The 72,089-nt window shown below is 35.9% G+C and overlaps 2 protein-coding genes across 3 annotated transcripts in view; both read left to right on the top strand.

The window, feature by feature from the left end:
• Nucleotides 1-3,032, top strand: part of CAP2 (cyclase associated actin cytoskeleton regulatory protein 2) — a 170,079-nt gene extending 167,047 nt beyond the window's left edge. For both annotated transcript variants that reach the window (XM_044667564.1, XM_044667557.1), the window contains exon 13: nucleotides 1,443-3,032. In XM_044667564.1, the coding sequence (XP_044523499.1) occupies nucleotides 1,443-1,526 (84 nt within the window). In that variant the 3' untranslated portion in view covers nucleotides 1,527-3,032. The remainder of the gene's footprint in view (nucleotides 1-1,442) is intronic.
• Nucleotides 3,033-52,764: 49,732 nt separating this feature from the next.
• Nucleotides 52,765-70,574, top strand: FAM8A1 (family with sequence similarity 8 member A1). Its single transcript, XM_044683559.1, has 7 exons — nucleotides 52,765-52,812; nucleotides 52,959-53,307; nucleotides 53,380-53,859; nucleotides 60,513-60,633; nucleotides 64,367-64,490; nucleotides 65,532-65,671; nucleotides 69,902-70,574. The coding sequence occupies exons 1-7, from the start codon at nucleotides 52,765-52,767 to the stop codon at nucleotides 70,044-70,046; spliced, it is 1,407 nt and encodes a 468-aa protein (XP_044539494.1). The 3' UTR covers nucleotides 70,047-70,574.
• Nucleotides 70,575-72,089: the final 1,515 nt, after the last annotated feature.

The raw sequence follows: 72,089 nt of genomic DNA, 5'->3' as shown, positions 1-72,089 counted from the left end.
TAACTCTATGACATTGGACAAGTCTCTTAACCCCCAATGCCTAGCTTTTACCAGACTCCTGCCTTGAAACCAATACTTAGTATTGATTCTAAAACAGCAGAAAAGTATTTTTGTTTTGTTTTGTTTTTTAAAGCCAGCTAGTCCAACCATTCTTCAGAATACTAAAGATGTGATTTCTTGGCGTTTCCCTTTCTGAGACTTTCCATTAGCTCTACTGAAGCTCTGCCACTTAACAAGTACTTGCCATAAAAACAAAAATGTATATGATTATTCAAAAGAAAGAGCCCGATTAAACATCTGACCATCCTTCAGCTAAATACAGCTGTGTGTTTCACCAGAATGTCCATTTTGGAAAGAAACGTGGGCTCCAGGTCACCCACATCATCTGTGTTCAGTGACTCCCAGATAAAAAGTGAGGGGGGCCAGAGGTTCCAGATCCAAAGACAGATGGATGCTCATGGCTCTTAATCCAGACCCCTAGAAGCATCCAAGACCTTGAAAAAAACAACTCGACGTCTTTGCTCCCGCTTTTCTGGTCTATTCTGTTTCTTCCCTGTGTGTTGGTGTCTCTGCCCCAGATTGGGATGGAGGAGAAAAAAGGGGTGTCGGCAGGAAGGCGAGATGCTGGTTTCCCTGTTAGCCTCAATATATTTTTCTTCCCAAGCCAAAAAGCAAGTGAAGATCACCTTGTGTGTTGGCTTTTTATTATCCTGGAAAATCTTTATTACTTTGAAGCTTAAAAAAAAACATTTTTTCTGAAAGAACGTTTATTTGAAATCTCATTGTTTATGGATTCAAACAAATTTCTTTGAGGGAGGGAAAAGCCAGTTAAAAAGTCATTCACATAGATTTCTCCCCTTTAAAGCATCTGCCTTGTTCACAGCATATGCAGTTGCACTCTGCTAATACTGCCTGAGGTGACAGAAAATCACTTCTCTTAGGAGACTGGACCCATCCTGAAAAGGTTGTTCTTCCTGGGATGCAGCCACAGTGCCTTCAGTCCAGCTTGCAGCCCTGCTGCTGCTGCTGCTGCTGCTGCTGCTGCTGCTGCTGCTGCTGCTGCTGCTGCTGCTGCTATGACAAGCAGAGTTTCTGCTCTCCTTGGCTCTGAGGCCGGCAGCCTGTTCAGGAAGCTGGCTGGCTGGCTGGCTGGCTGGCTGGCTGGCTGGCTGAGAGGCTTCAGGCTGGATCTGCTCTTCTGAGAATGTCACTTAGTCCCTGGAGTCATAATACAGCCTCTCTATTAGTGCAATAGACAGTTAATGATACAACTTGGAAAAAAGGGTTTTGTCTCTGTGTAGAATTGAAACGGCTTCTGGAGAGTAGTGCAGAGGATCTCTGTGGGACCCAGGCTTGCCCATTATGTCCATTAATCACATGCCCATTCTTTGCGTAAGACCGCCTTCATATATTAACCAGCACTCTTGTTATCCCTCTACCAGAAAGAATTTCCTGTTCCTGAACAGTTCAAGACAGCGTGGGATGGATCCAAGTTGGTCACTGAACCTGCAGAAATTGTGGGATAATCTTCAGACCCAGAGAAGCCCGTGACCTTACTCCCCACGGGTCATCGGGATAAAGAATAGCAGTATCAAAAGACTAGAAGTAGCAGCAGCCAAGACTGCTGTAGTTTGGGCCTTCAAGCAACTGCTCTGTATTCTAGGAACAGGGACATTTCTGGCACGCTTTATTAGGCATTCTGAAATCTTTGAAACCGCCTCACAGTCTGCATTCATTTATATTTTGATCCTAAAAAATGCTATGCGAACATAAAAGACTTAAAGAAAAAAATACCTTCTCCTCCTATCATTGGCTATAGTATAATGACTGAGAAGTCAGAATTTTGCATGATACAGTTGTACAATCATTTTCTGTTGCATTCCATTCCTATGTTAATGCTAGTTGAAAAATATTAATAAAATTGAAGAACATAAGATGTTGATTTTTACCTTTTAGCCAAATCATGTGTAATGCAGTGAAAACGTGTCCGGGAAAGTGTGATTTTTGTATCTTGGTCCATTAAATTTTGTCATCTAGAGTATACATTTCAGCAAAAACATATCTGCCATTAGAAATTTAAAGACATGATATTTTGTCACACTTTTTATTAAAGATGTGGGGAAGTCCACTTTTGGATGCCAGTTTATAGTTTCTGGGGCCTCCCTCTTAGTTTCTGAAAATCAAAAGGAAAATTCTGGAGTTTTTTTCCATGAAAATACACTGATTCATTTAAAATTTTTCTACCCCATCACCTGAAGAGTTTTCATTTTTGTGCCTTCTGTCTTTTTATTTGAGGGGACGGGGGTGATAGTTTCTTTTACACATAATACCTCACACTCTTGCTCTAAAGATCAAGAAAAAAATGTTTTTTAATTTGGTACCTACTAAGCATCAGATGCCTTGTAATCCACTTTAAGGTCATTTCATACCTAACTAGACTTTTGGCTTAATTCATTTTGCATATTGTACTGTTTTTCTGCTTCAAAAACTTACAAACCAGCCTTCAAAGAGCACATAATAAGCCATAGATTTCTGCTTTATTAACTCTCTATCAAAACCCGAGGAATTGATTCAGTTTGGGCCCCCCTAGCTCAGTTTTGTAGTACTTGTAGACCATGCTTTTTTAAGCACTGAGACAGGCCCTGATATGCATTTGTATATTTTCAATTAATAACACTGAAAAATTAGCATACTTTTTGGATCACAGATAACAATCCTTTGCGATGATGAAATCTGAGTGACATGCTTGCAGTACAAGTACTGAGAATCCATATACATGCATATATATGTATATAAAAATATATGCAGAGAGAGAAATCCTATTGCAGCCTGCAGGGTATATATGTTTGCATTTTTTTAATATCTTGGCTATATAGACAGTACTATAACGATCAGTGCTCATGTAACAAGGTTTTGCTAACAAGGTTTTGTCTATATGTATAATGTTGTGGCTTTATAGTAAAGATCATTTTTCAAGGGTATTCTGAAATAAAATGAGACTATAATTGTTTAAATACAGAGAATAATTCTGAGTGTTGAAACTTTTTTCCTTCTCTAATTTTCCTTTTTTCCTGAACCCCTTCCTGATATAGTTGGATTTGATAGAGACAGCTGTGGCTCCGTCTGGTTGAACAAGAGTATTTTTGTAGTGCATCCCATCCAGAACCCCTGGAGAATAGTTGGCTGGTTTCTTTGAAACAGATATATGAGGCCATCTGCATTTGAAATGCAAGACACTTTAGTTAGGGAATCAACCGCAAAATTCTACAATCCCTTTTTGTAATTCATTGCTTCTTTGCCACAAAACCAACTTGTATATACATATATACATATATGCACACACACACATATGTATGTGTGTGTGTATTAGCTAATGTTGCTCTCCATAAAATATCATTACTTGTCACAGTTTATAGAACAAATCACATGCTACATTACTTCATTTTACCGTTACCAAGATCCTGCAATAAAAGCAGTATAATTATTATTCCCATAAAGAAACTTAGGCATAGATAATGTAAGAAATTCACCAAAGATCACACAAACTGGTAAATAATGGAATTAGGACTTTAACTCTGGTCCCATTAGTGAAATAATAACAATAGCGTAATAATAATAATAATAATAATGGTAAAATGTATACTGTAAAATATGTCAAATAATCACAACCTAAAATATCAAAAATATCTGCTCAAAATTTAGTGTGACTCAATTTTAAGAAATGTTACAGATCACCTGAATGCTAGATACAAGGCTAGCTATTACACAGGCCCTAATTTCAAGGAGCTTACAAGAGAAATGGAGGACAAAAACATAATGTATATGAAAAAGTTGGATAAATTCAAAAGGAATTATTCAGGCAAAGTGATACAAGAAATTTGGAAAGAGAGGTAAATTTCACCTGGAAAATAAAGGACAGAGATGGGGAGGAGTTTATTACAAGCAAAGAAAAAATAAATAGGTTTAAAACAAGTTGGTGGAGAGCCCCAGATGTCAGTAAGGATTTTCATTTTATTCAGTAGACAATAGGGAATCATTAAAGATTTTTAAGTAGGGACATCTAATTAGAGAAGCATACTGAGAAGATTGCTTAACTCACAACTACAAATTATTTTTCACAAAAACAAAGTCAGATCTAAGTAACTGGAAAAGCATTAATTGCTCATGGATAAACCACGCCTATATTTAAGAAAAATGACAATCTTACCTAAATCAATTTACCTGTTCAGTGCCATGACAAACTACCCAAGAATTACTTTGTAAGGTTAGAAAAATAATAATAAAATTCCTCTGGAAGAACAAAAGGCCAAGAATATCAGGGAATTAATTTTTAAAAATATGAAGGAAGATGACTTGGCTTTATCAGATCTCAAGGCAACCAAAAATAATCTGGTGCTGACTAAGAAATAGAGTATCAAGGAATCAAGGAATAGATTATGCACTTAACACACAGTAATAAATGACCTCATTGTAATGTAGTGTTTAACAAACTCAAAGATCCAAACTTTTGGAAGAAAAATTCCCTGTTCCACAAAAATTGCAGGGAAAACTAGAAATCAATAAAGAGAAACTAACCACAGACAAACACTTCATGCCATATGCCAAAGTAAACTCAAAATAAATATATGATTTAGAAATAAGAGGTTATACCAGAAACAAATTAGAGAAGGATGGAATAGTTTACTTGTCAGGCTTCTGGATAAAAGAAAATGATAAATGTTGATGGGGATGTGTAAAACTGTGTAAGTGTGAAACCCCCTATCCCCTTTATATGTAGTTTAGATTTTAATGTTAGCATTAGGCATCGTAATTCTAAGATAGGTAACTAATGATTCCGTAAGTGATGATTTTAGCAGGCCTTTTGTGGTTGTTTTAGTATAATAATTAAGGTTGAATTAAGTCAGTAATATATTTAATCATTGTTAAGAATAAGCCTCAGTTTTAGCTTCGGCCTTCAAATTTGCTGTATCATACACCCTCTGCAATCATGGCCTTGAACTTGTGACTTGGCCTTTATTAGCAGAGAGGCTTTTGCCTCAGTTAGAAGCCTGATGACACCCCTTCACCTTTCTATACATCCTGTACACCCTAGCATACATCATCAGGCTTTTACCCCACTTTGAGACCTAGCACCTCCTTTTTACCCTGGTCATTTTAGTATACACCATCCTTGACATCATCAGGCTTAGAAAGTAGAGTTCAGGCTCCCCCACGCCCCTCTTGTCTATCTAGTGACTTTTTCAACCAATAAAAAGTATTTCCTAGTTGCCATAACCAATGAACATTGCTTCTGCGTGCCTCTATTTTTAGATTGGTATAACTATCGTCTTGGATTATTTTTGTACTGGTATATAAAAGTGTGATATTCCTTGGAAATATATATATAGGAAAGTCTCTAACAGTGCTCAGGGTTTTTTGGTCTTGACCAGAAGTCTGGCTTTATTGGGAGACCAGCCCTCTCTGAATAAACCTATTTCTTATTGGCTTAGAGACTCAGTTTCTCTTAATTGCATTCCTATGGTTAGAAATTACACACCAATTAGGATATTAATACATTGTTGTTGGAGCTTTGAACTAACATAATCATTCTAGAGAGCAATTTGATACCATGCCCAAAGGGCCAATCATTTCTGGGTCTTTTGACCCAGAAATACCACTACTAGACTTGTATCTTAAGGAGATAAAAGATGGGGGGAAACAAGTACTTCTACAAAAATATTTATAGAAGCTCTTTTTATAGTGACAGAGAACTGGAAAATGAAGGGATGTACATCAATTGGGAAATGGCTGAATACGTTGTATATGATTGTAACTATTGTACAATAAGAAATGATGAACAAGATCTCAAAAAAATCTTGAAATGATTCAAAATGAACAGGACCAATAGAAAATTGTACACAGTAACAGCAATAAAGTATAATGTTTAACTGTGAATGACATCACTATTATCAGCAATGCAAGGATCCAGGACAGTTCCAAAGAAGTCATGAGGGAAAAGGCAATCCACCACCACAAAAGGAACTGATCGAATCTAAATATACATTGAAACATACCATTCTTCACTGTATTTCCTCACTGAATTTTTCTATCAATATGTGTCTTCTTTCACAATATGATGAACATGGAAATATGTATTGTATGATAACATAAGTACAACCTGTATCAGTGATGGCAAACCGTATAGAGATGGAATACTGGCCCTGCTCCCACCATGCCCACCAGAACCAGTGCCATGTCCCACCCCCTCTCACCCCCCAACCCCTTACCTTCTTACTCCCAGGCAGGGGAGGGAGGAAACCCTCCCATTGGGCTGTTGGGCAGAAGGGCGGGTGATGAGAGGCACATGTGGAGAGGGGGAGGAGAGTGGTCCCAATGCTCTGCCCCCCTCCAACTATGTGCCCTACTATGAGCTATGCTCCCCTCAAACCTGGCTCCTCTCCAGCCCCACCATGGGAATCACCTTCACCATAGACTCAACAGGCTGCCCTCTGCACTGTACCCTCATGGAGCATTTGAGCCCCACCCCCAGCACCTTTACCTCAGACGGGAGGGAGGAAGCACTCCTATTGGGCTGCTGGGCAGAGGGGCAGGTACAATGAAGAATGTCCTCAGGTGCATGGAGAGGGGGAGGGGAGAAGCTCTTCCCCAAGTCCCTCTGGTTTTCTAGTAACAAACTTTAACAGGTGACTGCGGGTGTGCCCATAGAGAGGGCTCTGCATTCCCTTTTTGGCACAAATGTTATAGGTTCGCCATCACAAACCTGTATCATTACCTAATTTAAATTAATATCCAATAACTCCAAATATTACATTTTATAAAGTTTATTAATAATCATTTGAAGTAGAAGAAATAAAAAGAACAAAAAGTAAAACCTGAGTAAAAAATACCTGAGTACATTCTCCTGCTTCTCAGCTCACCCTACCTCCATGGCCACATTTCTGGGAAAAGAGAGTGAGCAGGCAGAGCTATTCAAAACATATCTTCCCTATGTGAGCACATTAGCATAAATACATAAATGGAATGCTGGGGAAAAGAGTCCCTAAGGAGAGAATTCTAATTACACAATCCCCTCTGTGATTCCATTGAGAAACAAGTGTGTAGAAATCTCCCAAGTTTACATGCCTAGTTTCCCCAGTGAATCAGTACACAAAAGCAACTTATATCTCTAAAGATCTTTAACCCGAGGTACATACAATATTGCAGTTTCTAAAGGGAAATTACAATAATTTGGGGTTAAGAGGGAAATAAAAAAAAAGAGAACAAAACCAATGATTGCTAGGCACATTGACAAAAAGTCACCTGGGGGTAGTCCCTTTGGTATAAGAGTGTACATTCAAAATAAGTACATTCAACCCCCCACAGTTCAAGTTCACTACATCCCAAAGTTCATTCTGGATCTTTTGGTACTTTTGGTACACAAGTGTGTGGTTTCTGCAGGCATCTTCATGGCACCTTCTCCAAACAGTTCACTTTCTTGATATGGAGAGGTAGCAAGTTTCTTATCCTAAAATTACTCTCAAACAAGAAACATTTTTACAAATATAGAATTTTATGACAATAATACAATCCCCCCCTGAGGAGGGTGTTGACCAAAACATGGATCACCCTGGGATTCATGGCTGAGTTATGAGGTATATGAATCAATTGTCAAAAGAAAATCAAAAGCATTAAAAAAAAACAAATAAAAGAGAAAATAGTCAAAGTCTAATGTGTAAAAATTCTAAGTAAGAAAAAATAAGCCTATACAGGTCCTTGAATCAGGGCCCAATTAAAGTTATTTATGTCCCACAAGCCTGTAGTAGGAATTATGCACTTACCCAATCAGCAGCCAGGACTACAGAAAATTGCCACACTATGAAAGACAGAAAAGGGATTAGATTTTGAAGCAGAAGGGAAATCTCATTCCCTGGTCTGATTTTACCTTTGCTCTCAGGGATAGGGGAGCCAAAATGATAGCCAAACTAAGGTACTTGGTAGAAGTCTGGATCTAGCATGAGGGAATCCTGTGGCTGACTTTGCATACAGCCACTTCCTCAAACCCCAAAGTAAATTCAAATCCCCTATCTTGGCACAGAATCTCATCAGTCCCACTGGGTTTGGTTGATCTCCTTGACCTTGTGCTCCTAGGCACTGTGCAGGTTAACTCTTTTGTGCTCCTTGGCATTGTGCAGTGGCTCTTTTGTGATCCCTTCTCCTGAAATCAGACACAATCATTAATCAAAGTCCCATAATATTTAACAATCAATGGCAGGTTTCCATAGGCTAAAGCTTTTGGGAATGCATTGACATTAGGGCCAAAAACTTATCCTAGTGCAAAATTAAAAAAAAAAAAACATTAATACTGGTAACATGTGCTTCAAGTACAAAAAAATGAGAGAAAAAAGAAACTCAAATACTCTATTGCACATACAAGGAAAAACAATAATAAAATTTTTTAAAAATCAAAAATATATAGTTCACAATCAGTGACACACTGTGTTTGCCAAGGAGAGGCACAATACAAAGGTTTCTTACTCAAAAATGAGATCAATTTCCTTTTAAACTTGGCCATGATCCACAGTGTGAGTGCACATAATTTTCACCAATTAACAGCTTTTTAAAACAGTACAGCAATTAATGCACATTAAAAGAAGTACCAAAATCCCCAAAATCATAAGAGCCCATTTAATGACAATAGCAAACAAACCTACTATCATTAGGATTCACATGAGTTGCTGTGTGACATTTAAAAAAGCCTTTGAAGCTCATATATACTTGTCACAAGTTCTCCAGAATCTAGCCAATCTGTAAACCTTGGTGAAGATATTTCCAACAAAGTCTATTACTGCCATCGTTTCAAAATTTGGCAAGAGAGCCCAGAAGGGAAAAAAAGGAAAAAAACTCTGTACTACTGATGAAAACCTTTTGGGTCTAAAATGTCACCAAGAATCTAGATCATTCTGATGGAAGGGTAGAGTAAGCTGAAGAGTTACAAATATAAAAGTACATCTAAGGATTACAAAGCCCCCTGGGAAAACCTTCCCACCTCCTGGATGAGATTATAACCCATCACAGGGTAACCAAGCCCCTTGGAAAAAGGAATGTCTTTATATGTCCCATCCATTGCAATGTGGATGCAAGGACTACAATAGTGAAAATTACTTCTGATGTCTCATTCATTACATTTTTATAAATGTGGAGATGGGGAATACAATAGTGCTATTGCACTTCACTTCAACTACTAAATGAATCCTTACCTCTTGTTACAAATAATTCAAAGGTAGGCAAATGATGAGTTAGAGGTACTGGTGCTACTAGATATATGAAAATCACTTCTGAAGAAGCCTTAAGATCAATTGAGATTTTTAGCTCATTAAATTCTCCAAAGGTTGTATACAGGTTGTAACCAGTTTGATGGAGTCCATCCATCATCATCAATGTGACAATTAACAAAGGCAAAAAGAAACAAAATGCTGTTTCAGCAACATGTGATCTCAATGAACCTGGTGACAACCCAGCATCCATAAGGACCTATGGTTTTGCCACAGAAAAGAGTTTATCCAACTTGTTTATGGGCTTTTATAATGGTATTTTCTCCAGTCCAGTCATAGGGGAGGATACAAATAAAGACAATGTAACAACATATAGCTAAATGTCAAAACACAGTAGCTGAAAATGACATAGTGTAACAGAAGATATTAGATTAGGTCAATATGTAAACTTGAAAAACAAAATTAAATTTTAAAGCAAACAATCAGCAAATACAATAAGTGTGACAGGATACAGGGACTGAATTCAAGAGTCCTTTTCTCCAGTTCTAATAGCTGTGTTAAAGCGATTTCTTCACTATTTGGAGGGGAACAAGCTAAAACAGTTAACATTAGTAAGGCAAATGGAGTCTGAAAGGCTTAAAAATGACCTCCAGACTCTTTAAAGTTCCTTCCCCTCATGAGTATCATCATCCATCTAGATTCCTTTGGTCACATTTTTGGGGTTCCCCATACCCACACTGAGCATAGTGTGGATAAACCCCATATTGGATGTGTTGCAGAGACTGGACAGGCCAAAATGGTAAGGGGGTGTAGAAAAATAAACTTCCCCTCTGAATCTCGAGATTACTCAAGCTATAAACTGAAAGGTATCATATCAATACAAGAACCCCCAGGAACAGCAGCAAGAAAAGGCATTCCAAAACTTTGAGGTGTGTGAGCCAGTAATGCTCTCCTGGAACAGGAGCTGTTTGAGATAGGCAGGAAACTGAGCCATGCTTGCAATTCTACTTTCTGTCCATAGGAGGTGTTACCCTAATATGTACTGGCTAGGAGTGAAAGCCTCACAAGGAATGTTTGGAAGAAGAGTTCTGCCCCTTCCCTCTCCCAGGGGTAAAGCCAGTGGCCCCATGACACCTCAGTTCCCACCTCCACAGCTAGGAGCATGGAAGCACCCCTGGGTTAGCCAGGATAGGGTTGGGGTGGATAGTATGGATTGACTGCTCCATGCTGTGTTCCCCTGCTGAAAAGTGGCTAGCACAGGCTTGAGACCCAGAGGGTTGTAGGGAGGGGTGGCCCAAAGGGATTTGGATCTTACCCTTCTGGCAGGAAAAAGAAGATTCTTCCAAACAGCTCCCAGACCTTTGGGCAAACAGCAGTGTAGGGAGGCCACAGCAGGAGTGAGAGGAGCTACGGTATGAACTGCAGTAGCTTACAGACCCCAGAAATGGAGACAAGCAGCTTATCCCTTTTGGCCAGGAGCCCCAGGGTGGGAAGGCCAGCGGGGAACAAATAAAACAAAACAGCATAGCAAAAAGCAGTTTATCACCAAGAGCAAAATTTATCTGCTCCCTATCCTTTATTCAAAGGTTTTCTTAAAAAAAAAAAATTCAAGGATTCTATCCCTTTGTGGCTCACCAATAATGTAAGATTTAATTAATATCCAATAACTCCAAGTATTGTATTTTATAAAGTTTATCAATAATCACTGGAAGTAGAAGGGAAAAAAAGAACAAAAGTAAAACCTGAGTAAAAAACACCTGAGTCAAATTCTCCTGTCTCTCACCTCACCCCACCTCCACAGCCACGTTTCCAGATAAAAAGAGTGAGTGGGCGGAGTTACACAAACCTTATATCTTCCCTATGTTAGCACATTAACATAAATACACAAATGGGATGCTGGGAAAAAGAGTCACTGGGGAGAGAATTCTAATTACACACCTTCCATCTTGGAAAGGGAGAGAACATGGGTCACAAAAATGTCAGAAAACAATTATTAAAAATTATATCAGCACATAATCTGGGAATAAATAAATAACAATTATGGAGGCAGCTAGGTGGTTCAGTGGATTGAGAGCCAGGCTTAGAGATGGGAGATCCTAGGTTTAAATCTGAACTCAGACACCTCTGAGATGTGTGTTCCTGGGCAAACCATTTAACCTCCATTGCCTAGCCATTACCACTCTTCTGTCTTAGAACCAATATACATTATTGATCTAAGGTGAAAGGTAAGGTTGTTTTTGTTTTTGTTTTAAGAGAGATCTACATCTCTTATGGGTCTTGAACTGCATAGAAATGTTTGCTAAATTTACCCAAATAAAGAAATCCTTTGCTTGTCATTGCTATCCCTTCTAGATATACTATTATATTTCTTTCCACTCTTTTATAGTAAAGCTTTTCAAATAAGCAATCTACACTCACTGCCTCCACTACCTCTCTATTTATTCGCTTCCTTACTCGATACAATCTGACTTCTATTCCAACCACTAACAAATCTGCTCTCTCAAAAATCATGAGTAACCTCCTAATCACCCAATCCAGTGTCCTTTTTTCAAATCTCATCCTCCTTTATTGTTGTTGTTGAGTCATCTTTCAGTTGTGTCTGACTCTTCGTGATCCCATTTGAGGTTTCCTTGGCAAAGATACTGGAGTGTTTTGCCATGTCCTTCAGCTAATTTTACAGAAGAGGAAACTGAGGCAAACAGGGTTAAGCAACTTGCCCAGGCTCACATAGCTAGAAAATGTCTGAGGCTAGATTTGAACTCAGGAAGATAAGTCCTCCTCACTCCAGGCCTGGCACACTATCCATTGCGCCATCTAACTTTACTACTCTGAAGGCATGTTAACTACTCCTTTGTACTTAAAATTGCCTTGACCAGCAGTGACATTACATTGTGCTGGTTCTCTTCCTGTCTCACTGCCTTATCCCTCAGCACCTCTTCCTTCTCTATCCCTGGAACAAACTGGCATTCTCTTTCCTCTATTCTGTCCTTAAAAGAACTTGTCCTCTCTCAAAAAGCTTCAACTCTCACCTCCAGATACTGGACTTCCACTAAGCTACCCATAAGGTACTTCAACCTGAATCTCCTTTCATCTACGTTCATTGTGTTTCCTTCTCTCCCCAACAAATTAACCACCCTCTTAACTTACCTATTTCTGTAAATAGCACTATCATCCTTCAAAATGTTCAGGCTTAAAAGTCAAGAGTTATCTTTCATTTGTCTATCTCCTTTGTCTCCTATACTAAGCCAGATATGATGTCCAGTCAATTCTTCCTTCATAATCTTTCACAATCTCCTATTCCATCTAAGTCTTTATACAACTGAGTTAGAATGATAGCTTCCTAATTCATCTTCATATCTCTAACATCTCTCCTTGCCTCTCCCATACACCACCCTTGATGGTGTTCCCAGATTACTATCCCTTAAATACTCTCTTAATTATGGTATTCTTCTTCTCTCACATTGTCAGTGAATCCTCCTTGCCTACAGGACAATGTCCAAATTCCTAAGCCTAGAACTCAAAGCCCTCCAGAATGTGAATAAAACTATCTTTCCAACCTTATTTTTTTCTACTGCCCAACTCAAGCCTTTGCTCATAGGCACATATTTCTGACCATTTACTCATATTGGAAACCACAAGGTACAATGAGTGTATTTGAAATCAGGATTAGGGTTAGAGTTCTAGCTCCACTATTCACTATGGACAAGTTATTCATCCTCCTAGGCTTCAGATTCCTTATCTTTGAAATAAAGGGGGATTGAACTCAGTCATATCTATGGTCCTTTACATATCTAAATCTATAATCCTTACTTTTCAGAATGCCCTACTTCCTCTGTTTCAGATACTAAGCATCCTTCTAGTTCAAACTCAATTCCTACCTCCTCCATGAACCTTTTCCATATCAAATACAACCTATATTGATTTTTCTCCTCCTAGATGATTTATTCTTTTAGGGCTACATATGTGACATTTACCTGAACACTGAATGTTTATTCCTTTTTGTTTAACCCTTACCTTCTTTCTTAGAAGTATCAGTTCCAAGGCTGAAGAAATAAAGGATATGCACTGTATGTTAAATGATTTGCCCCCAGTGACACAGCCAAGAAAAGTCTGAGGCCAGATTTGAACTGAGGACTTCCTATCTCTAGGCCACTTAATCCACTGAGCTCTTAATTCACTGGGCCACCTAGCTGCCCTACCATGCATTTTCTTTCTTCCTTCCTTCTTTTTAAAAACGTTTTCCATGTTGCAATCAATATTCAGTATTGGTTCCAAGGTAGAAGTGTGATAAGGACTAGGCAACTAGAGTTAAGTCCCAGGGTCACACAGCTAGGATGTATCTAAGGCTAGATTTGAACCCAGGTCCTCTCATCTATAGGCTTGGCTTTCAATCCACTGAGCTACACAGCTTCCCACTGAATAAGTTAGTTAGCCAAGTGCTATGATTGTAAACTCCAGGAAGACAATGGTCATAGCTTGTTCTTCTCTATGTCTCCAATACCACCCTGCCCTGCATCCTGGCCCCTACACACTCAGACTATGCTATGTACATAGCAGGCACTCAAATATTTTGTTGATTGATTTATTAAAAAGTATACAGAATCAACAGCAGGTGTAGACACCTGTCAGGTGTCTTTTTTAAACATTTATAACAAATATACATAAGACAGAAGCATGTTTCAAATAAAATAACAGCTTTGAGCAACATTTTTAATTTAGTACTGTACTTACATCCTACAGGATTGTTTTAGACATTGAGACAATAATTACTTCACAGATTCATAAGTACTTTTCATCAAGCATGTTTATTAATGAAAGATTTTTAAAGCCCTGACAGTTACCCATAAATCTTTGTTCATCAGTATGATTGGACTACAACTGGTAAAAACAACTCGATTGACCACTTGTCTCTTCATTCATAAGTGTAACTCAGTTTTACTACTTTTGCCTGAAATGATGTATGCCTTCATGCTGTAGATGGAAAGGTAGCCAGAACTAATAACAATACATCTGGATTTCTGTCAATATTCTAATTCATATTGTAAAACGTGTGCATGTGTGTATGTGTTTACATTGTCGATGTTACATTATATGTAGGTCCACATGAATTTGTCAAAGGGCAGCTCAAAGAGGAGTGTGAATACATATCTTTGAACTCTTGCCCACCCCTATCCAAAAGAAAAGGAGCCAGAGATTGGGATTTCAACTCTGGTCCTCTCTGCTCTACTCCTCTAGACTGGGGTAAAATTTATATTTATCTACCCTGGAAATATGTCTAGTCTAGGGGAAATTATTTTTAGGTTCAAGCTTTTCTCCTGGTCTCTATCCTTTAACTGGGAAGGAGTACCTCCAAGTTATATCTAAAGGCTTAATTCCCTTCCCACTAACTGCTAATTACACAAAGACCATCACAAATCACCATACTGGATCATAAACATTACTCATTAATATTCTGGGATTCAAACCCATGTGGAGATGCTATTGTAAGAGTTTTGATGTGGCTTTAAAGCAGTATAGAAAAGTTTTAGAGCTAAAGGATATGCAGGCTGCTAGCTCTAAAAAAGCACATTAAAATGTTATGGTGTTTTATGGACCTGTGAAGACATTAGCTAGTGATGTGCTTCAACTGTGGCAGCCCACAGAAATGAATAGAATACCTGACTTGTAGTCAAAAAACCCAGATTCGAATTCTGCCTAGCTGATCCAAAATCATCAAATCATTTAGCTTCTCAGAACTTCCCTCTCCTCATCTACATTATCTCACACATTTGTTAGTAGGAAAGTACTTTGCAAAGTGTCACAAAAGTGGGTTTTATTATCATTCGCTTGTAATTAAAAAGTAACAAAAGCAGTGTAGGACCTATTAAAGGAATTTCATTAAATTCGACCTACTCATCTATATCCTGAAATACTAAAGTTTGCTGATTATGCTAGAGGAATTTTTCCCCTCAATGTTTCATTTAACAAGCACTTTTTAAGTTCCTGTGTGATAGGCACTGGGGACATACAAAGACAAAAATGAAACAATGCTGGAAATCCCAAAATTTTGCTGTCTCTATACAGACAAGTGAAGGACTATAGCTATAATCTTGATAAACTGCCCTACAGTGCCAAAAAATATATACCTGGGGCTTGGGGGCTGGGAACAGCTAAGTGACTCAGTGGATTGAGAGCCAGGCCTACAGACAGGAGGTCCTGGGTTCAAATATGGCCTCAGACACTTCCTAGCTGGGTGACCCTGGGCAAGTCACTTCACACCAGTTGCTTAGCCCCTATTACTCTTCTGCCTTGGAATCAATACATAGTATTGATTCTAATATGGAGGGTAATGGTTTAAAATTTAAATTTAATTTAAGAAATTTTAATGTATCCTTAAGGGGGGAAATAGGCTCTGAGTACCAAAAGAAGTCAAAGTACATTGGACAGATTCACCAAATAATCATTCAATTCTACATTTTAACTTGACTACATAGACAGAGTTAATGACCAATTATCTGATTATTTTTTTTAAAAAAGGAAACGTTTTCATGGAGGAATAGCCTGTGAATGTGGAGTTCAGGAAGCGATGTTCCCTTTAACAATCTAAAGCTGGTGTATATACAGATAGCACAATATCCTACCATCTGTTAAAATTTGAAATAATTACATCAACAATATGGCCTACATTCACCAGGCTGCTTCTGCCAAATGGCAAGCCAACTATACTCTTATGCTAAAAAGAAAAAATTCTCTCTCAAAAAGCCAAAGACTTTATTATAATGAGTATAGAGTTGGTTCCTAAAGGGTTCATCATGTAGTGATGGAAAGGAAATCAAACCTTTAAACTCTAGAGTTAAAATCTATTAGTTAACGAAGTCTTTCAGTATTTATTGAAGATAGTGTGAGGGCTTGGAAAGAACGTTGCCCTGTCCTATGAGCCAAAAGACCCGTGTTCTATTCCTGGCTCTTGACACTAACTAGCTACATGACCTCGACCTTCTCCAGGGCTCAACTTCTCCAATGACTAGATGGTTGCTAAGGTCCCTCCAGCTCTTATGTCCTGTGTGCTGTCCCACATGTACGGATATAACAATACTAAGCTAGCATTAATAAGTCATGTACTTTCACTCTTTCTGGTAATGATGATAGATTAGCACCATTATATCCACCAACTCTCACCCAGTTCCCCTTGTGACCATACAAATACAGAAACAGGTGGCTGGATTTAGGGATGTAATTTGTGAACCCAGATGAGAGCAAAACTAATTTATTAACATGATAAGAAAACCCATGACCTTGGTTTGACTTAACACTGTTTTCTTACCAACTACATTAACTATAAAATTATAAGTCATCTTTAACTGTAAAGAATAATTTTCTTCATAAAATGTTTTATAAGTCTGGGATAGTCTAATGAAGCAAATGGAGAGGCAATGTATTACAGTGGAAAGAAGAATTAATTTGGAGTCAATGGTCCTAGATTGAAAGCCTACCAGAACCTGTATAATCTTTGGCAAGTCAGGCAGGGATCCTTTTACCACACATATATCATGGAAATGAATTTTTCAAAAGAATTTTAGAAAGAAGTCATACCTACCTTAATGGGATCCTTTCTCTGACTAGGGATTACAGATTGCTGATCCAATGGCTTTAATCTTAGTAGTGTCAAAATATCTACCTTAAAAAAACTCTATACTGTGAATATAAAAGATGTAATTGGGGAGGAAATTTCAACAGATTGTATCAGAAATTGTATTAGGAAGTTAACAAAAAGCCTAATTTATTAAGATGTGGTCATATGAAATAAATGAGAGTCACTTATTTATCAGATATCAATAGAATTCTCTCCCTACTCTCATATCTAGTGCTTTCTTCTCAGCTATGATACTACACCCATCCTGCCTCCATACATTTGTGCAGGCTAATAATAATGAGGAGGAGGATGGTGATGATGATAATGATGGCCTTTATGTAGCACTTTAGGGTTTGCAAAGTTTGTATAGTTAATATCCTCACAATAACTAAGAGTTAGGTACTATACTTATCCTCATTTTACATATGGGGAAAGTGAGGGATTGAATAAGGGAAGAGCCAAGTATGAGAAGAGAGAGAATAGTTTCCTGATAGTTGGCAAATCAATGACTATCATATATTTCAAATGGGCATTGCCTAAAAAGCTGTTATCAGTTATTAACTTTGAAGCTTTGTTCAAATTTTCCCTCTTTGGATATATTTTTCAATAAATGTAAATGTAGAACTAAATAGTCTACCCTAAAATGACTGAACTCTGATGGGACTAAATGTTGATAAAAAAAATTCAGAAAGAGGATTTGGAACTCATAAGAATCACTTAATAGCAGAAGTTGTGCTCAATTCAGAATAGGTAGGAATTACCCATGGAAAGGCTGAAACATGTTAAGGAAGGGTGAAACTAGACAGGAGAATAAGGGTAGTGATTGCTAGCAGACTTTTTGTACTGCAGAGAGACAATAGCAAAATTCAATTTTTAAAACAAAATTAGATTTTGCATTTTTAAAGGGTCTCAAAAATTGTAGACTTAGGAAAGGGGTGGAGAAGAGGATGAGTAAATGAAAATGTGGAAGAGGCCCACCACCACCCCAATAAATGTTTATTGAATTGAAAATATAATTAACTTGATTCCTATGGCTCACAAGATTTTTTCCACAATTATAGTTTTCTTGGATTTTTATTTTAACTTAACTTTAAACTGACTTAAAAGGGAATGAAATATAACTCAGAAGAAGAGATTCAATAAGGCACCCCACTCCTTTCCAGAGGCAAGAGGTCTACAAATATAGTACATTGGACATATTTTCAGACTTCCTTAAAATATTGATAAGTTGTGATTATTTTTCCTCCTTTTAAAAATACTGTTTGAATTATTTTTATTTTAAAACTCTTATTTTGTGTCTTAATAACAACTCTAAGACAAAAGGGCAATGGATAGGCAAATGGGTTTAAGTGATTTGCCCAGCTAGGAAGTGTCTGAAGCCATCTGAAGTTACTTTAAATGGAATTTTTCTTCCTATCTCTTCTTCTTAGGTTTTATTGGTATTGTGCAGAAATGCTGATGATTTGTACAGAATTATTTTATATCCTTCAACTCTACTGGTTATTGATTATTTCTCCAAGGATACCATCATATCATCTGCAAAGAGTGATCATATTGTTTCATCTTTGCCTTTACTCATTTCCTTCATTACTTTTTCTTGTCTTGGTGCTAATAGCTAAAATTTCTAGTACTATGCCAAAGGGGTGACAATGGGCATTCTTATTTCATCTCTGATTTTAATGGAAACGGTTCTAGTATATAATGCTGGCTCTTGGCTTTAAGTTTATATGATATATCATGTGAAGGAAAGGTCCATTATTCTTGTGTCTTCTAGTAGTTTCAACAGAAATGGGCATGGCGTTTTTAAATTTTTACATCTTTCTCCATTACATGAAAGAACAATTTTTTATCCTTAGTTTTTGTTTATGTTTGAGCCAAATTCTCACCTTCCCCTCCCTGCCTTCTTTCCCTCCTCCTCCCCGAGACCACAAGATTTTACATGTGTGTAGAACATCTTTCCATATCAGTCGAGAACTCGACTAATAAAAAGAGAAACTCGAACAAACAAAAGTAAAGAAATAAAGTGAAATATAGTATATATCAGTCTCCATTCAGACTTCATCGGTTCTTTCTTTGGAAACAGATGGCATTTTTCATCATGAGTCCTTGAGAATTTTCTTGGATGACTGCATTAACAGACATGGGCTATTTCTGTATCTATCAATACCATCTCAATAGCAATTTTTATTTTTCTTACTAATATGGTTAATTAAATTTATATCTTTTTTTAAGTCCTTGCCTTCCATCTTAGACTCAATACTGTATATTGGTTCTAAGACAGAAGAGTGGTGAGGGCTAGGGAATGGGGGTTAAGTGACTTGCTTAGGATCACACAGCTAGGAAGTGTTTGAGGTCAAATTTGAAACCAAGACCTCCTATCTCTGGGCCTAGCTCTCAATCCACTGAGCCATCCAGCTGCCTCCTATATCTTTTTCTAATAACAAACCAAATCTGAATTTCTGATATAAATCCCAAAAAATAAAAAAATATTATTGGTTATATGGGATGACTCTCTGAGAGAAGGAGGGATGCTGTAGAGGTAATGAAGATGTAAAAAAGCAATTGATATCAATAAAAACTTATTTTTTTAAAATAGAGCAAAATAACCAAATGAAAGAAATAACATGTAATTTACTAAAGTAAAATGGATAGTTTTTAAATGCAATGAAATTACAAATAAAATAGCACCTGACATCAAGGCAGGGATAAAATGGAAATAAAAATTATTCTAACATTTCAGGGACACTGTTCCCTAGCAGCCCTGTTGGAGGATTGGCAAGAGAGGGGATGAGGTATATGTTAACAAGATTCTGTGACTTATAGATACATGTTACAGACCACTTGTAAAGAGAGTAAAGAGATAAGAAGTTTGGGGAAATAATAGACCTGGCTCAGACAGAATAATATAAGTATTCGGTCAAAAAAGAATTCATTCAGAATAAGATCAGAATTAGAAGAGACTTCCAATATCCTCCAATCATAATAATCAACCAGGGACAATAATTGTCTTGCTGGTAGGTGAGCTTTGAACCCATGTCCTTGGACATATCCTCCATGCGAAGGTATCATACTAGATGCTTAGGACACAAAGACTTGAGAAAAATAAACCTTGTTGTCAATAAACTTACATTCTACTGAGAGGATAAAATGTACTCAGAAATAACTACAATCTGTGACCTATGGCCCCCAAAGACTCCATTCACACAGACTAGGTCAAAATTTTTTATTTCTTCTCTTTATATTATTGCCCCCATCTGGAGTCATTCCAGAAATAAATCTACAAATATACTCATGGTATAATTCACGGGTAATAGGTCCCCAAATACTCTATAAAGATTTCCATATTGGCAAATACAAATAGTGATTAAGGCAGTTTTTATTTCACCCTATGGAAAACAAATAAGATGCAAAGGACTCACCAAAGCTCATACATATAAATACACATAAAGCAATTAAACAGCTAGTCCATCAGCTCCCATTAGAAGGGAATCAAATATGGAGTTGCCATTGAAGTAATGCTTTGTAATTCTGGTGAATCTTACTCTCCCATAGAGTCCTTAACAATCTTTTTCAGATTTCTAATACCATTCTATGGCTCAGACTTCCCTTTGAAGGTAAACATACTTTTGAGGCTCATTATTTTTCCCCAGAAGAACTCATTATCTTTTCCTCATAAGCCACCCCTCTTCTGAACTTACCTGTTTCTGACAAGAATGCCACCATACTTCAGACATATAAGTGAACAATCTCAGAATCATACTCACTTCTTTTCTCTCTCCCTCAGTCTACATATACAATTGTCAGGCTTTTTTGATTCTCTCTACACAACTTCTCTCAAATCTATTCCTTTTTCTCTAGTCGCACAGCCATCATTCAAAGTCAAGACCCCATCACCTCTTATATAAACTCCTGATGTCTCAAGTCTCTCCATTCATACATATTGTGACTCCATTCCATTTTTAATATATTGCCAGAAAGACATCACTAATTAATACTAAAATGGCTCTTCTCTTATATTTCATAAATCTGCAAGTATATGCTCTAAGATGAAAAACAAAAGGCTCAATGACACCTAATTTTCCTTTTTTAAAACCTGGATTTCACTATGGGCTAACAAAGTCCATATACCTTGAGACTGAGAGGATTTATTTGTAATAAGCGAAATTATTTCTATTTCTGGGGTTTTTGATTTGAGGTTTAGGTCAGTTCCTTAGACCTTCTTCTCATTCCTCTGTTCTTAGGGAATTCAAAGAATTCTATACCCTAGAACAGCTTCCAATGTAGAGTCATAAAAAAGTCAGATTAAGGATTCTGTCTTGCCTGGAAAATAAAAACCGATTTAAGCCACATAATATCTACTAGCAACAGAACCAAGTCCTTGAATCTCCTATTGAGAAACATTAGGTAATCAGGTCACTTCTAACAGGGAAGAACTCAGTTTCTCCTTCTAAACATTGAGGGAATGGAACTGGGCATGTGATTATCAACCATCACTCAAGGAACTGAAAGGGACTGAGAGGTTTGACAGACTACCTCCTCATTGGCTATTCAACAGTCAGATGTCTTCAGAAGTCCAGGGATATCAGAAAGGTATTACCTCAACTTGTATTACCTTAAAAATTATTACCTTAACAGTTGCCTTTAAGCCATGGAGTGAAAGGCTCATCAAACTGCCTATCTCTTCTCACTGGAAGCCCAAATATCTATTAATTTGACAAGATGTCGAATCATACAATTGAATTGCAGCAAATAGCATTCATAACAGAGCCAGATTAACTCTTTGAAAAAGGAAAGCAAATCTATCTGCCTCTTCATTCACCACGATTCTAGCTTATCCAGTTAAATCTCAGCATCTCTTCACATTTAGCACAACAGTCACAGAACCTCTTTTCCCTATCAAGCAACAAGGGAGAAAAGAGCAACAGGCACCCATCTCTTGAGGTCTAGGGGGCTCTGGAAGGCATAAGTACCTAACTTCTCATACATTTAAAGCTTTATTCAGTCAATCAGGAATTAGCAAACCTTTTCAGCTGACTATTCTTGCTGGCGTTTTATTTTTTTAATGGTTCCCAAAAAGCCATTGTTTTTCTTAACCCCCAGTTGAGTGTTCCTTTCCTGCCCATTCCTGATCATATCAGCTTAAGTCTCTAATATTCCTCAGTGGCTCACATCAGAACCTATGATACTCAATGATTTGCCTTTTACTTATGAGGTAAAAACTCCTATTCTATGAAATCAAGAGTCTTTAATCATTTTTCAGTTTCCAAATAGTTCCAAATATGACTTTTCACTTACTGGGTTTTGCAAGATCATAATGTCCAACAACTCTCAGTTCTCAAAAGATTCCTCCATTTTAGCCTTGGATTTTGAAACTATTTCTTCATAATCACATTTTATCATTGTTTGATAAATTAAAGATTCCACTGCCTCTAAGCCATCACACTATTTACATACAGTGAAGGCATTTGTTTTGCTACATTTGAAGAGATGTTGAGATTTTGTAGAATAATGATGAATGAAGAGGTAAGTAGGTGATTTCATCACTACTATCATCATACTTTCATCACTAAACTTCTAAGTGAAAGGTCTCTACCTTAAAGAAACAGAACCTTACAATGAAATAGAATGGTTAGAAAAATAGCAATAAAATTTGTCCTCAATAAAAATGTGGGGAGAACATGCTCTTCCACAAATACACACACACTTTGAGTGGGCCTATGAGCATGTATAGAAAGGCATTAACATAATGAACATATGGCCATAGTATATACCAGTGATGGTGAACCTATGGCATGGGTGCCAAAGATGGTACATAGAACACTCTCTGTGAGCACTTGGCCATCTATCCCCAGAGTTCTTTTCTGGAAAGGCATAGGGATTTGGGCAGAGCTGCTCCCCTCCCCCTCTCCACTATGCCTGATGACCATTTTTTGCAGCCCCATGTCCCTCTCCACACACCCCTCTCATAATCTGCACCTCTGCTTTGCAGCCCAATGAGAGTGTTTCCTCTCTCTCCTATCTAAGGTAAGGAGGGGACAGGGCAGGGCACTCCATCTCTAAAAGTTTCACCATCACTGGTATATACTCACAAAGGGACACACAAATTGTGAAAATGTGGCTAGAGCACACATATGGAGGGGCAACAAATCCCACCAATGCAACAGTGCCACAAATGTTGCATAGTAATATTATTGCCCTGATACTACTGGGTTTGACTCCCATTGGTTCACAGTTTCTGATAGACATATAGTCTCAATCAGGTGTTGCTCCCAGCTAGAATTGTAAGGCTGCCATTCCTCTTGATCTATGATTGCTGCCAGGTTCTGTTCTCCTTATCATGAGATTGTGAAGATTCCTTACGATATCAGCTTCTGGTTTTAGCTCGTCTCCTCAGCTGGTATGCTATCTCTTCTCCACACTGTACCTGGCATATAGTAGGCACTTAATAAATGCTTGATCAATTATCTACCATTGCTCTTTTATCTAAAAGCAAAAGAGCTTTTTTCTCCAATAGCTACTAAAGAAAAGTTAAAATCCTAACAGCTGGTTATGGCACTAGTGAAAAAAAAAACCTTCCTAATTTTTTTCCATAAGGAAGTCTGTTTCTAAGAATCCTACCTAGAATGTACTTTACTCTGTACAAAGAGATTCCTTGCCCAAGTCACCAAACACTGAAACACTGAGAAAAGTTGTCCCCAGATAATTACTGCCATCAAGCTTAAATCTATTTTTTTGCCTCTTTTTCTTAGTCACCCAGGGCTGTGTCACTGTCAGAAACCTAACTCTTACATATGGTTAGAAATTCATTATGGCTCTTTAGTTTCCTATCAGTAGAGTAAACATAGTCAGCTTCTCTTTTAGAGACCTTTTTAAAATGCTATGAGCCCTCATGATTTGAATTCCCAGTTTCCAACTCCAAACTCCTTCTCTTCCTCCAGATTTCTTGATATTGTGTGAATAGCAATGAAATACATGGGCCATCCATCAGTTATACCCTGTTCTTGCTATATGATTGGCTTACTTACTTTTCTAATCATCTCTCTCACAGATGGCATTGTTTATATCATGCAGCTTTTTCTTAGCAATATGATGAAGCCTACTTATACATACCATGTGGCTTTCCATTGTCCTTGGGTAACTTACAACATTATTTCTTTGGAGACTGTTGTAGTCCACAACCTGAAGTCATACAAAACCATGAGAAGAATATTGGTGTTAGAAAGATTAGTCTATATTTTGGGAAGAAACTTGGCATCGCTTAAGGAATATTGCAATTACCAAAATGTAGTTCATCTCACTTTCTTCTTTCTTGTTCATCTCTGAACCCAGTTGAAATGTCCAACAAATATGTACTGATGGATTGGCTCTACCTATTGTTCCTATGGTTGCATATTTTAGACTGGACAATAGTCATGTTTCAACCCTGTGATTTTTCCTTCGTAGATAACGCTAGAATTGTGATGGATCTAATTTAGGGACAATTTCCTGGATTTGATGCAATCAGCAGAGTATAATCTACACACAGGAACATCTGGAAGGTGTCATCACCTACAAGGAATTCCCTTTTTATTTAGTGTCTGTAGCGGGCATTTTCCTCAGTGACAATGACAGAATTCTCTCTCTTTTATGCCTTGCTTAATCTTATCAATCTGAAAATCATAAAAAAGGTATTTATGTCATTATATCTAGCAGGGAATTTTGTAAAATTCTATCATAAGCATGGGAGGCACATTTTGGAGGACATCCTAGAATTGCACTGTGTAACTGGAATGATGGAGTTCTTGCTATCCCCAAAGCTCAGCAACCCAAAAACCTCATAAAAAGGAATTATGCTAAAAGTAATTACAGCTGAATAAGATTTTAAAAAGACAGAATCTCTGCACAAACTAAAAGGTTCATGATGTAACAGAATTTTAGTGCTTACTACTTTAGTACTTTCTACTCAGAGTCCCTACCACCAACCTACTCCATGTTCCTTGCTTAGTGAAAAGAAAGAAATCTACAACCTTGTAATCTGGGTCCAGCAGCAGAGATTCTGGTTCATTCACTCCACAGCACTGACCCAACTTGAAATAGCACCACCACTACCACCACCTTTCCACCCTTCCCAGATGCATGAGAAGCAATAGATAAATATTCTTTCAAGTCACACACGAAAGAAAGGGACAATGATTCAAAGAAGGAAGGGTGTAAGGATTGAGCAGGATTAAATTACAGACTATATTCTGAAATTCTATAGGGGAAAGATCCTTAGGCCTAAGAAAAAGGGATTTGGAAACCAGTTCTTTCCTCCTGTAGAATACCCTGGATAATGGTTGGGCCAACCTTTCCCCAGGAACACGAGGATATCAAGGACATCTAGCAGTCTACTGTGGGGGATCTATGTAACAGTGGAAAGAAAGTAGCCAAAGAATGAGTAGGAAACCCAGACATCAGTCACAGGAGATACAAGATCTAAAGTTCAAGAGAGAAAGTCTAAAAAAACCATAGCACATAAAGCAGATAAATCACTAGAGATAATTATAATTAAAAAAGGAAAAGAGTTGGGCTTTTTTGAAAGGAAGGGTCCAAAATAAGGCAATATTTCTCCTCAGGTGAGATAGTCTTTGCAAATCTTAAAGCATTTTATAAATGATACTATTATCAGTATTATTAATGATTACTAATTATACTATGGGAACATTATTTTAACTTCAGGTGAAATTACCTGTTATAGTTTTTATAAAGGAATGAAAACACTGAGGCTACACTAAAATAAGCAGCCAAGTGATAAAAGGATGTATGAGAATTTTTTTCAAAACTGATGTCCCCAATAAGTCATTGTGGAGCCACCACCAGACCAATATCTTTGTTCCATTCTCCGTTATAATCACATAGAAAATTTCTCACAAGCCTGATGGCAGGCATACAATACAAATCCCCAATTCTGGCTGTACATGGAATCAAGTGCCAAATCAAAAGGCCATCTTTGCCCCTCTGTGAATTCCTACCTGCCCTAACTACTCACCAAAAGCTTCAATGGACTCCAAAGGATTCTCATTTGGCTGGAAGTAACTAGAGAAACTCAGATCTTGACTATTTTTATTCCACATTTCATCTGAACATTTCAAATCATTTTGCACAGTTCTATATGTTGTTAAATAATCTTCATTTTCTAGACTACTTAAGAAAAGAGAGATAAAGTAATAAAGATAAAAGTATGAAGTCCCAAGAAATGAAGTTTGGAAACAAAAACAGAATTCAATTCTTTTTTTAAAAAAAATCAAGGCATTTAGCAACAACTTCTTTTTGCTGCTCTACATTGATATGGAGGCTGATATTCTCATGCATTTCTCTGATACTTTCTTTTTATTAGTTTTGATGAGTGTATATTTTATTGTTCTCCTTACTCTAAACTCCTAGAAAAATTACAGTCCATTTGGTAATTAGCCATGTATGACTTTCTGGAATATCTTCTATTATAGTCTTGAACTACATGTGTATTTTTTATTTAATATTTCACATATTTTCTTTATCTCGATCCAATTTGGAAGCTCATGCTAATTTTTTCTCTGAAATTCCATAGTACTAATTATCTTTATATTCATCTTAACACTCTAATATCTTCTTACATTATTATTTAATTTGGATGTGTGCATGTTGTCTTAACTTGATTTGAAGACAAGCCAAAACTATTCCTTATATTTCTTTGCCTCTCTCAGGGTGCTTAACACAAAGAGATATCTAAGCATCTGGGTGGCATAGTATATAAAGTATCTGACCTGGAGTTATTCTCCTGGTACTGTTCATTTCATACTGCATCAGCTCATATAAGTTTTCCTAGTTTTCATTGAAACCATTCATCCCCTCCATCATTATTTATGGAACAATCATTCTATTTATTAACCATGAATTGTTTATCCATTCCGCAATTGATGGCCATCTTTTTTTGTTTCCACTTCTATGTATATGTTAACGCAGCCATATTGTTCCAAATGAAAGTAATTGGACTTTTTAAAAAGTACATTAGAGATGCTCTTTCTCATATATATGTGTGTGTGTATATGTTTGTATGTGTGTATATACATACAAACACTATCCTTCTGCTTTATTCCATTTGATAAATGTTCCATTCCAGGGATGGAATTTTATAAAGAAAATGAAAATTCATACAATCTAGACAACTGAAAGGGATTATACAAAAGAAAGAGCTGTGATATGAGATATCAAAATCAGATCAGGATAATACAGGATCTGATTGCATTTACATTGAAGGACAGGAAGGCATGGAATACAATATTCCAGAAAGCAAGAGAGCTAGGTCTACAACCAAGAATTAACTATCCAGCAAAATTGACTATATTCTTGCAGGGTTAAAAGAGATAGGGAAGGTAATTACATCCTAATAAAGGCAGCATAAACAATGAAGAAATATCAGTACTCAACATGTATGCACCAAACGGTATAGCATCCAAATTTCTAAAGGAGAAGCTAGTGGAACTCAAGGATGAAATAAATAGCAAAACTATACTAGTGGGTGACCTCGACCTTCCCCTATCAGACCTAGATAAATCAAATGAAAAAATAAATAAGAAAGAGATAAGAGGGGTGAATGAAATCCTAGAAAAATTACAGTTAATAGATATATGGAGAAAAAATAAATAGGGACAAAAAGGAATATACCTTCTTTTCAGCAGCACAGGGAACATTCACAAAGATAGACCATGCACTAGGGCATAGAAACATGGCAAACAAATGCATAAAAGCAGAAATAATAAATGCAACCTTGTCAGATCATAATGCAATAAAAATAGTTATTAGTAAGAATCCATGGAGAGGCAAACCAAAAACTAATTGGAAATTAAATAATATGATTCTCCAAAACAAGTTAGTGAAAGAAGAAATCATAGAAACAATCAATAATTTTATTGAATAGAATGACAATGATAAGACATCTTACCAAACTCTGTGGGATGCATCCAAGGCAGTACTCAGGGGGAAATTTATATCCTTCAGAGCATATATTAACAAATTAGGGAGGACAAAGATTAATGAATTGGGCATGCAACTTAAAAAAATTGAAAGCGAGCAAATTAAAAATCCCCAGATGAAAACTAAATTAGAAATACTAAAAAGCAAGGGATAAATTAATAAAATTGAAAGGAAAAGAACTATTGAATTAATAAATAAGATTAGAAGCTGGTATTTTGAAAAAAACAGATAAAATAGACAAAGTACTGGTAAATCTAATAAAAAAAAGGAAAGAAGAAAACCAAATTAACAGTATCAAAGATGAAAAGGGAGACCTCACCTCTAATGAAGGGGAAATTAAGGCAATCATTAAAAACTATTTTGCCCAATTATATGGTAATAAATATAGCAATCTAGGTGAAATGGATGAATATTTACAAAAATATAAATTGCCTAGATTAACAGCAGAAGAAATAGAGTACTTAAATAATTCAATATCAGAAAAAGAAATTGAACAAGCCATAAAAGAACTCCCTAAGAAAAAATTGCCAGGGCCTGATGGATTCACAAATGAATTCTATCAAACATTCAAAGAACAACTAATCCCAATGCTAAACAAATTATTTGATATAATAAGCAAAGAAGGAGTCCTACCAAATTCCTTTTATGACACAAATATGGTATTGATTCCAAAGCCAGGTAGATCAAAAACAGAGAAAGAAAACTACAGACCCATCTCCCTAATAAACATAGATGCAAAAATCTTAAATAGAATACTAGCAAAAAGACTCCAGCAAGTGATCAAGAGGATTATCTACCATGACCAGGTGGAATTTATACCAGGAATGCAAAGATGGTTCAACATTAGGAAAACCATCCACATAATTGACTGTATCAACAAGCTAACAAACTAAAATCATATGATTGTCTCAATAGATGCTGAAAAAGCCTTTGACAAAATACACGACCCATTCCTATTGAAAACACTGAAAAGTATAGAAATAGAAGGACCTTTCCTAAAAATAATAAATAGTATATATCTAAAACCATCAACAAGCATCATATGCAATGGGGATAAATTAGAAGCCTTCCCAATAAGATCAGGCGTGAAACAAGGATGCCCACTATCACCTCTATTATTTAACATTGTACTAGAAACACTAGCAGTAGCAATTAGAGAAGAAAAAGAAATTGAAGGTATTAAAATAGGCAATGAGTAGACAAAACTATCACTCTTTGCAGATGATATGATGGTCTACTTAAAAAATCCTAGAGAATCAACTAAGAAGCTGGTAGAAATAATCAACAACTTTAGCAAAGTTGCAGCATACAAAATAAATGCACATAAATCATCAGCATTTCTATATATTTCTAACACATCACAACAGCAAGAGGTAGAAAGAGAAACACCATTTAAAATCATCCCCTAGACAATATAAAATACTTAGGAATCTATCTACCAAAACTAATACAGGAATTATACAAATACAAATACAACACTTTCCAGACAATTAAAACTAGATCTAAACAATTGGAAAAACATTGATTGCTCATGGGTAGGACAAGCTAACATAATAAAAATGACCATTCTACCCAAATTAATTTACTAATTAGTGCCATATCTATCAAACTACCAAAAAACTTTTTTACTGAAAAAAACTATAACAAAGTTCATTTGGAAGAACAAAAGATCAAGAATATCAAGGGAAATAATTTTTAAAAATGTGAAGGAAGGTGGCCTAGCAGTACCAAATATTAAACTGTACTATGAAGCAGTGGTCATCAAAACAATATGGTACTGGCTAAGAGACAGAAGGGTGGATCAGTGGAATAAACTTGGGATAAGTGGTGTCAGCAAGACAGTCTATGATAAGCCCAAAGAGCCCAACTTTGGGGACAAAAATCCACTATTTACAAAAACTGCTGGGGAAATTGGAAAACAATGTGGGAAAGATTAGGTTTAGATCAACATCTCACACCCTACACCAAGATAAATTCAGAATGGGTGAATGACTTGAATATAAAGAAGGAAACTATAAGTAAATTATATATATATATATATATAAACACAGAATAGTATACTTGACAGATCTCTGGGAAAGGAAAGATTTTAAAATGAAGCAAGAGTCAAAAAAAATTACAAAATGTAAAATAAATAATTTTGATTAAATTAAATTAAAAAGGTTTTATACAAACAAAAACAATGCAACCAAAATCAGAAGGGAAACAACAAACTGGGGGGGGGGGAAATCTTGTAACAAAAAACTCTGACAGAGGTCTAATTACTCAAATATACAAGGAACTAAATCAATTGTATAAAAAAAATCAAGTCATTCCCCAATTAATAAATGGACAAGGGACATGAATAGGCAATTTTGAGATAAAGAAATCAAAACTATCAATAAGCACATGAGAAAGTGTTCTAAATCTCTAATATTTAGAGACATGCAAATCAAAACAACTCTGAGGTACCATCTTACACCTAGCAGATTAGCTAAAATGATAGCAGGAGAGAGTAATAAATGTTGGAGGAGATCTGGCAAAATTGGGACATTAATGCATTGCTGGTGGAGTTGTGAACTGATCCAACCAATCTGGATGGCAATTCAGAACTATGTCCAAAGAGCACTAAAAGACTGCCTGCCCTTTGATCCAGCCACACCATTGCTGGGTTTATACCCCAAAGAGATCATAAGGGAAAAGACTTGTACAAAAATATTTATAGCCACACTCTTTGTGGTGGCAAAAAACTGAAAAACAAGGGTATGCCCTTCAATTGGGGAATGATTGAACAAATTGTGGTATCTGTTGGTGATGAAATACTATTGTACTCAAAGGAATAATAAACTGGAGGAATTCCATGTGAACTGGAATGACCTTCAGGAATTGATGCAGAGTGTAAGGAGAAGAGCCAGAAGAACATTTTACACAGAGACTGATATGCTGTAGTAAAATCGAAAGTAATGGACTTCTATACTAGCAGCAATGCAATGATCCAGGAAAATTCTGAGGATCTTATGGAAAAGGACACTACGCACATTCAGAGGAAGAACTACAGGAGTGGAAACACAGAAGAAAAACTGCTTGAACACATGGGTTGATGCAGACATGATTTGGGATGTAGACTCTAAACAATCACCCCAGTGCAACTATCAATAATATGTAAATAGGTCTTGATCAATGGCACATGTTAAAACCAGTGGAAATATGGATCTGCCCCAGGAGGGTGGGGAGGCACGGGTGGGAGAGTTAGAGAATGAATCATGTAACCATGGAAAATTTTTCTAAAAAATAAAAATCCAGTCATAGAGAAAAAAAAAAAGAATGTAATTCTAATGCAATTTGTTCACTCAAGAAATATTTAATTCCTAATATATTTTAAAACTATTCTGGGTGCTGATGGGAGGTCAAAAGAATGATATGGGGGAGGGGAGAGAGCCAGGCCTGGAAATGGGAGGTCCTGGGTTCACATCTGACCTCAGACACTTCCTAGCTGTGTCTCTGGGCAAGTCATTGCCTAGCCCTTACCACCTCTTTTGCCTTGGAACCAGTATATAGTATTGATTCTAAAACAGAAGGTAAGGATTTTTTTTTAAAGAATAATATGGTGATTCTTATATTTTAGTTTGTTAGATAGGCAAGACATATGTGCATGAAACAGTTAAGTAACAAAGTAAGACAACTTAATTACAAGGGAAAATAAGTGGCAGAAATAGTAAATGCTACAGGAGTTTGGATGAGGAGGCAAACTTCAAAGCAGTCCAAGAAAGTCTCATGGAGAAGATGGGACATTACTTAAGTCCTGAAAGATACTATAAATTCCTGCTTTGATCTTTGTGCATCTTGGCAGGAGACTTGCTAACCCAACCAAAATCAAATTCTAATGTGAGAAAAAAATAAAAATAAAAAAATAAGCCTATAGAAAGATATCATCAGACATGATATAAAAATGAAAATATTATTGTAGTAGGTTCACACGAATTTAAAAGAGAAAGCAATCAGACAGGATTGCAAACAAAATCTAAACCTCAGGGATAGCTAGATATCAGTACCCAGAGAATGAGCAATGATGATAATGAACCAAAAACTTCAACATTAGAAGATAAATATGATTTTATAGAAAATACTGAGACTTATTGGGTTGGGACTCATTGAGAGATAGTAATGAAAGAGTATATACCTTGTTCAAAATAGAAACAGTAGCTGACAGTTATAGAAAACTTCTCAAACAAGTTATTTGATCTTCACAGCAATCTCAACAATCAAAGAATGCAAATATTATTCTTTCTTTTTTACAAATCAAGAAACTGAGGTTAAACTGCCTTGGCTTTTTCTAGGTCACACAACCATTTAATAGCAGATTTCCTGACTAAAAATATCCATTGGTCTTTCATTTCCCCATAACTTTCAACCAGAGATAGTTTCTTATCAGAAGATCTACAACTGAATGGAAATCTACAAGCCTGAGAGGGGACATAAGTTGAGAGTATTTGAGTGAGAAGGGGGAAAGAGAAAAAGGGGGAAAAGGTGTGAAAACATATTGCAAACTTCCAAGTCAACCACAACACATCGATGCTGTTTTTAAAATACAGATTACAAATACAAAGGTTAAAAATTTGCATAGGATCAAGCAATATTGTTTGGGAACTTCAGCTATCTAGACATCTGCTAGATATCTAGCTCTGCAAAAATAGAACAGTTCTTTATGGACCTCACTTACAATTTTTTTCCCTGAGAAGGTAGATAAAGCCATTAAGGGAATTAACCTTGGACAAAAGTGACCGTGTTAAAGTATAAAAACCTTGCCCAAGCTAAGGGTTGTTAGATGCAATCCTTAGAACTCTTTTTAATCTGATTTCAAATGTTCAAGGGAAAAGAATATCCTGGCAAAGTCCAAATAGAGTTTTGAGAAGAATAGGAGATTATAAAAAATTTAAATGGCATCTAAGGGAACCAGTTTGACTATTTACAGTGCTGCCAAATAAACTCAGATTTTTAAAAAGATATATTCTAGAGGGACCCATTAGGAAAATTATTCATTTATCTAGCAGTATAAAGGATAGGTTAGAGAAGAGATACATTAGAAACAGAAAGATCAATTAAGAGGCCATTATGATAGTGTAGGAAAACATAGGTGAGGGCCTAAAACTAAGGAGGTTGCAGCTGGAGTAGAACAGAGAGGCTAAAGATCTGGCAGTTGGAGGCAGCTTGGTGGCACAATGGATAGAACACTAGGCCTGATGGAGGATAGCAGGAAGATCTGAGCTCAAATTCAGCCTCAGACAATAGCTGTGTGGCCCCTACGCAGTGACTTAGCCTCTGTGTACCTCACTTTCCTCAATTATAAAATGAGAAAAACAAATTCTATTTCATAGGGTTGTTGTTGTTATGAAGATTAAATGAGATATTTATAAAGTTTTGAGCATATAGTAAGGTCTATTGACTTGGAAGAGAATGGGATCAATAGAAATAAAGAATTTCAGAGAAAAGCAAATATGAAAGTAAACATAACAAATTCAAAATTGGACATACTGAGTTTGAAGTCCTGATTAAACATCCATGTGGAGATGTATACCAGAACATAAGGAAAAAAACACAGAAATCAAGGAAGAAGTTTCAACTTAGCTTTCAAAAAATACTAAAGCCAGTAAAAAGATCTTCAGTTATATTCAAAACATAAAGAACAGGAAAGACTCACTTTTGGGAAAGTGTTGTCAAGTTAACAGAGACAGATACCAAAACAAAACTACTAAACTATTTTTCTTTCTAAACTCATCCATCAATGAAAACAATCAAATTAGAAGGAGTTGAACAATAATGATAAAAATAAAATTAAAACAACATAGATAGGTGAATAGTAAGAGAACATTTAGTAATTTTAAATAGGTTTAAAATTCTAGGCCCACATAAATTATTTTCCAGGATACTGAAAAAATTTATAGATATAACCTCAGAGACATTTGGTTATCTTAGAGAAATCATGGATAATGGTGGGGAGGGAAAATCTAGATTAAAAACAAAGATGCCAATTTTTTAAAAGGAGAAAAAGGTAGATTTTTAAGTCTACAAATTTATATGTCAATCTCTGGAAAAAATTATAGGAAAGGTTATTAAACCTTTGGTAATCATTAGGTTATATGTGTTTACTAAAAAAAATTTTTTTTGTCACACTTACTTCTTTTTTCCTTTTAAAAGAATTTGTATCTAATTGTGTGACCCTGGACAAGTCACCTAACTCCCATTACCTAGCCCCTACTGTTCTTATGCTATAGACTTGATACACAGTATTAATTCTAAGATGGAAGGTAAGGGTATTTTAAAAAATAGAGTTTATAGATTGGTAATATATTCAGAGTGCATTTCCAGCAAAGAATTTAAGAGTCTATTAAGATATCCTTATAGATAAGAAAGGCAAATGCAAGTTGAATTATACAACACAGGCAGATTTTTAGGTGGCTAAATAATGGTACATAAAAGAGAATTGAATAATGGATCAGTTGTGTCTTTCAAGCTAAACTACTGGACCTTGTCTTGACTCTCTGTCCTATTCAAATTTCTTGTTAGTGAATTCATTGAAGACATGAAAGGCATGCTTTGGATGATTGTAAGCTGGGATGGGTAATGAATACATTAGATATTAGAATCAAACATCAGTGTAAACTTATAAGGTTGGAATGTAGGCTAAAACAAACAAACAAAGAAAGAAAAAGATGAAACTTGATACTTTGCTGGAGATAAATGCAGTTCTTCAATTAGGTTAGAAAAAAAAAACTACCACCATCAACAAGAAAAGACAAATGCACAATTACAAACCAAGGGAGACCTGACTCACCAATAGCTCCTATGAATCAAACCCTAGATTTTTAGTTGACCACAAATTCAATGTGAACTGACAATATGTATGACTACTAAAATTAGGCTGCTTTAGAAAAGGTCCAAATTATGGATAATAATTCCCATTATTCCCAGTCTAGCCAGATTATATCTAGAATACTGTGTATCCTTCTGGACAATTTGAGAAGAATGTTGATAAATTTAAGAGTGCACAAATTGGAGTCACAAGAATGGAGATGGGTGTGTATATTATATGCAGAATTATTGAAGAAACTACATATATTCATCTTTAAAAAGACAAAACAAAGTGAAAAGATAATGGCTTGCCAGATCTTGAAGGTCTAATGCAGTGGTTCCCAAACTTTTTTGGCCTACCGCCCCCTTTCCAGAAAAAATATTACTTAGCACCCTGGAAATTAATTTTTTTTAATTGTAATAGCAATTAATAGGAAAGATAAATGCACCTGTGACCATCACCACCTCTCTGGATCACTGCAGCACCCACCAGGGGGCGGTGGCACCCACTTTGGGAATCACTGGCCTAATGTTATGTGGAATAGTAAGTTGACTTATTTTGCATTATTTTAGAACACGGAACTAATACTAGTAAGTTACAGAAGAGCAGATTTCAGTTAAATATAAATAAGAACTTTCCAGCTGTTTGTCAATGGAATAAACTGGCTCATAAAGCAATAAGCTCCCATCACTAGATGTATTCAGTCAGAGCTGGCTGACCATCTTTCAATGATTTACAAGTAATGCTTTTTAAAGGGGAGACTGGAAGAGATGACTTCTACCTTTCCAATCTAAAGCCCTGTTTCTACTTCGGGGATTTTCTTTTGATTAAGTTCTTAACTTTGGAAATCACTCCACCTACTGGTTTCCCAAAGACCTATCCAGTGTGTCCTACAAAATGTGATAAGGCTTTGAGTGGTTCTTGCTATGCTCTTTGGGCCTCGTTTATTAGAACAGTATTTGTAATTTGTGACTAATTGAGTGTTTATTAAGTATTCTGAATTCCTCAAACATTTCTGTTCTCAATACTGTGTCATTGCTGTGATATGAAAATACAAAAATAAATAAATATTGTTCCATGGATTAAATATTGGCATAGGTTTGCCTAATTTTAAATAACCACTGGAGGGCAGAAAAGCACTATGAAATAAGTAACACACAGCTTTTGGATTAAAGTGCAAGTGACAACTTCTTAATTTATGCAATGTGTTATATGAAGTATGGTGTTTAAATCAAATTCTATTTTAAATGCATTAAGGGATCTGACTATTTAAAGAAGCATTCCTTTATAAAAAGAAGCAAATAATCACAGCCAATCTCCAATTTATTTGTTTTATAAATTTCATTTTTTGTATGCTGGATTTTAAAATGTTAATTTTTATTCTGAAATAGATATTTTAGTGTTATTTTGGATTCAGGGAAACTATTTCTATACACTTAAAGGAAGAATTGAATTCAAAACATGTTATTAAGGTTTCTCAATAAACTGAACTTCATCCCCCAAAACAGAAAAATCATTGATCAAATATTTGTCACCATCAATCAAACAATAAATATTTATTAAGCATTATGTCAGAAATTGTTCTAGGAACTGAGTGAAAAAACAAAGTGTTACAACCTCATAGAGTTTGCTGGGAGGGAATAGAAATAACAAAGTATATATAAATAAGGTATACACAAAATAGTTACAAAATAATTTTTTTTTCCTGGGGAAGGTACCAGAGGTTGGGAAGTTCAGGAAAGGCTTTATGTAGAAAATTGTCCTTGAACTGAGTTTTGAAAGAAACTTGAATCTCTAAAAGGCAGAGAGAAGAAGAGAATGCATTCCAGGAACAACATATAACCAGTGGAAAAGTACAGAAATTGGGAAGAATGTGCTGTATATGAGGAATAGTAAGGACAGATTAATTATACTGTAGAATGAAGTGGGTTTAGGGAAAAAGAAGATGGCTTGTAACAAGCCTAGGCTCAAGTTATGAAGGGTTTTAAATGCCAAGTAGAGTTTGTATTTGTTCCTGAAGGAAATAAGGAGCTATCAGAGTTTATTGAGGAGTGGGAGAATAATACTGTCAGAATCACATATTAGAAAAATCATTTTGACAACTGTGTGGGGAATGTATTAGAATGGGGGAACAGAAAGCTATCATCATCAATCCAATTGAGAAATGATGAGTGACTGAATTAGGGTAGTGTCTGTTTGGGTAGAAAGAAGGTGACAGGAGAAATGTTGTAGAGGTAGAAATAAAAAGATATGGCAACTGCTTGAATATATAGACTAAGGATGAGTGAAGTTTTGAGGATGAAACTGAGGTGGTCATCTTGGATGCCTGGAAAGTAATACCTTCAAGGGTAATCAAGTTTAGAAGAAAGGAGGGTTTTAATGAAACAATAAGTTCTGTTAATGCAATATCTATGAGACATCCAGTTCAAAGTTTCTAAAAAGCATTTGGTGATGCAGGACTAAAGTTTGAGAGAGACTAGTGTTGAATATTGTGAAAGAGAATTCTTTATTCTCTTTGTCTATTTTGAGTTAACACTTTGTTAGCCATCAAGTAAGAGAATTCACAAGTCACTTACTTGAAGAAGAGAATTTGCAAGTCACTTGCTAAAATAAGTGATAACTCCAGAATTAAGAGTGTTACCAAGTCATCTGCTAAAGTGGGTGATAACTCAATCAGTCAGAAACTTGTGAATCCTATAATAAAAGTTGATATCTTCAGAAGTCAAAGATAAAAAGTTGACACCTTCAGAGGCCTATGATAAGAGTTAACACCTTCAGAGGTGAGAAGTGAATCCCACAGACACTGCCCTCCTGGGCAGTGCTAGGCAATTGGAAACTGTGATTGGCCCCTGTGAAGAGGAAAAGGGACAAGAAGTCACTATAAAAGCACTGAACTTCTTCTAGCTGAAGGGAGTCTTCTGCAAGCAGTCTTCTAGAGATAAGCCTTTGGGAGGTTGTCTTCAGAAGTAGTCTTCAGGGAGTAGTCTTCAAGGGAGCTTCGATGGACACTTGGGCTTGGATCTTGGGCTTGGAGCTTCGACTGCTGACCTACCTCTAGAAGGTGACTTTGGACTTGGACCTTGGCTTCAACTTGGGAACTTGGCTCTTGGACTGTCTCTTGGGTGAGTGAGTAGCTGGCTTTCTTTTCCTGGTGTCTGGAGTGAGATTAGTTTCGGAGAGGCCTTCCCTTCTTGGAGGAGGCAGTGTAGGTGGAACTCCGGTACTCTAGTTGAGGGTTAACAAGCCCTGCCTGGCTGAGTGCCAGAGCAATATTTAGCATGATAAGGTAGACATCTTCTCTATCCTCTTTTTGTATTTCTCTACTTTCACTCTTTCCACCCTTTTTGTAAATAAAAGCTACTGAAAATCATTTTGACTTGGGCTTTATTAATTTTAAAATTGGTAACAATAATATTATCTTAAAATTCTCATCTATTTAGTCCAACCCTTAATTTTAATTCCTTACAATATGTAAATCTAGGAGTCATTTACATAGACTTAAATCCATGGAATAATAATAGTTTGATAATTTAAATATATATGGATGCTAAAAAAAGTTTTCAATCAATCAACAATCTATGTGCTAAGCATGGGGTAAACAAAATATGAAACAATCCCCATTCTCAAGGAAAGTCTTCAAATATTTAAGCTATTACATGGAAGAGTCATGATATTCTTTCCATTTAACCCTAGAGTGTAGGACTAGGAATAGTAAGTAAAAGGTACAAAAAAAAAAGCTAATTTAGGTTTCATGTAAAAATAAAATAAAATAACTTCCTAACAATTAGAGAATCAAAAGTACAATATGTTGTGTTAGGCAATTGTGAATTACACTGGAGGTCTTCAAGCAGAGAATAGATGACTATTTGGGCTAGGCAGATGAGCATTGAAGTCCTAATCTCACTTTGAAATATCATGATTTTGTGACTCATAGAACACATAAATTCATTAAAGTTTAACGTGCATCTGGCATATGCTCAGAGATACCTGGGATGTTATCTTTCCATATGGAGAACCTGAGAAACCTGCTTCTGGGATAATTATGATGCTATGTAAGAGAAGTGTCTTAGAGCAATTGTGGAGCATTCATTGACATTCTATAATTTGTTCTGGGTAACTAACCAGTGTAATGACATTTTACAATGCAATATGAAAAGCAAAATGATTGACAGTGGTTTAGAACTTGGAATGAGGCTTGGCAAAGCCTGGCAGATGCAAATTCAGTTGATGGGAAAGGCATAAAAGCAGGATTTGAAGGAAGGAAAGTATCTCAATTTTGAGAGAGTGCTTGGAGGGTTGTTTGGTTTGGGCTTGTGTAGGCTGAGAAGTCAACTTAAGATACCAGTAACCAACACTGAACATTTCCATAGTCTCAGATCCTGTCATATCCTATACTAAACATTCTGATTCAATTCACTCATCAAGAAGAAGTAACATCATTCACCATCAAATAACCTGGTTCAGGTTGAAGCCAGCTGGCTCTGCCAGGTTGGAACTGGCAGACTAACCATTAACAACCAACAAGTTTGAATATCCTGAATACATTCAAATCATATACCATCTGGTCATCAGTAGCTTAGGCCAAGGATCTCCTTTACCCCTCTTCCCATCATTTCCCTGCTTCCCTCCTTAAACCCTGTTATTAAATCTTCAAAATCACCTAAAGTAAAAGTTATCATTACTTCAGGGATTAATAAACATACCCTTGGATATTTGAGGGAAGAAGGAGATTTCTTTCAACTGTAAAGGCTCAAATCTTAGTCAGGCAGTTTTATCCATTTAAAGCCAGGACAGTCAGTTAAAAAGAGCTGTGTGTTCTTAACCACAGATTCTTCACTCGATTTCCTGTCTTGGGACACTGTTATACTGAAGTTGGGTGGGGCAGATTCATCACAAATATAGTCCAGTGGAGTCCTTTGTGTTTCACCACCACAACTTGTGTGTTACACTTGGGGATCTTCCACACCCATTCAGCTTCACCTCTCACAACACCAGACTTACTTATATATAACACCAGGTATTAAGGATACGCCTCTTTGGATTGTTAATAGAGACTTTTTTTAACTTCATTTGGTGATTTGCAACCTTGGAAATTTCAAAAGCTTAAGTCACAAGAATCTGGGAGTCAACATCCCAGATGGTTTTATAGCCAATGTCATACCAATGCCACAAGGAACAAGGATTGACCTTTGAAAGTAGAAACAAGGCTAAATTTTAAATCTATACACCTAGACTAAAGTGGAATAGGGAAGAGGTGTTAGGGAAAATGCATATTTGTTATTGCTGTATCTGTGAAGTAAATATTTCTTTGTAACAGCTACCCAGTGTTAAATGGTTAGATGGGACTAGGATGCTAGTTATGAGACTCCTAAAAATGATGGCAGCACAATGGTTTGGGGGGTTAGGATCAGGCTAATAACAAAGAAAAGAGACAACCCCTAACCCTTCAGTGTACTTGAGAGCACTAAGCAAAATATAGCAGGCCTGACCCTAAGAGAGAAGAGCCAGAGTATACATGGTACAGGGGTAAATAATTGGGGCAGCTGGGTGGCTCAGTGGATTGAGAGCCAGGCCTAGAGACTGGAGGTCCTAGGTTCAAGTCTGGCCTCGGACACTTCCAGCTGTGTGACCTTGGGCAAGTCACTTGACCCCTATTGCCCACCCTTACCACTCCTGGGCTAAGGACGGTCCCTAGCCTGGATGAAAAAGGAGGAGGGTTGGGCGTGGGGCTAGCAACCCCACCCTGTAAAAACTACATCTGCTAAAGAAACTGTAACCTAAAGTAGGGGCAGCTGGGCTAGCTCAGTGGATTGAGAGCCAGGCCTAAGGTCTTAGGTTCAAATCTGGGCTCAGACACTCCCCAGCTGGGTGACCCTGAGCGACTCATTGCCTACTGGTTGTGGCCCTATGCTCCTAGAATGGAGTCCCAGGATAAAATAATAATAAATAATAATAAAATGGATAATTGCATCTCAAATTATTGTGTACTACTATTTACTATACTCAATCTAACAAAATAAACTCCATACCACATTTATATTATTATGTCATGAAAATCCTGGTTTGCAGGACCAGTTATGGAAATAATCTTAACCAGTCTGAGGTTGTAATGTTTTATAATTACCCAAAACCCCTTCCCAAGTTTCATAAATTATTCAGCAGAATCAATATTTGAAGTTTTTCTGGAAGGCCCACAAAATTGTTATTCAATTGTAACTAAGAATATAAAGATGTTCCTTGAAACAGTAACTAGTTTTCTAAACAAAAATATAAACTAAATCAGAAATTCTTTACCCTGACACAGTACTCCATATATTACTGATTCTGCATATCTCTGTTTCCCAAGATAATTATTCTCTACCTAAGTCCTTTTATTTTTCCTCTTCCAGGACCTTGTTTCCTCAACTAAAATATATGGCAGAATACATACCAAGATTCACCCAGGGACTGTTTTAATCTAACAATAAAACTCTTTGCAGAAATAAACAAATCTAAATCATTAGAAAAACATTACCTGCTTGTGGGTAGGGTAAGCCAATATAATGAAAATGACTATATCACCTAAATTAATTTCAGTGCTGACGCAAACTATCAAAAGAGTATAGTGCTAGAAAAAATAATACAGTTCATCATAAAAGGAAACAAAAAGCTAAGAATTTCAAGAATATATGCTTTTAATGGAATAATATTGTGCCATAAGAAAATGGCAAAATGATCACAAAAAACCTGGAAAGACTTATGAAGCAATACAAAGTGAAGTATGTAGAACCAGAACATTATATGAAGCAACAATAATAATTAATAATCATTAATTGGCATGACTAAACTATTATTGGCAAGGCAATAATCAAGGATAATTCCAAAGGATTCATGATGAAAGATATCCACTGCCACCAAAGGAACAGATGGAGTTGAAATGCAGATTGAAGCATATCATTCTTCACTGTATTTCCTCTATGAATTTTTCTCTAGGGTAAGCAATGTGTGTCCTGTCACAATATGACAAACATGGAAACATGTACTATAATGATAATATATGTACAACCCACCCCATTACCTGCCTTCTTGTGGGGAGAGGGTGTGAGGGAGAGAAAAAGAAAAAAATTTTAAATCTACACATACAAATTTTCAGTGTCAAGGACTATATTTAGGAAATATAATTTATATACATATATAAAAAATAATTGTGTATACATATATATATATATGAATAGCTGTAAATCAAACATTACAGTATCTAAAGAATTATAAGGAGCAACTAGGTGGCTCAGTGAATAGAGCAGTGGGTGCTACAGCGATCCAGGAAGGCAGTGATGGCCACAGGTGCATTTATCTTTCCTATTAATTGCTATTAAAATTAAAAAAAAATAATTTCCAGGGGGCTAAGTAATATTTTTTTTCTGGAAAGGGGGCAATAGGCCAAAAAAGTTTGGGAACCACTGAAATAGAGCAACAAGCCTGGAGACAGGAAATCCTGGATTTCAAATCTGGTCTCAGATATTTCTTAGCTGTGTGACCCACAGCAAGTAACTTAACCTCAATTTCCTACTTCTTACTGTTCTTTTGCCTTGGAATTAGTACTTAGTATTGATTCCAAGATAAAAGGTAAGGGTTTTTTAAAATAATTTTTTATTTTAAAAATATTTTTCCATGTTTACATATTTCATTTTCTTTCCCTGCCCTCCCACTCCTGTATCCAATCAGCATTTCCACTGGGTTATACAAATGTTATCTCTTATACCTATTTCCATATTATTCATTTTTGCAATAGAGCAATGTTTTAAAACCAAAACCCCAAATCATACATCCATTTAAGCAATTGATAAGTCATTTGTTTTTCTTTTGTGTTTTTATTCCCACAGTCTTTTTTCTCTCTATGCAGATAGCATTCTTTCTCATAAGTCACTTGGAAATGTTTTGTATCAGCAAAGTCCATTACATTGTATTGTTCCATAGTGTTTCACTTTCTGTATATGATGTTCTCTTGGTTCTGTTTATTTCACTCTGCATCAGTGCCTGGGGGTTCTTCCAATTCATATAGAAATCCTCCAGTTAATCATTCCTTACAGCAAAATAGTATTCCATCACCATCATATACCACAATTTGTTCAGACATTCCCCAATCAAGGGATACCCCCTTATTTTCCAATTTTTTGCCACCACAAAGAGTGCAGCTATGAATATTTTTGAACAAAAATTTTTCTTTATTATCTCTTTAGGGTACAAACCTAGTAGTGGTGTTGTAGAATCAAAAGATACACATTCTTTCAAAGTCCTTTGGGCAGAGTTCCAAATTGCCTTCCAGAATGGTTGGATCAATTCACAACTTTACCAGCAATGCATTAGTGTACCAATTTTGCTAAACCCCTCCAGCATTTATTATTTTCCTTTGTTGTCATATGGACCAATCTGCTAAATGTGACGTGGTGCTTCAGCATTGTTTTGATTTGCATTTCTCTAATTATGAGAGATTTAGAAAACTTTTTCATGTGCTTTTTGATTGTTTTGATTTCTTTATCTGAAAACTGCCTATTCATGTCCCTTGACCATTTATCAACTGGGGAATGGCTTGATTTTTTTTTTTTGTGCAACTGACTTAGCTTCTTATAAATTTAAGAAATTAAACCTTTTTCAGAGGTTTTTGTTATAAATTCTTTTCCTCGATTTGTTGCTTCCCTTCTAATTTTGGTTCCATTGGTTTTGTTTGTACAAAAGCTTTCAAATTTAATGTAATCAAAATTATTCATTTTATATTTTGTAATATTCTCTATCTCTTGCTTGGCTCTAAATTCTTTACTTTCCCATAGATCTGACAAGTATAATATTCTATGTTCACCTAATTTACTTATAATTTCCCTCTTTATATTTAAGTCATTCACCCATTCTGAATTTATCTTGGTATAGGGTGTGAGATACTGATCTAAACCTAATATCTCCCATACTATTTTCCAATTTTCCCAGCAGTTTTTGTCAAATAGTGGGTTCTTGCCCCCAAAGCTTGGATCTTTGAGTTTATCAAACACTAGCTTGCTGAAGTCATTTACCCCTAGTCTATTCCATTGATCCACCATTCCGTCTCTTAGCCAGTACCATATTGTTTTCATGATCACTGCTTTATAGTACAGTTTAAGATCTGGTATTTGTAGGCCTCCATCCTTCACATTTTTTATTAGTTCTCTTGATATTCTTGATCTTTTGTTCTTCCATATGAACTTTGTTATGATTTTTTTCTCATTCTATAAAAAAGTCTTTTGGTAGTTTGATGGGTATGGCACTGAATAAGTAAGTTACTTTAGGTAGGATTATCATTTTTATTATATTAGTTCATTCTACCTATGAACAATTAATGTTTTTCCAATTGTTTAGATTGTTTTGTGTGAAAAGTGTTTTGAAGTTGTATTCATATAATTCCTGAGTTTGTCTTGGCAGATAGATTCCCAAATATTTTATATTACCTAGAGTGATTTTAAATGGAGTTTCTCTAATTCTTGCTGATTTTTATTGGGTATAAATAGAAATGATGATGATTTATGTGTATTTATTTTGTATCTTGCAACTTTGCTAAAGATGTTGATTATTTCCACTAGCTTTTTAGTTGATTTTCTCAGGTTCTCTTAGTATACCATCCTGTCATCTGCAGAGAGTAATAGTTTAATTTCCTCAGTGACTACTTTAATCCCTTCAATGTATTTTATCTTCTCTAATTGCTACAGCTAACATTTCTAGTATGATATTAAATAATAGTGGTGATCATGGGCATCCTTACTTCACTCCTGATTCACTCCTGATGGGAAGGCTCCTAATTTATCCCCATTGTAGATACTTGCTGATGGTTTTAAATAAATACTGTTTATTATTTTGAGGAAAGGCCCTTCTATTCCTATATTTTCCAGGGTTTTCAATGGAATGAGTGTTGTATTTTGTCAAAGGTTTTTTTTCTGTATCTATTGAGATAATCATGTGATTTCTGTTGGTTTGGTTGTTGATGTGGTCGATTATGTAGATGGTAAAGGTAAGGATTTTTTTAAATCATAGAGTATATAAAGTGAGAAGGGACCTTCAAGATTATCTAATTGATTGAACACTCTCATTCTACTAATATCAAAGTTATTATATAGGATATTTAAGTGATTTGCAGAAGTACATATAGGGAGTATGCTGAAGTGTAAGGATTAAAATGCCAGTATTCTCGCTGTAAAACCACTAAATTTTCATCTTCCTTACCTCCTCCTTGTATGTGCTCTTTTTCTTCTTGACTAAAATGGAAATTACACCTTCTGCAGGCCTTTCCCAGTCTGCTAGGAGCCATCAAATCCACCTTATCTGACATGGTCATAGGTGGAACCCAGGTACTTCAAAGCAGCCCACAGGAAGGATGGAAAATACACAAACTCCCCTATGTGACTCTTCTCTCACTAATACTCCTTATTACTAGAATTGGTATGATCAATATCCTTATTCAGGCCCAGAGAAAGATAGAAGAACAGCTTGAGGCTGCCTAGGGCCTCTATAGATTCCTAAGAAAATACCACTCTTACATGTAATGATACAAAAATTCCCCTAAAAGTCACTTCATAACAACCCAGCAGAGAGTGAATTAATGCTAAAGATTTTAAACTCCAACAAAACTGTACTTTGATTTTTCACTCCCATGTACAGGACCTTGCATAATAGCAGGCCAGGACTGTTTTCAAGCCTCCCCTGATCCATGGTCCAGAATGTTAACATAGGAAGGACAATGGATGAAAAATAGAGAAGTTGTTCCATGAGAAGGCTGGTACTTCCCACTCCACTGGACTGTTTTGTTAACCTCACGGCCTAGGAAACATGTATCAAACATACCTTTGAAAAATACTGAAAGTTACTGGAGAATGAAAAGTTGTTAGTAACAAAGTTAATGTATGACTTATTCATTATCTCCAAGAAAAGACGTATGTTGAAAATGAAATTCCATGCCAACCATATGTGTAATCTTTAAAGTGTAAAAAAATAAAGTCATCCCAAGCCTGATCAGAGAAGTCTCTGTGATGCCTGGTTGAAACTCTGACTGTCTCTAATTTTCCTTTCTTCTTTTGCCAATGCTGTCTTCCTCCAAAGGACACCTAATCCTGAGGGAACTGGTCTCCTGAACCAGTCTCTACTAGCTGCTACTTTTTTCACATTGATTACATTCCATCTAGTCTGTAAATCTCTTGTATGTACATAGTTTTCTACCAAATTAGTGTGTTATCTCCCAGATTAATATATATGAACTCCTTGTAGGTATGAACTATATTTGTTTTTTCTCTGTATCCTTACTGCTTAACACTATTCTTGGGACATAGAAAACATTTAATAAATACTTTTTACTGGAGAAAAAAAAGACTCTCAAGGGTAATAGTGAAAAAGGTGAGAAGGAAGGAGAAGTAGGGATGGGGTTTGTCAGTACTAGATCTCAAACCATTCTATAAAAAGAAATAATTAAAATTACTTGAATCTGATTTAAAAGGGATGTTAATCAGTGGAACTGGTTAAAAATATAACATATAAAAGCAGACAAAATAGTAGCACGGTGTTTAATAAATCCCTAAACCCTTTTCTACTGGGAGAAAGACTCACAATTTGACAAAAACTTCTAGAATACCTGGCCAGCACCCTGACATAAACTAGGTTTAGGTCAGCATCTCATACCATACTAAGTTTGAAAGGGATACATGACCTAAATGTGAGATCATTTCATAAATAACTTTTTTTAAAAGCAAAAGAGAAATTATGTTTTAGACATGTTGCCAGGGGAGGAATTCATAGCTGGTGATAGGATCACACAAGAAATAAGTGGACAATTTTGATTGTATAAAATTAAAATTTTTTTTCATCAACAATGTAGTAAAAATTAGAAAAGAAATAAGTAACTAAGGGAGAGGGAAAGCTATATAACAAGTTTATGTAGTAAAGGTCATTTGTCCAAGACATATAGAGAACTGATTCAGATTCCTAAAACTAAGATCCATTTCCCTATGGAGAAATGGAGAAAGGGTATTAAAAAAGGCAGTTTTCAAAGAATGAAATCTGAGCTATCAAATCATATGAAAAATAATACTCTGAATAATAAATAATCAGAGAATTACAAATTAAAGTAACTTGGAGATTCAACTTTACAACTATTAGACTGGCAAAGATGACAAAAGAGGAAAATGACAAATGTTAGATGGAGAGGGGAAAAACAGAAACATTAGCATTCCTATTAGTAGAGCTATGAATTGGCCCAGCCAACCTGGAAATAAATTTGGACATGTGCTCAGAGAGCTACCAAACTGTCTATTCTTTGGGCCAGTTTTATTCATACTAATCTTATACTCTCAAATAAATCAAAGAAAAAAGAAAAGAATCTTTCTATATGTACACAAAAATATTTATAATAACTTTCTGTTATAGTCAAAAACTGGAAACTAAGGAAATATCCTCCTATTGAAGAATGGCTAAATAAATTACATTATGAATATAATGGCATATTATTGAGTCATCAGAAATTATGAAATGGATCTTTTCAAAGCAAACTGGGAAGATCTCTATGAACTGATGCAGAGTGAATTAAAGCAGAACAATTTATACAATGACAGCATTATAGAGAAAAACAAGCCTCTCTGATTAAACAACATAAGCTGTAAATCCAAAAGAATGAAGATGAAACTAATTGCTCACTTCCTGGCAGTAAGAACTTAAAATACAGAAAGATGCTTACATTTTCAGTCATGAGTAATATGGGCATTTGTTTGGCCATACATACATACATACATATCACAGCTATGTATGTAGGCTTTATCTTGGGGGGGGAGTTATTGCTCAACGTCTGTATGAGAGAGAATAATAATAGTGATAGATTAATTTTTAAATATTACAATTTGCATTCTGAATCCATCATTACCTGCCTAGAGATAAATAATATGTTTCATCATGAATCCTTTGGAATAGCTGTTAGTTATCATGTTAATCAGTTACTAAATCTTTCAAATTTGATTATCTTTACGATATTTCTGTTACTGTATGGGTTAATATCCTGCTTCTGCCCACTTTTTATCTGTTCATTCAGATTTCCTCAGGTTTTTCTAAAGTTATACTCTTCATCATTTCTTTTAACATATTAGTATTCTATCATTCATATGACAATTGTTCGGCTGTTCCTCAATTAATTCCCCATAATTGTGTCAATTGCACCAAAGAACTGCTATAAATATATTGATACATATAGATTCTTTTCCTCTCTCTTTGATCTCTTTGAAATATAGACTTAGTAATGGTACTACAGGGTCAATACATTGCAGTGGTCAACTACAGGGTCAATAGCTTTTTGGGCATACTTCCAAATTGCCCAACTCTTAGTTCCAGACTGAAAGAACTAATTCACATCTCTGCCAATATTGCATTAGTGTACCTTTTTTTCCCCCAAATCCCCTTTAGCATCTGTAATTACTCTTCCCCATCCATAGATCTAACAGATAATTTTTCTCTGCCTCACTAATTTGCTTATGATATTACCCTTAAAATATGTACATTTTGAAGCTATTTAGTATAGGATGTGAGATGTTGGCCTGTGCCTGCCAGTTGGCTTTCCAGTTTTCCCAAAAGTTTTTGTCAGATAGTGAGTTCTTGTCCCAATACCTGGGGTCTTTTGGTTTATCAAATTCTGTATTTATTGTGATCAGTTGTTTCTGTGTATTGTATACTTTATCTGTACTGATCCACTGATCTACCTCTATATTTCTTAACCAGTAACAAATTGTTTTGATAATTATAGCTTTATAGTATTGTTCTCAAGATCTAGTACTGCTAGGCTTTCCTCCTTCCCATTGATTTCCTAGATATTCTTAATCTCTTATTTTTCCAGATAAATTTTATTAGTTTTTCTAGTTCTATAAATAATTTGGTAGTTTGATTGGTATAGAATTGAATAAGTAAATTAATTTGAGTAGTAATGTCATTATTATTACATTAGCTTAGCCTACCCATGAGTATTTAATGTTTCTCCAATTATTTAGATCTATCTTTTTGTGAAAAAGTGTTTAGCATTTTTTAATTCTTTGTAATTTATATTACTAGTGCCTATCACTATATGGCAGGGTGCATAATACGCACTTAATAAATTCTTGTCAGTTAATTTATAGAAAAGAGCCAAGTCATGAAAATCAAAAGTATAGAAGATTTAATGTTAGTTGATGAAATGTCAGATGAAGCAAAGAAAAGAATAAGAATGAAGATGGAGAAAAGACCACTTTAGATAGACTAAGAAAATGTTGTAGCCTAATTGCAAGAAGCTGAGGAAGATGATGAGAGGATAAAGGCAGCAATACTAGTCACTCTTTGGAGGAAATATAGTTTTAAAAGGGAAAAAAAATAGCACTTCAGTGAAGGAGAGGAGGAATAACAGGGTTAAGTAAAGGCTTTTCCAAGATAAGGAAGACTAAATATTTACTGAGTAAGGTAGATATAGAGCACATATGGCTCTGAGTGTATAAACATGAGTGAATGAGGGAATGGTGATACAATTAACAAAGGAATATAAAAGATGAATACATATGGTATGTTCAGATTTAGACTTGAACTTGAAGTGCTAGCTAGACTCCCAGGTGGAATCATCTTGTAGGTACTAAAAAGTGAACATAAAGTTCAAAAGAAATATCAGGGCTTCCTCACATTGGAGAATATAATAAAAATCCAGAAATTATTAGTGTTGAAAGAGGCTTTTAGAAAATTTGTTTGAGCTATGAAGTTGTACAACCATCTTGGAAAACAAGGAATTTCAAAGACAGGGAAAGGTCTCATATTTGCCAAAGTTTTTAAACAGTACTTTTTGCAGTATCAAGAGGCTGGAAAGAAGTTAGATTCCCATTGACTAGAAATGGCTGATTAAATTGTAGCACATGGATAGATTGGGATATTATTGTACTATATGAAACAATGTAAATATTTAGTGTTCAGGGAAACTTGGGAAGATACATAAGAATTGTTACAGAACTAAGTAAGCAGAACCAAAAGAACAAGATTCAAAATGACCACAGTAAGTAAAGGAAAGCAACACACTAGCACACACAAAATTGTCTATAGGGGTATGATGATGAGATATATACCTCAATGTGCAGGGATGGTAAAGATATGGGAAGATGAATATACTATCACATATATCAGATCAATGTATTGTTTTTCTTAACTCTTAAAAGAGAGGGTTCTACTTTGGGACTGTTAATAAGAAATGCCAGCAGTTTTATTCTTTTACTTTCTGAAGAAAATCAAATTAACAGTATCAAAGATGAAAAGGGCAACCTCACCTCTAATGAAAAGGAAATTAAGATAATTATTAAGAACTATTTTGCCCAATTATATGGCAACAAACATGGCAATCTAAGTGATATGGATGAATATTTATAAAAATATAAATTTCCTAGATTAACAGAAGAGGAAATAGAATACTTAAATAATCCCATATCAGAAATAGAAATCGAACAAGCCATCAAAGAACTCACTAAGAAAAAATTCCCAGGGTCAAATGGATTCACAAGTGAATTCTATCAAACATTTAAAGAACAACTAATCCCAATACTATACAAACTATTTGACAAAATAAGCAAAGAAGGAGTTTTACCAAATTACTTCTATAACACAAATAAGGTACTGATTCCAAAGCCAGGCAGACCAAAAACAGAAAGAAAACTACAGACCAATCTCCTTAATGAACATAGATGCAAAAATCTTAAATACTAGCAAAGACTCCAGCAAGTGATCACAAGGATTATTCACTATGATCAGGTGGGATTTATACCAGGAATGCAAGGATGGTTCAACATTAGGAAAACCATTCACATAATTGACCATATCAACAACCAAACCAACAGAAATCACATGATTATCTCAAATAGATGCTAAAAAAGCCTTTGACAAAATACAACACTCATTCCTATTGAAAACACTAGAAAGTATAGGAATAGAAGGGTCTTTCCTCAAAATAATAAACAATGTTTATTTAAAACCATCAGCAAGTATCATCTGCAATGAGGATAAGTTAGGAGCCTTCCCAATAAGATCAAAAGTGAAGCAAGGGCATGGGTTGGGGTGGACATGATTGAAGATGTAGACTTGAAACTACCACACCAATGCAACTACCAACAATTTGGAAACAGGTCTTGATCAAGGACACATGACAAAACCAGTGGAAATGTGTGTCGGCCATGGGTGGGGAAAGTGGGGGGGGGGGTGAAGGGGAAAGTGGGAGCATGAATCATGTAACCATGTTAAAAATGAATATTAATAAGTGTTTAAAATTATTTTTAAAAAGTCAAGGAAAAAAAAGTGAAGCAAGGATGCCCATTATCACCTCTATTATTTAATATCATACTAGAAATGCTAGCTGTAGCAATTAAAGAAGATTGAAGGGATTAAAGTAGTCACTGAGGAAACTAAACTATTACTCTCTGCAGATGACACGATGGTATACTTAGAGAACCTGAGAAAATCAACTAAAAAGCTAGTAGAAATAATCAACAATTTTAAACCCTTACTTTCTGTCTTAGAATAGATATTAGATCCAAGGCAGAAAAGTAGTAAGGGCTATGAAATTGGGGTTAAGTGGCTTGTCACACAACTAGGAAATGTTTGAGGTCAAATTTGAACCCAGGATCTCTCATCTCCAGGCCTAGATTTCCATCCACTGAGTTGCCCCAACAGTGGTTTTTAAAAGTATCAACTAAATACTTTAAAAATCAGAATAGGCAATAAATATAAGTGATATCTGTGAAGATGTATACAGTCATCAATGCCTATCTTTTTTCTATCTATTTATCTACTGTTTCTACCTAACCTTAAGGGCAAACACTGTTTCTTATTTGTTACTATATCACTAGCACCAACTCAAATACCTGGCTCCCAATAGGGTGTTTAACAAATAATGTTTATTATAAGTGAAATTAGTTCCAAAAGAAGAGCCTAACAGGTTTTCAGGACAACTGAAACAGCATAATATTTATAAAACCTTTGAAAAAAGAATGCTCAGAGGACAATGATTACAAAAATATCAGCAGTATAGATAAGTGGTTATTCTTTTGGCAAAAATTTGTCAAAGTATGCTTAATCAGTCTTGAAGTTTAAGTTTATAATAAACTATTTATAAAGGATTTTCTTGAGTGGAGAGGCTTGTCTACTATAATTTGTACCTTTTGAGCCAAATCATCCAAGTTCATTATTCATTTGTATCTGGCTGCATGTGGGTCTTCCTTGGATCTTCTATCACTAATCCATCTTTGGAAAAACAAACTATCCTGTATGATTGAATTAGCCCTGGTACGTCCTTACTTAACTACCCTCTGCACTTCTCATCAGAGAGTCAAGCCATGAATTCCAAAATTTCTATTTAAAGAGGAGACTCAAGTTTGACCATCTCATTTTCCACCTGTCTGCAAGTCTCTGATTTCACCATCCTCTTCCCACAAATACCTCCCTCTAACCCTGCGTTGACTACCTCTCCTCCACCCGCCTCCACTTTTCAGTTTCCTTTTTTACTGTGGTCTTCACTCATTAGATGGTAAGCTCCTTGTTTCTGTATGATCCTAGCATTTAGTGCAATGGTTTGCAGATGGTAGCCCCTTAATAAGCGTTTATGGATAACTATTTTTTGACCATGAGAGGGCTTTAGTGTACCTTCCTAACTCGCCCGCAACACACCTCTGTTTCTTCTACTAGCTACTCGCTGTCATTTCTCAAGATATTTATGTACATGATTAGTTTCTCAGAATTCAGATTAGTTCTCCTAATTATAGGCAGCATCTAAGTAAGCTTAAGCCAAGGCATTCCTTTATGGGGTGAGAATGGAGACCACTGTTTCGGCCCTGATAGCAAGGCTACGTTCCCAAACTCTCCACTTCCTTCAGAGGAGGTTTTTAAAATTGACCTCTCTCTTCTTATCCTCTAAGTTTCAGTCACTGGGAGGATAGATGAGCTTCTCAGCCACATCCGTGGGCAAAAAGAGGCTTCTATCCAAAAGTTCCCGGAGCCTTTCTTCCATCCAGACTCTTCTAATTTAAACAGAGCTGAATACCGAGATCTCAGGCCTTCTGCAGAACTGAGGGGGGTAAAGGATGGTACCGCAGCCGGGCCTTGGTGTTCCTATGACTGCAGGGCCCAAAGTGGGCCACAAATTGCCAGACTTGGGCCCTCATGAATAATGGAAGAGAAGGAGTACCACAAAAGAACAGCCCATCCCAGGGTCTGCCAGCCCACTCTAGGTCAGCTCTTACGCTGTAGCTGAAAAGGGGGCGGTAACGTTCGGAAGGGGCGGAGTTTCCGCTTCCGGCCGAGGATTGTTGACGACGACTGCGGCGGCGCTAGGGCCGGGGCTCAGAAGGGAAGGGTCATTTCGGGAGTGGAGAGCACAGTGACAGCTACAGCTGCGGCCAGGACTGTGGCGACAATGGCGGAGGGGTCAGATAAAGCCCAAGTCCGCCTTCCCAGGCAGCGAGGCAAGCGGGAGATCAGAGGCGGGGGCCGCGACTCCGAAACCTCCACTTCCAGCTCTTCGGCCGTCCATCCTTTCCCGAACAAACCGCCCCGGTCACCGCTTCGAAGGAAGCCCGAGGCAAAGAGCCACGCTCCGCCCTCATCCTCAAAGGCGGGTCGGGAACGCGAGCCCAGGCCCCCCGAGAACGAGGCGGACCCCGGCGGCGGCGGCGGCGGCGGCGGCGGCGGCGGCGGCGGCGGCGGCGGCGGCGGCGGCTCCTCCGGGCAGCAGCCGAAGCCGACGGCGCGCGAGTACTCCCGGCAGGTGCACGAGTGGCTGTGGCAGTCGTACTGCGGCTACCTGACCTGGCAGAGCGGCCTCCTGGCTTTCCCCGCCTACGGCAGTCCCCCACCGCAGCAACCGCTACCGCAGCAGCAGGCTTCGCCGTCCTGCGCCCCGGGAAACGGCAGCCCCCACAACGGCCAACCGGCAGTACACCCGCTAGCCCCACTGGGCTACTATAACCCTTTCTACTGCCTCGCCACCCCACCAGGGGCCGACCCCGCAGCAGCCGCGGCCTCCGCAGCAGCTGCCGCCGCCGCTGCCGCAGCCGCAGCCGCCCCCTCTCAGGGGGCCCGGGCTCCCAACTGGCAGGGATCGGCCAGGATAGCCCCGGTAACCAGGTCTGGAGGGGTCTCAGCGCCGCGGCAACCGAACGAGAATGGTCGTCCTGCTGGTGAGAGGAGAGCGGGTGGGTGTGTCTGTCTTTGGGTCTCTCTCTGGGTGCGGAGGGGGTGGGGCTCATTTGAAAGCAACTGTGCTTGTCTGTATTTTATATGCTTGCTTTTTGCTTTTTTTTTTTTTTTTTTTTTTTTAGCGCTAAAGCTCTTGCACCTTTTAGACCACGATTTTTTTTCCTCTTAAAGCGATTTTATAAGCTGCAATTTCCAAAGGGCACAACTAGGTTTCCGGTCCTCTTCATGCATGGGCACCACAATTGTTCTCTTTCTCCGGTCCATTAAATTTCTTTTTAGGGAATCTCTCCTTGCCGCTTGACCTTTTCTGCAAACCCTCTTGGGAAAGAATAATTTTTGTACTATATTCCAGACCAAGGATTGATTTGGCAAAGTAGATAAGAGTGCAGGATAAAGATTCGGAAGACTGTGATTCATATTTGATCAGTCAAAGTAGTTGGGTGACCCTGGGCAAATGCACCTATTACTGTCAGTTTGGGAGTGTTATTTTACTATATATTGCTACCCATTAGATTATGTGCTTATTTCTTAAGTATTAAATTCTTTAACCGTTTTTGTTGTTACAGGAGAGTGGGAGGTGTATCAGGAAATAATTGTAAAGTGAAAAGAAACAGCATTAATACATTAAAAAAGTGGGATATGCAAGCAATGGTCAATTACTGCTCTATAAAAATAAGGCTAAAAATAGAAATAGAATCTGTAATTTCATTAGTAGAGTAAACTCCCAAAAGATCTATCAATGCAGGCTGGTACTTTCTCTGAAATTTGAGTTTTATACAGCTGCCTAGAGTACCAGAAATTAAATGACTTGCCCAGGGTCACACAAGCCAATATATTCCAGAGACGAGACTTGAACTCAGGTTTTATTGGCTCTGAAGCCAACTCTAGCTAATATACCACATGACCTTTCTAATAAAAATCAAGAATATGAAGAATAAGGGAAACAAAAATATTTGTTGAACCAATGCAGATAAAAAAAAAAAACAGGAGAATACCATACCTTATAATTACAATAAATAATATCAACAAGAGTGACAGGAAAAGATAACAGAACTCATATAAAATGCAATAACAGTGTTTTGACCTTGAGGATAGAACAAAGAAACCCTTCCCATCTTTCTGTAGAGAAGTACTCTCTAATTAAGATTGTTGTTCATAGTGTCATAAGTAGTGATTCTGTTGGTCAGAGTTCTCAGAATTTTAGGAGTTGGAAGGGACCTCAGTGAATCTATAGGCAAATCCGCACACTATACAGTCTTAACTATACAGCCAACAAATGACTGTCCAACTTGTGCTTGAAGGTTACCTTCAAGGAAGGGGAACCTACCTCTTGAGGCTATTGTGCTTTTGGGCTATACTGATTAGTATGTGCTTTCTGACATCAAGCCACAATTTGCCTCTTCAAATTTTCCTCCTTCCTTCCCATGACAAGCCTTCAGACACTTGAAGACAGCTATCAGGATCCCCCTGAGCCTTCTCTTCTTCTGGCTAAACATGTCCAGTTCTTTCAACAGATCCTTATATGATCTGAACCCTTTACTATTCTAGTTGCCCTCCTCTAAACACTTTTCCAGCTTGATTTTAAACTGTGGTCCCTGAAACTGAACACATTACTTCAGATAAGGCCTAAAAAGGGCAGTGTCACCTTCTAATTCCTAGAAGCTATGCTCTTCTTAATATATAGCTTAATGTCACATTAGCTTTTTTTATTACATTATCCTACTGATTCATGTTAAGCTTGATGTCCACTAAAACCTCTAGATCTTTTTCAAAACAACTGTCTGATTCTTGTACTTGGAGAAAATTATATTTTTTGGTATCTAAGTAAGATACTAAATATTCCTCTTGAATTTCATCTTTGATTTAACTGTAGTCTCTCAAGATCTTTTAGGATCTTGATTTTGTCATCTGTTATATTGGTTATCATGCTCATTTTGTGTTATCTGCCTGTTTAATGAGTATGCTTTTATATTGGTCATAAAAAACGTGAAACAGCATATGGCCAAGCAAAAATCCCTGGACTGCTCAACCACAATCACTTCCCAACACCTTCCCCTCTCCATTCTCAAAGGAGCATCTTGCCTCATGTTTTATTGAAAAAAATTGAGGCCATTTGCTGAAAGTTCCCTTGTTCCCCCTCTTCTTCCTTTGACATCACCCAGCTCCTTCTGCCACCCGCTCATCCTTCTCCTTTCTCAAATAATGAAGTGGCCCCTCTGCAAATCCCTCTATATGCATAAGCAATCTATTCTATCCCTTTTTCTTCAATAGGTTGTCCTCTATTACCTCCACTGATCTTCAATCTCTTCTTGTCAATTGGCTGCATCTCAACTGCCTACAAAAACCTTAAAAAAACCTCAAGTTACCATCTATCCCTATTTACTATATCATTCTATGTCTCTCCTCTCTTTTTTTGGCCAAACTCCTTGAGAAAGCTATATGTAAAAGGTGCCTCCACTTCCTCTCTCCTCTCACTTTTTAATTCTCCCCACTCTGGCTTCTGATGTTGTCATTCAACTGCAAACTCAAAATTCCCAACAGTTTCTTAATTGCCAAAATCTAATAGCCTTTTCTCTTTTCTCTATTCTCATCCTTCTTGACCTCTCTGTAGCCTTTGGCCCTGCCGTTTACCCTCTTTTCCTTGATACTTTCTTCTCCATCTTTTTGGAACACTACTCTGTCCTGGTTCTCCTAGTTTTACCGGACTGCCTATTCTTGCTGCTTGTTCTCTTTGCTGGTTCTTCATCCAGATAATATCCATTGTGAGAGTTCCACAAGTCTTTCTGTCCTAGGCCTTCTTCTATTCTCATCTTTACTATTCACTTGGTGATATCATCTCCCATCAGATCTCATTTTGGATTCAGTTATTATCTGTATGCTGATGATTCCCAAATCTTTTCATAACCTCTCTGCTAACATCCAGACTCAAATCTCTGCTTATTAGACATCTCAAACTGGATGTACTAAAGGTTTCTTAAACTCACAGGGTCCAAGACTGAATTATTATCTTTTCAAACTCTCCCATCTCTAAAACTTCTCTACAGCTGGTCAAAGTACCACAATCCTTCTATTCCCCCACATTTCACAATCTAGGTATCATCCTTGACTTTTTTACCCTTTTATTTCTTTATCCAATCTGTTGACAAGATTTGTTGATTTTATGAACCTAAAATCTCACATTTATCTTCTCTCCTCTGACAGTATTACTGACTTGGTGTCAGTAGCCCTCATCATGTTACATCTGGACTATTGCAATAGCCTGCTGATTGGTCTTTTGCCTGCTACAAGTCTCTTCCTATTCCAGTCTGTATTTCACTCATCCACCAGTGATCTTCGTAAAACACTAGTTTGATCATGGCACCCCCAATCTCAGTCAATTCCACTGGCTCCCTATCAACTCTAGGATCAAATATAAAATAGCTTGGCATTCAAAGATTTTCATAACCTGCTCTTAACCTCACTTTTCCATCCTTATATCATTCAGCCCACTACTTACTCTGTAGTCCAGTGACTCTGGCTACCTTTTTCCTCAAACAAGATAATCTACCTCTCAACACCAAGCATTTTCACTCTGTCCCAAGTGCATGAAATAATCTCCTTCCTCATCTCTACCTTCTGGTTTCCCTGGCTTCCTTCAAGGCCTATCTAAACCCCTACCTCCTATAGAAACCATTCCTTATCCCCCTTTAATTCTAGTGCCTTTCTCTGTTGAGTATTTTCGATTTATCTTTTATAAGGCTTGTTTGTATATAATTAGTTGCATCTTGCCTTCCTCCTTAGGCTTGTGAGCTCCTTGTGAGCAGGAACTATTTTTTTTTTTAACCTTTTTTTTTGTATGCTCAGCACTTAGCAAACAACTTAACACATAATAGGCACTCAGGAAATAAATATTCCTTGACCAAATTACTCCACTGGAAATATATGGACAGCCAACCATTTTGAATCCATCTGATTTTATTGTCTAATCTGTTTCTCTCCATCTTCTCCATCCAAATATTATAAGATCGTTAACAAAAGCTTTGCAATATATAAGCAAGCTATATTCATAGCATTTCCCTTATCTACTGGTTGAATTAATCTCACCTAATCTGTTATTGATGAAGTTTTCCTGGCACTTTGAAATCACCAATTCTACCTTTGTATAGGTGTTCATTGACCATATTTTTCATTTTCTCTTGGATTTTTTCAGGTCAGGCTCATTGCCTATAGTTTATAGGTTCTCTTCTCATCCCTTTTTTGAAAACTAGAACAAAATTGCCCTTCTCCAATCTTATGTAGCCAATCTGGGCCAAGTATTTTAATTCATCAGGGGCAACAAGGTTCTATCTCCCTTATTTGGTTATCAACTTCATGGTTGCCATTTTTGTTTTATCATTTCCAATTCAATAAAAATGTTTAACTATTTTTCTTTGTTAAAATGGAGAGCATATTGGAAAATTATTATGGTGTAAAGAATCAAAAGTAGTAAGTAGTAAAACTTTTTTTAAAAAAGTAACATTGGAAGTTAAAAAAAATTGAGTTGGTCATTGAAAGATAATCTTTTTTTTTTTTTTTTTTTTTTTTTACAAAGACCTTACCTACTGTCTTAAAATCAATAATTTGTATCAGTTCCACAGCAGAAGAACAGTAAGGACTATACAGTCAGGGTTAAATGTCTTGCATAGTGTCCCCCAGCTAGGAAGCATTTGAGGTCAAATTTGAACCCAGGAACTCCCATCTCAGGCCTGGCTCTCTATCCATGGAGCCACCTAGCTGCCCCAAAAGATAAGCTTCTTAAAAGCAGGGGCCCAGTTTTATTTTTCTTTCCGTCTTCTTGACCTGACATAAGTGATATTGTTTTGTTGTTGTTGTTATTGAGGCAAGGAAGGATGCATATACTAATGCATACATCTACATCTTAGAGTCCTAGAGAGTTCCTAAGATGGTTACACCACTGAGACAGTTTTGCACAGTCAGCATGTGTCAGAGGTAGGACTCAAACCCAGATCTTCCTGACTTTTAAGACCAGCTCTTTTTTCATTGCTCCAGGCTGATGCTATAATGCAGTTTCTTAATGAGTATGTTTCAAATAGATTTAAGTTAATGAAGTTTGATACAAATTGAATTTTGACTAATAGTTGCATTTAATCTTTAATACTACTTGGAAGGACTTAAAATCAGTATTCCAATTTTATCATTATTTTTGTTATTATTTATTAGCTTTTTATTTAAATGACAGACTACTACTTACATATCAGAGAAGAGCCAGTTGTACTCTGGTTTCTATCTTTGCCAGTATCAATAAAATTACAAGTTAATGTGTTAATTATACATACAGATAACTTACAACCTGGTGATCGATATGATTAGCAAATCAAATAACTAATATAAATCTTGTGAGGTAATGTTGGACATAGAAATTTGAGATCCTAAATATCTACATATATAGATTTCGCTTTGGTTTTACTATAAGTTGCAGAGTTCTATGGAATCACAATTTTATGTCCTAACTTTTCCCTTTGAGCTTATCTAATCTAACCCATTCCTGAAGTATGAATCTCCTCTTATAACATCTCCAATAATTAAAAATTGTGTAACTTCTACCTTAAAACCTCTAGTGATGAGTTATTACAAGTAATTCACCTAACTCCCGAGGTAGTCTATTTAACAATTCTAGTTGTTTAAAGAGTTGTTATTTTTACCCCTCATATTAAGTTGAAATTGGCCTCTCTATTTGTTTTGTCCTCTTAGACCAAGGAAAACTAAGAAACTAAGCTGTCATCTTCCAAATGGCAGCATTCAAATGTTTAAATATGACTATCTTGTTCCCTGGCCTTCTCCACCTTTAGTCTTCTCTAAGCTAAACATTCTCAGCCCACTCAACTCATTCTTCAATAATATGGTTTCGAGTACTTTTAACAGTCTGGTTAGCTCCTGGGTGAATTCCAGATGTCCTTTCTACAATGTTCTAAAACATAAAATTTTTTGAATTTAATTGAACTGAACACTATCCTTTAGATATATTCTGATCCGGTTATATCAGATCAAGTTGTTGCTTTCCTCCTGGACCCTTTACTTCTTTCATGTAGATTAAGATTTGCATTAGCTTTTTTGGCTGATGTAGCTCATTGTTGATTCATATTGAATTTGCAATCTACCAGACCTCCAAATCTTTCTGCTAGCAGTTTCTCTTACACAGTTTACTTGTGGAGTTGACTTATCATCTCTGTATCCTTAGGTTGTGATTTCTTTCAAGCATGAAATCAGCTGAATTCTGATTTGTTATTCTGAATTGTTATATTGTTGCTGTTGAAATAGTGTTCTGATTACATTATTAAGAGATATCTACGATACCCTTTAAATGCTATGGCAATAAAAGACAATAACTACATGGATTTGAATATTTTAGATGGAGTTTAAACTAATCAGATTAGATAAATATAATACATTACAATAGTACATAACAAGTACTGGATATTAATTTTTGGTATTTATTTTATTAATATAAGGAGTTACTAACAAAAATTTTCAAGTTCTTCTCTGTTCAGGTTCTTCTCTCTTCCTTATTCTTAACCTAGTTAGTATGCTAAGCCATGCTCAAGTAAATAAGCATTTAGTTTAATCAATTTTTTCAGCTTGTATTTTCTTTTTTCAGGTAGAGAATATGCTATTCCATCCTTGGCACACAGATTTATGGCAGAGATGGTGGATTTCTTTATTCTATTTTTTATAAAAGCAACCATGGTTTTAACTATTATGCATGTCAGTGGAATAAAGTAAGTTAAATTATTTTTATAAGCATTTATAAACATATTGTTCAACCAAAGATGTATGAATATATGTGACCAAATCTCTCAGCAAACAGGATTGTCAGTGATAATACTTTGGATTTGTTTTGATGTGTTCTTTCAAGTTTGTTTCCTTTTAGTTTGAAGAAACTATAAAAGGATGCAAAACTTAATAGTAACAATAGGAACTTGACCTGTGCTTAGAGCAGGGATAGAAGCTCAAAGGAATGTTTTTGTTTCTGAGCTTGGAGTTTTTTTTCAGCCTTTGAGAAACAGTATTACTCTTGCAGCATTAGAGGCAACTGTGGTTCATTCACAGTAAAACTTCCAAATGGTAATGGATAAAAAATATTTAAACCATAAGCAGTGATTTAATGAGCTGCTCTTCATTGACCTATTCTTTTAGGAGGAAAAATAAGATCATAAAAATATTTTAATAAAAGAGCATTTCCCCTTTCCTATTTTTTTATGATCTGTATTCAAGTGCTATCATCTTAGTCAGTCCTATAGCTAACAAATTATAGCAAAACTACTTTATTAAGGAGACCGTGTATTTGAATACTGCAAAAATCAAGAAGTCTGTCTAGCAAGAGCCTAACAAATGTTAAAACTATATCAAATCATACAAATGTATTGTATTGTTTTCATTCCTAGATATATTCTTTTCTTCTCCCTTCATCCTTTTAATACAAAAGAAATAAAAAGCAGTTCACCGAAACTAATTAATACATTAGCTCAGTCTGACAGTTTATGAAATGTTCTGTAGTTGTCCTCCACCTCTTCAGTGAAAGCAAGTGCATTTTTTCATCTCCTCCTATTATGCAAGTTTAGTCATTATGATTATATTTAATTTTAATTCATCAAAATACATTTTTCCTTTCAATGTACATTGTTGTGCTCATTGTACATATTGTTCTGGTTCCACTTAGTTCCTTCTGCATCACTTCATATAAGTCTTCCTGTGCTTCTCTGAATTCTTCATAGTTATCATTTGTTAGAGTAAAGTAGTACTTGACATTTATTTCCTACAATTTGTTTAGTCATTCCCCAATTAATGGGAATCTTTAATACCGTAAAATATTTACTATAATTACTTTGGTGTACTTTATGGGACCTTTCTGTCTTTTAGTCTTTGGGGGATAGTATAAGCTTTTTTTAATTCAGGTTCTCATATTCCTTTTGAAACTATCTTGCTCCTTTAAAAAAAAAGTTTGTTTTTCCTTTTTGAATAGAACTTTGGTGATATAAGCCAGAAATATATACATATCACAACTTTATGTAATTTTAGTATATATTTCAGAATTGTTTTTATACCTGGTAGCAATCATTCCTTTTAGTAAAATATGGCTGTACTTTAAAGAAGTACTTATTCTACTGCTATTTTGAAAGAATACTATCTCAAAGAGAAAAACAAAATAAAAGCTTAGAGATCAACAGCCCCCAAAATATTTGTAGTTTGCAGAAAGAAGGGTTCAGTCTACAGTGTCTGGTATGGACTTTTCTGTGCTAATGGTAGAGGGATCCTAGGAGGTTCTTGGCAAAGTTTGGCTACTTAATTCTTAGGATTTACATTCATAACAATGATTAACACGTGTTATGTATTCATCTTTTGGCACAGTAGAAAACTTTTCCTGACTATTATAATTTAGACTTACATATCCAAACTGACAATAATACTTTTAAATAATAATTACTAGAAGAAAAGTATCCCAGATTTAACTACTCAATGCTCATGCTGTACATAGAGACAAGATAATAGCACCAATGGGAAAGAAGAGACTATCCATATTTCTCTTTATGTTGTAGATGTTTTTAAAAATAACTTTATAAATACTTCTATGAAAACTTATTTCTGGCATGACCCTCTTTGAAATATTTCCTACAATTTTATATCCTTAAGCTAACTGACCTATATGATCCTTCAAATTTCTGAGCTTTTCTTTGATCACTTAACCTAACTTTTGGAGGATTTGAAATAGAATGAAATAAAGGTCCACTTAATACTTCTATACTAACTGATCTTCTCTTTCTGGCCTCTTATCATAAAATTAATTTGAACATAGAGTCTGGCAAGTTAATGAGGAATCTCACAAAACCATTGCTCTGAACCCATTGAGTTCATGAAACTATCTCCTGAATCATTTTGATACTATTAGAAAACTAGACCAATGATCCCCCAAATGGGGTGCATGGCATTATGCCTAAATGAATGTGAACAACTAATTGGTGAGTGTGAAAGCTTTATATTTAGGAATATGCAGGAGTCAGCTTCACAATTGTGAAATTTCAGTGCAGGGCTCAACTTAATGTTTTATTGATTTCTATACTTCAGAAAATGATGAAGAAAATGTTAATAATGCAAATAAAATTTTCTTTTCAAATTTGAGCATTAAACATTTACCAGCACGTAGTCACACCTACTTTTTACCCCCAAACACACACAAACACACACACACACACACACACACACACACACACACACACACATTCTCACACTCTCTCTCTCTCTCTCTCCCCCCCCCCCTAAATCAGGTGTTGGCCCCTCAGGACAATTATAATTTAAACTACCTGCTGTCCACACAACTTCAAAGGAATAATTTGAGAGGATTCTATCTCATCTCCTGCTACCTACATTACCTCATGGCTATGGCAGGTGTTATGTATTTGGAATTGGAGGATAGAGCTTTCTCCTCCTTTTTATTTTGGAAGAGACATAGTTACACAATGGGCAGGCATGGCTAAATAGTCTGGATCACAAATAACACTATATCTTTTCCCTCCAACCCCAACTCATTTTCCCTATTATTGTTGCAGTCGCCACCATCCTTCTAGTCACCCAGGTGTTCCCAACAGTCATCACTGACTTTTTACTTTCCCTCATTCTGAATCCACATAGTTGCTGAATATCACTGGATCTGCTTCTATGATTCTCACAGCTCTCACCTTCTCTCCACTCATATTCTCTTCACCCTCATTCAGACTCTTAATATTTCATCTGGACCATTTAAACATCCTCCTAATTTAGATCTTTCCTATCTATAATCCATTCTCCACATGGCTGCTAATATGATTTTTCTAAAGCACGGGTCTAAACATATCACTCCCCTATTCAATAAACTCCATTGCCCCCCCGCCCAGTTATTTTAGGTTCAAATGTTATTTCATATATATTGAATCTCTTTAAAAATGAAGTCTTATCTAATACTTCTCCCTTCTACATGTGTTATGCGCCAACAAAACAGCACTACCTTCATTCCTCTTCCCTGTGGTCTCATTTTCCTCCCATATTCTACATTGAATGCATTGAAAATCTTTATTTTCATTTTCTGTCCTTATCTAAATACTTAAATTTTGGCTAGATTTTCTTGACAGTTGCAGAAACTAAATTGTGTGAGTATATGAACTGCAAGTATAGATTCAGACAAGACAGAAAGATAAGGGATGCCACTGGCTATAGATGTTCCTTGGCAAATCTATAAGTAAGCTAATCAAAGTTTCTTTGAAAAGGGACTTAAGGTGAGGGTACAATTGAAGATATCTTTAGGTAATATAAAATCTGGCATATAAAACTGAGTGGGAAGTACTTGTTCCAGAGAGCTTTTCATTTTTAGGGTTTCCTTTAAATATTGGTGTGCTTTAGTGGAAAATGATCTGTCATATATTTAAACTGTTCTAATCATTCATTCTTTATAACCAAAATACTGCCTTTTATTCTCTGTAGGGACATTTCTAAGTTTGCTATGCATTATATAATAGAAGAAATAGATGAAGACACATCAATGGAAGACCTGCAGAAAATGATGATTGTGGCTCTTATATACAGGTTATTAGTTTGTGTCTATGAGGTAAGGTCCTGGTATGTAAAGAAATTCTTTACAATATTATTTAACTGTCTATTTTAGAGATAGAAATTAGTAAAAGACAAAGTTATATATTTTAGCCTTTGGCAATTACAGAGTCTTAAAGTTGGTAGAGACCTTTGAGATAAAATCTAGTGCAACTCTTTAATTTTATAAGAATTAGAGATCTAGAGAAATTTTTATTTAGAGATTTTTCCCAAGTTGAAAGTGGTAGAAGGACTAGACCCCAGATTTTTCCTAATCCAGTGCACTTTCCACTATACCTTGTATCCAGAATCTCAGGCAAATTGTAGTTTATAAGAACTTCTACATATATACATATGTACTTATTATATGCTGTCTTTATAGAAAATGTTATCTTCTTTCATCCTTCCATTTGTGCTCAGTCAAAACTTTGTTAGTAGCTAACTGATTAGGATTTGCTGATTCAAAGTAAACAAGTTATAATAGAAAGAGTTTTACTAGACTTGGAATTAAGATATCTAGGGTTGAATCACAGTTATAATAAATACTATTTACTTGGTTGTGGAAAAGTCACTTTTTATAAATCTCGGGGGGGGTTATCTATAAAATAGTGATAATGATGCATTATCTACTTGACAGAGTTTTTGTGAAGAAAACATTTCATAAACCTTATAGCACTACGTAAACGTGTTGGATATTTTTGTTATTATTTAGTCTCTACATATGTTACATGAAGGTTGTAAAAATATAAAGTATATTGCCTTGCCCTCAGGAAGCTACTATCAAGCCAGTTTGGGATCAGAGTTAGACAGAATATATCAGGTCACTAAACTAAAGAAACTGTCTAGATGAATAATAAAAGTGATATATTTAAATACTTCAATCTAGTCCTTGCTTAAATGTATAATGATTAATTTCTTAAGGTAAACTTTAGCTATAATATTTCACAAAATGCTATCCTTTCACTTTAAAGTTTTTGAGCAAGCAGAATAATTGGGGAAAAACTTTCTTAGTCCATAAAATTGAAAGGGGAAATGTTTTCCTTATTTTTTACCTCTCTAGATAATTTGTATATGGGGAGCAGGTGGAGCCACTCCAGGGAAATTTTTGCTGGGACTTCGTGTTGTGACATGTGATACATCAGTACTCATTGCACCAAACCGTGTTTTAGTGATTCCTTCCTCAAATGTTAATTTAACAACGTAAGTTCTGGTTTTTTGTTTTTAAGCTTACTCTATACTGATAAGACTAATAATGAACTTTTAATTATAAAGGTTAATTACAAAATTGTAATTATAAAAAATTCTACATTTAACATATTTTTATTCTCCTTCCCAACCTCTCCTTCTAAAAAAAAAATCCAACACTTTTCTGTTCTTTATATTTGACTAATATTTCTTGCTTTCTTAATGTTTTCTCTGAATCTGAAATGGGAACAGAATTAGGTTGCTATTTTTATTATTATTAAAAACTTAGAAATGGAAAAAGATGAGTAAATGATTGTTAAATGTTACCATTGCAAATAATCAAGGTTTTATGTCACTAAAAGGTTGGTTTAAGGGATTAGGAATGTTGAGTCTGAAGAATAAACTTAGTAGAGAATATAATGACAATCTCCAAAAATTGAAAAGAATATCATATGAAAGAGAATTTAGATATGTTCTTGGCTTCAGAGAGTCAAACTTGGAACTATGGATGGAAAGTGCTAAAACAGATATAGGTTTGAAAATAGGAAAGACTTTCTAATAATTAGACAATTCAAAAGTGAAATGGTCTGGTGGAATAGCAAGAACAAGTAGCATGCTCCCCTTCTTCCAAACAGATCTAGAAAATGCAACAGACTGAATCCTGATGGGGAGGTGCAAGAAAAAGCCACAGTGAGTCATATTCCCATCCCAGGTCTACATAGGGTGGCAGACATCATCCCAAGCTATCTCTGAAATCCTGAAATAACATAGCAATCAGTATTCAAAAAAGTAGCAACAGATCCTGCCCCCACTGCCCTACAAAGAAAGATATGCAGTCTGACTCAACATGAAGGCAGAAATCAAAAAGTAGGAAGAAGGAACCCAAACCAAAAAACAAAGAGAGATGTGCAAGACACAAACCCTAAAGAGAATGGCTCCAAAACATCTACAAGAAAAAACTTAAAAGTAAAACATAAGGGGGCAGCTGGGTAGCTCAGTAGAGTGAGAGTCAGGCCTAGAGACAGGAGGTCCTAGGTTCAAACCTGGCCTCAGCCACTTCCCAGCTGTGTGACCCTGGGCAAGTCACTTGACCCCCATTGCCCACCCTTACCAATCTTCCACCTATGAGATAATACACCGAAGTACAAGGGTTAAAAAAAAAAAAAAAGTAAAACATAACTTGGGCACAAATTCAACTAGGATACCTTGAAAAGAGGTGAAATAAAAGTTTAAAAATGTTTTTATAAACTAATTGAGAACAGTAGAGAAAAAAAGGGGGGAATCAAATGAGGGCTGTGGAAGAAATATTTGGAAAAGGAATGACAAATTCCCTGGAAATAAAATGGGATAACTAGGAGTCACAACTAGGAAAGAACAAGAAAGACTGGGGGGAAAAAATAGAAGAAAATGTAAGTATCTCAAAGCAAAAACAACTAAACTGGAAAACAGAAATTTAAGTATCATTGGACTATGTGAAAGTCATGACCAAAAAAACCCAGTCTAGATATCCTATATTAGGATATCATAAAAGAAAACTGTCCATTGTAAGAAAACTTAGAATCACAGGGGATAATAAAAATAGAAAAAAACTACTAGTCAGCTCCTGAAAGTAGGGTCCCCCAAAACAGTATAACCAAAATCCAGAGCTTCTAGAAAAAAATATCACAAGCAACCAGAAAGACAAAAGTCAAATACCAAGAAGCCACAGTTAAGATCACATGTGATTTAACCACAACCACTATAATATAGAGCTTGAAATACAATATTCCATAAGGCAAAGGATAGAAGCTTGAAGCTAAGAATAACAACACAAAAAAACAGTATAATCCTACAGGTGGGGAAATGAATTGTTAATTTTTAAAAAAGAGGACTTCCTAGTATTCCTGATGAAAAGACAAGGCCTATATGGAAACTTCATAGTTCTGTTAACATAGGAGTCAAGAGAAACAAAAAGATAAACATGAATGAACAATTACAAGGATAAACTATGTTCTGATTTTGAAAAATGTGTGCCCTCTGATCCCTATTATATAAAGATCATTGAGGGAATTTAGTTAGACGAATGACCTAGGTATATTTCTGCTACGTCTTGCTTAGAAAAGGCAGGTAAGAGGAATTTATTAGGTGGGAATGGTTGACAAGGTGATAATATCAAAGATAGGGTGGCCAAGCAGAAATTTATACAAAGAGGAAGGAGAATATGACTAACATGAATCTCGTGCTCATCTGAACTGGTCAAAGGAGGAAAGAATACATACAAATATACAAACAAACACATGTAGACTTGGATACCAAAGTATATTTAACTCAGGAGGGAAATAGAGAAAGAGATAAGGGAGAGATTTGTCCTTTGCAAAACAAATTCTAAGGATGTGTATAGTTCTTTTTGCTGTGGCAAAGAATTGGGAACTGAGGGGATTCCTATCATTTGGTGAATAGCTAAAAAAGTTTTGGTATATGGATTCAGTGGAATACTATTGTTCTGTAAGAAATGATGAAGGAAATGGATCCAGAGAAACCTGAGAATCCTTGTATGAACTGATGCAGGGTAAAACAAGCAAGAACCAGAAGAAAATTTAGGCAGTAACTGCAATACTGTAAAGATAATCAATTCTGAAAGACAGGAACTCTGATCAGAATAATGACCAACCACAATTCCAGAAGACTAATGATAAAATGTACTACCTACTTCCTAATAGAGCAGTGAAAGACTCAGCATGTATATAGATTGAGATATTTTTTTTTAACATGGCCAATATAGAAATTTGTTTTGATTGAATATACATGTTTCTAACAGGAATTTTGGAATTTTTTCTTTTTCAATTGGGAGGGGTTGGTGGGAAAGAAAACCAGCTTTTTGCATATTGAAAAATATATAATTTTTTTAAAAGGAAACCAATATGATTAAAAGTTTCAGGATTATACCACAAGTTGATGGACTGAAGAAACTGGGAATATTAAACCTAGAGGAGATAAGACTTAAAAGGTTACTTTTTTTTAAGTCTTGAAAGGATTGCCATGAAAGCAGCATTACACTTGTGTTTGACCTTAGAGGGAAGAAATAAAAGTAGATAGAAGTTTGCAGAAAGAAAGAATTTAATTTGATATAAGGAAATACTTTTTAAACAATAACAATTAGAGCTAACCAGAAGTAGAATGGACTTCTTTAAAAATAAATAAATAAAGTAGTTTGCTCTGCTGTATTAGAAAGAAGTCTTTAAGCAAAGAACTCATGTTGAGTACTAGCACTGTATATTCATCCCAAGATGACAGGGATGATACAGCCCCAAAGTCACTTTATATGGGACAAATAGGTTGACTCCCAGTCTCTGATTGCATAGTAGCAGAGGTCTTCTAATACCTTTGATTCTCTAAAATTCAGTATCCCTGAAGAAGCCTCTGTCTTGTCCTATTCAAGGAGTTTCTTCTAATTGCCACTTAAGAGATTTTTTAAAAATGGAACTGCAGAAACCTACTATTTGTAGGATTAGTTTCCAGTCTGAACTATTACTGAGATTTACACCTGTTTTTGAAGCTCTGCTTATTTAACTGCCCAGTTTCACAAAGAAAGAAAAGCTAGAAGACAACTAAACCCCTAGAGCTTCACATATGAGTTTTTTTTTAAAAGACTATGACAGAATCACTTAGATTAAAGAGGAGAATGCCAGAAGAATACTTTAATGAGTAATTATAGAAAAAGCAACTAGTTCAATGTTTTATGTGACTAGAACTAGTGGTTCAATGGATAGAGAATCAAGTCTGGAGACAGGAGATTCTGGATTCTAATGTGGCTTCAGTTAATTCCTACCTAGGTGACCCTGGGCAAGTTACTTAATCTCATTGCCTAGCCCTTGCCACTGTTCTGCCTACATGGAAGTTAAGGATTTTGAAGAAAAAACAATCGATAGAATATTTATTCTTTTACAAAATGTTATTTTTGTGTTACTAGAAAAAAAAATACTTTAAAATGTCAATTCCTTGTTCAGCACATCCTGATCCTAACTCTGTTAATACACTGGGGTCACAGATACACGTTATGAAAGTATCTGGAAGTGTCTAAAGGATATGGAATTTGATTCTGATCCCTGCTATTCAAAAATGACTCTGAATATTAGAATCAAAATTTATTTTGTAGGTGAATGTGGACTAATGATTTTGATCTTAAATATTTTGGATTTAGGAAAATAATTTTATATTGAAAAGTGCATATTGCCTGATTTCTTTTTTTGTCCTTTAAATATTTAGGTCTATTATTCGAGCCTTGATCAAGAATTTTTCTATTGCTTCTTTTTTTCCTGCTTTCATCACACTGCTGTTTTTTCAGCATAATCGAACAGCCTACGACATTGTAGCAGGAACCATTGTGGTAAAAAGAAATGGGGTTAGATGATGCCAATGAAAAGCCCCGAGTTCCACACTTTCTGTAATAATGACAAGACTAAAATTATGTTTTGAGGCCATCAGTATCCCTGGGTTAAATTAACTGGTGATTCAGAAATTAAACTGACACTCCCATGTGATGCAGATGACTATCCTGAAAGTATTGACTTTACTTGAATGCCAAAGAACTTTACCAGAAAAAGAAACAGTACTTACTAAATGAAAAAGTGAATTTTTTAGATTGAAAAGAAGGCAGGTAGTGTCACAATCAGCTATGGACATATACTTTCTTACATTCTAAGGCATGATGATTTGCTGGGAGTAATTTCAGCCTTGAGTCTCCAAATGAAATTTCTACAGCTTTTTGTGTTTAACACAAAAGGATGGAGAATGTCCAGTTGTGTTTTGTAAACACCTACATAGTCCAGCTTTTAGGTAACACCTCTTAGGAAGATTTCAACCTTTATTTTCTCCTAGGGGATGAAATTTTAGTTATTATTCTACCATCCTATTAATTGGTTACATAAGATGTGAATTGGACAGTGGAGGCTAAGGTATCAGTTATCTCTTATCTAAAGCTTTTTAACATATATATATTGCATTTTACCTAAAGAATGGTGCGAATTTACCACTATTCTAAATGTTTAATCCAAATGTGTATTTTGTGACAAGTCTTGCATGATGATGATCACAAGTATTAAGTCGATTACTATATTATCAATGGTTTTTTTAAAGGAAGGTAAGTTAGTGATTACCTTTTATAAATGAATCAAAAGTAAAATTTCCACTGTAAATTGAACTTTATACTGATGTGCAAATGTTTCAGTGCTCTAAATGGAACACAGTGGACTATAAATATATAAAGGAAAATGATCACTTCCTTTTGATGGTAAAAATGGTTACTTCCATCAAGTTGTTGCATATAAACAGTATAGTATGAAACAGTATTCTAATTGTGTTTGCAGCATGAAGAAAGTATTAGTGTATCTCAGTGTTCTGAAGTTGGATGTAACATCTTTACAAATAGGATATTCACTCAATAATCAGTCCTCACTTTGTATCCTTTAGAGTTATATAATTGTACTGTTGGAGTGAACTGCATCAGTCTGTTGAATAAAGAACCTCAGTATTTCGTGATATATTTACATGCCATTATACTGTGAAATGTTTGTATTTTTCCCAATATGAAAAAATCATTTGAACAAACTTGCAAAAGTGTTGACATTGAGAACATCGATCAGAGTTTGAAAGTTTTCTTTCATTGCACTGGAATTCCTTAATCCTACTATCAGTGGGCCAAAAAGAATTTTGTGGTTACACTTACTGACTATGCGGTTGCTTGAAGGAATACAGCATTTAAGGAGCTAGGAAGAATTGCATTATGTTGCCATTTATTCATTCCACTACTAAAACAAAGCTGTGTTTTTATTTCTTTTGTGAAGAAATGCCCCAGTAAGCACTGTTGAGATATTTCTGAGCCAAAACAAAGTTGTTTTTCTGGTTTTGTTTTATTTGATTTGTAAGCATATTATGTCCAGCATCTCCATTTATTTGAACAGAAGATAGTGTAGTATAACGGAAAGAGCACTGGATTTGTAATCAAGAGAGATCTGTATTCAAATCCTGCTTATGATACAACCACCTATGTGATTGTAAACAAGTCTCTTCACCACTTTGGGCCCAAATTCCTTATCTGTAAAATTACTTTAGGCTTCTTTCAGTAGTTTCAGACTCAAATAGAAACATCTCTCCAGGTAATATTGACCCAAAAAAACCCCACTAATTAACATTATCCATGTTGTATTGTATTTTTATTTTTTTTGTTAAACATTTCTCAGTTGCATTTTAATCTGGTTCCCTCCATTTGTGGCAAGTGAGTTTGACACTTCTGGACTAAAAGATCTAAATTCCTTGCAGGTCTAAAAACCTCTGGTCCTAAAATATTTTCTTACATAAAACTGTCAAGCAATATAGAAATGAATTATGTAGTGAAACAAAATAGCCTTTGATGTTCTTAGCTTTTAAAAATAACAGACAAGCAGCAAAAAATAGG

This window comes from Gracilinanus agilis, chromosome 1 (genome assembly GCF_016433145.1).
Source record: "Gracilinanus agilis isolate LMUSP501 chromosome 1, AgileGrace, whole genome shotgun sequence".
Taxonomy (NCBI): Eukaryota; Metazoa; Chordata; class Mammalia; order Didelphimorphia; family Didelphidae; genus Gracilinanus; species Gracilinanus agilis.
This window is presented reverse-complemented; position numbering and strand designations above follow the sequence as displayed.

Bases quoted from the DNA above. Each gene is read 5' to 3' on its own strand.
- FAM8A1 (XM_044683559.1), top strand. From the start codon at position 52,765: ATGGTACCGCAGCCGGGCCTTGGTGTTCCTATGACTGCAGGGCCCAAA. The intron at 52,813-52,958 runs GTGGGCCACAAA...AACGTTCGGAAG, and splicing joins CTATGACTGCAGGGCCCAAA to GGGCGGAGTTTCCGCTTCCG. The intron at 53,308-53,379 runs GCGAGCCCAGGC...GCGGCGGCGGCG, and splicing joins CTCAAAGGCGGGTCGGGAAC to GCGGCGGCGGCGGCGGCGGC.